Raw genomic sequence first — 54,540 nt, 5'->3', positions numbered from 1 at the left:
TTAAAATAAGCTACAAATATATCTATTGTAAAAATGAGAGGAATCTTTCTTCCAGAGTATGTTGGAAAGATGGGATGTTTAAGTATTCAATTGGTTATATATACGTTTTAGACATTACAATATCTAATGATTGACATCTGGCGAAGCCTTATTTCAGTTTTCTAACACCAATACAAAAGCTGTTATAAAAACGTATAAGGGTAAGGTGATTTTTAAAAATAACTGTTAAATTTAGCCCTAGCCGGTTTGGCTCAGTGGATAGAGCAACGGCCTGCAGACTGAAGGGTCCCAGGTTTGATTCTGGTCAAGGGCACAGTTGCAGGCTCAATCTCCAGTAGAAGCGTGCAGAATAGCAGCCAATCAATGATTCTCTCTCATCATTGATATTTCTCCCTCTCTATCCCTCGAAATCAATAAAATATTTTAAAAAATAACTGTTAAATTTAATATTTTCACTTAGTGATAAAGCCATTTTTTTTTCAATCCTAATTTTAATTTGTATCTGTCCACTTTCTTTAATGGGGGTTTGAGCTTCCACACCATCCTCTTTAGTTTTTGTACGGTAAAGTGACTATTTTCTTCTTTTTAGCAGAGCTGGATGAGGAACATCGCTGCATTTGATTGGTTGGCTTGTAAGGGATTACTCCTCTGGAAAGGCACTGTCCCATATCACATTGCTATAAATGTGGACTTAATTGGGGTTAAATATTTAAATTGAAGCATTTAGCATCAGAGAACATAAGCTTCAGGACTCCTAAGTTACTTAGATTTTACACAACATAATGACTTAATGTGCTTCTGATGAAGAGCTCTGCTTTGAAGCAACCTTAAATACCATACCCAGGAAGAACTGACTCTGGCACACAGGTAATTTGGGGTCCCAGTACATTTTATAACGAAGCTAGTACAATTTGAAAAAGAATAAATTCAAAATATACAAATTGACTTCAATAAGATTAACAACACTGAGGAAGACACGTCAGCTAAGTCAAGTCAAATAAACCATACTATTTATTCCCATATAAAACAATGACTTTCAATTTTGTATTCCTCATTTCCAAGCTACTCAAAGAACATGATCACTTTTCAAATTTCGTTATTTTATCTGAAAGAATTTACTGAGCAAATGCTTAGTTGCAGGATTTTACTTTTGTAACCCATCAGGTTACAATATTAGTGACTACGAGTTTCTTCCCCAGGGCAGGCATTCTGTATGTGTTTTATTTACATTCTGTCACTTTTTATTTCCTCCTAAACTTTATATGCCCAAGAATGAAACTGTATTGGTGTTACGTAACAACATTTCAAATTTACAACATACATACTGACTTATCTGTCCCTTGAACCCACTTCCCTGAAAAAGAAACACATGAATCCAAACAGAAAAAAAAACTACCTTACAGTGTATAGTGAGAGTCTAGGCGTGTAGAAATAAAAGCATTTAAAAACAGTTGTATGGAAGGGTCAAGAATAGATGTATCTTTCCTTGTTGGTAACATCCACAGGCAGCCAAGACCTTAGGCCTGCACACAGAAGTTGGTAACCCAGCGGGAATTAAGGCTTTCAGGTCTCTTACAACTGTTGTGATTCGAAAAACCCAAAGCAAACAAGCACAAAGGCCTGATAAAGTGCTCCAAACAGAGCCTCTTTGGCAACCCAGGTTGAACCATATGACTCAGGTGGACGATTAGACCAAACTGTGCGCCGTTTTCTTTCATTGGGTCTATAAAGCCCATAAATTATGTTTGGTCCAGAAAAGCAGAAGTTATCAGCACCTTCCTTCCCCACTTTTTAATATCCCATACATGCACAATTCTTAAGCCACGGTCTTCATTCATTGACTAAACAAGATCCTGGGTGCCTTTTTGGTGACCACTCCTCCCAAGCTGACCTGACATGACAGCGATTTGAAAGGCCCCTCCGTGGAAAGGGTAAAGACCACGAGGTTCGTCATCCAAAGGTGGACGCGACTTGCTTTTATTTACTTATTTATTCGAGGGGCGGCGATGGCCGCGGCTGGACTAGGACGAGGGTGGAGGAGAAGGGGCGCGCGGGTTGTGAGCCGGGGATGGGAGCCCTCGGAGAAGGGGGGCAGCAGCCAAGTTCCACCAGCTCCGCCCGCCGGACCCAAAAATGACCAGCCCCCCCCCCGCCCCCCCACACACACCCTCACTGCACCCATGATCCCTCCCCCTCTTCCCAGGCCTTTTATCCTCCCGCCAGCCCAGCAGCCCGCGACTCCAAAACCTCGCGCCAACCGCCTCCTTCCGCAACCCCCCTGGAGTGGCGCGCGCAGGCCTAGGGCGGCCCTGCGAGGCCCGGGCCCCGCGAGGACCCCTACTCGACCCCTCCGGCCGCGCCCCTCCCCCTGGAATAACGCACCTGCGGCCCCGCCCCCGGCCAAACGCTGAGGCTGCGGCGGGCTGGCGAGGCCGGGCGGCTCGGCTCTCGAGGTAGTCACCTTCCCTTCCCCCGCCATTCCTCCCACCCCCCTAGTTCAGCCACGGAGCAGCGGCCGCGCTCCTCAGCCGCCCAGAAATCTAAAGGGGTCCGTCTCCGGCACCACAACCAAATGGCTGAGCCTCCCTGGCCGGCTGCGCAGCCCGCCCATTGGTCCCTTCCCCCGCCGCTGCTGCCGCCACTGGCTGTTGCCCAGAGATCCTCGGCGGCGATTGGCTGCAGCTCCTGCCGCTCATTCGCGCGACCGCAGATCCCGCCTCCACAGCGATCAGGTTTGTGTGCGCCGCGGGTGCTGGGGGCTCGAGAACCGAGCGGAGCTGGTTGAGCCTTCAAAGTCCTAAAACGCGCGGCCGTGGGTTCGGGGTTTATTGATTGAATTCCGCCGGCGCGGGAGCCTCTGCAGAGAGAGAGCGCGAGAGATGGAGATGGACAAGCGGATTCATTTAGAGCTGCGGAACAGGACGCCCTCTGATGTGAGCATTTGCCAAAAATATCTCTGTCGGTCCATTCTCCTACTTTGTGTATGTGTGTGTGCGTTGGGGGCGGGGGGGTGAGGCACTTTTATTGAGGGGGGGAGCCCGGGAGGTGTGGGTTTGGGGGTCGGACTGCAAATGAATTGCAAGGTTGGGGGGTTGCAATACCATCAGAGCATGTTCCGGCTGCCGCCGCCGCCGCTGCCCTTGGTGTGTGACTACCTGTGCGTGTGCTCCCGCGTGTGCGAGTGTGGGTGCGAGAGTGTGCGTGCGAGTGTGCACCCATCGGGGGCCAGCGGGCGCACGCGTTTGGGTCGGAGAGAATGAGGCAAAATGACCCTCTAGCTCGTTGCTCCCATGACTCCGTCTGGGGAAAAAGATTAACGAGGGAGGAGGAGGAGAGGGGCTGCCTCCTGGATTTAACAACAAAAAGGGGGTTTATATTTTATAAATGAAACCCCCCCCCCCTTCCACCACCCCCTCCCGCACCTCACCCCTCCCTTTCACTCTCGCTCGCGCACACACAATAAGTTTTGGGCTTCGCGAGTCCGGTTTAGTTTCTGATAAATGTGGACCGGGGCCCCCGGGGAGAGCGCGTGGGGAGGGGGCTGCGGTGGAGTTGGGAATGGCTCGAGTTTAAAGTGCGTCTTCATTTCTTTGCAGTGATGAGGCGAGAGACGGGGGAGCCATATTTGTAACTTTGTAGTGTTCGTGAACGCGCCCTTTCTCTCCCTCCCTCCCTTTCTCTGCCTCTTCCTCTTCTCCTCTTTCTCCCTCACTCTTTCCACCCCACCTTCGGGCCAGATGCTGATATTTCTTTCCTTCGGAGCGGAGGATAAATGGGAAGAAGAGGGGGAGGGATTTCCGAACGTGCAAAGGCACAGATAATCCCCGCGCCTCCCCACCCCGAGCGATCGCTATTGCAAGTTACCCCAAGGCTACGTCCGGGTCCCCCCTCGACCCCGCTCCCTCCGGACGCCAGCCTCGAACCCTGGCGACCCCTGGCCGGTCTTTCTCCAGAGGGGGCTCCTCGGCAGCCATTCGGTGCCCGGCTAGTAAATGGGCATGGGAAACTTTGTCAGGACTCGGGCTGCCCGGAGCTGGTGCCCGTGGTGGGCATTGGCTGGGTCCAGATTGATGCGGGCACCGCGAACACGCAGCTCCGGGATGGGAGTTTGCCTGCCCGTCGCCGTTATTGATTGGGCAGCGGCGGGAGCAGGGCCGGAGGAAACTTACACGGCAGGGAACTGGGAGCCTGGGCGAGAGCTCGCCGCTGAGGAAGTGGGAGGCCAGGGTGGGTTACGCGAAAGCTCGTTTTTTGTTTTTGTTTTCTTTTCCTGGCTCCCTCTCGCTTTCAAGCGCTGTTTTATGCGAGTTGGCGGCTCCGCGTTAGAGAACCCGGGGCTGAGACAGAGACGCTGGCTGACTCCTTCTAGTGGCCTTTGGGGACCAGGAGAGCGCGGGCGCAGGGCCGGCGCTCCAGCCGCGGTGGCCAGGGTTCCCGAGTTGGCGGAGCACTGTGTGCTGACCTGTCGCCCCTCCAGCTGATTAAACCCCGAATCCCCGGCGAAGACAGGCCTCGCTTCCTCTTTGCTCTAGTTCCTCCCCCAAACCTGAGTGAGACTTTTGAAAACAAGATCCTTTTTGTGCCTCCCCCCCGCCCCCCATCATAACGCAGCTGTGGAGTGTAGACGTGCGGAGCCTGATGGCGCGCAGGGCGGGGAGGGGTGCCCGGCGGAGAAGGCAGGAGTTGCCTGGAACAATTTGCCGGCGGCTTGCCTTTCTCTGGTCGGTTCCCTCGCGGCTGGAACCCCAAGCCGGAGGGTTTGGGGGCTGGGTGTGGTGATGGGGGAGGGGGCCCGAGCCGCGGTCTTCCCGCGTACTTTCCGGAAGCCCCCCGTGCGGAGGGGGAAGGGCGCCGAGCAGGGGCCCTGGGTCTCCGCGGGTGGCTGCGAGTGGGGGCGCGGATCGCCCGGCCCACCCCGTCCACCCTGCCGGCCACCTGGGAGCGAGCTCGAAAGCGGGTCGAACCGGCTCTTTAAACTTCCGAGTGTGTGCTGGGGGAGGGGAGCGCGCCGAGCAGGGAGCGATTTCTCACGCTTCGCCCCCTCGCCGCCCAGGCGCTCTGCCCACGCGCCTGCCCCGCGCCTCGAGGCCGGGTGGGGCTCGGGGAGTGGAGGGGGCACTTTCTGCGCGTTTGGGGAGGAGGGGAGAGAGCTCGCTAATGAGGGACAAAAGAGGTGGGGGAGGAGGAACTATTTTTTTTTAACGTTCTTAAGACAAATAGCTTCCGGAGAGCGCCCCCTGCGCCCCTGCCCGCCGCGCCGCCCCCCGGGGCCCCCACACACCCACCTGGCGAGCCTCTCCCAACTCCGATCCGGGGGCTGGTGGCCGCGCCGCGCCGCTGGAATAGGATGAGCAGCCATGTTTCCCGGTCTCGCGCGGCCCGCCCCGCCCCTCCCCCACCGCGCGGCGGCGGAGCGCGGGCCCCGAATGCGGGCGCCGGGCTCCCCGCGGCTCCTGCGGGAGGGCGCTGGGCCTGGTGCTGGCGGGCCGGGGCGCGGGCGCCTGGGGTTGGTCCCCGGGGCGGGCCTTGGGGCGTCCGGAGCTGGTTTGGAGCTCGAGGTGTTCTATTATTTTTTTAACGGCCAGACCCGCCCGAGGCCGAGCCCCAAGGGCGACGAAGCATTATTAGGGGGCAGGGGCGGCCGCCAGGGCCCTGTTCGCTTGTGGCACGACTGCCGGGCGCCAGGCTGCCATTTTGTCACCGCGGCTGTTGTCGCTGCGGGAGGGGGGGTGGGGGGCAGAGCCTTGCGCCATCACCCCGACGGGCCTGGACGTGGAGGCAGCTTGGGGAGGTGGCCCCAGCACCCTCAGATTCGCTATGGGACCCGATGGGTGTTCCCTCCCCGTGCCACCGGCCTGAGGCTCTGCTGGAGCGTCGCGATCGCTAGCTCCTTCCTTCTAGTGCCCCCCTGTCCCCCACGGCGCTCCTCAGCCCCCCTCCTGCAGTCGTTTTAGACGTAGTTAAATGTGGTCCTGAGGACGAACCTATCAACCTGGTGTTTGTTCTTTCCTCGGAATTGATAGGAGGGGGCGGGGGGGAGAAATTGAACCGGGGGTTTCTTTTTGGGGAGGGGATGCGCACGCAACTCTAGCGCCCCGACTGAAGCCAGGACCGCCGCCGCTTCCTCGGGAGGGACGCGGCGCGGGGGAAACGCCCTGGAGGCTGGGCTCTCCGGGGAAGGTAGGTCTTGCTCCGCGTTTCAGGTGGGTGTTGCAGCGCCCTGCAGGTTGATAGGGGAGCCCCCCCCCCCCTTCTCTCCCCGCCTCCTTTTATTTTTTACCCAGGGGAAGGCAGCTACAGGACTAAATGTAACCGCGAACGGATAAAGGATAAAAGAAGGGAATAGGTTTGCTTTTTTTAAAAGTAAGTGATGTCTTTCTTGCAGACTCCCCTTCTCTGCTATTGACTGCAGAGCCAGACAAGGTGTCCTGTAGGTGGCATCTCTCGGGGACTTTTTAAAGCCGATAGGATGCCGATTAAACACCTCACTGGTTAAACTGGTGTCTGCATAGAGACTAGCTTTCATGGCAGTGCCCAGCAAAGGCTGCCCAGTAAGCCAGGTTTAACTTTGACCTTTGGAATACATCGCCTGATGTTTTCCAGTCTGACTTACTGCTTAATTGGGTTCAAGTAGGCTGGTGTTAATTCCAGTTTATGCAAGCCAACGCGGAATCCACAGGCTGAAAATTGAGCATTGAGCTCGGAATAGTCATGGTTAGTTATGTTTTGTTACTGAATTGCTGCTGCTGCTGGTAATTTTAAGTTTGGGGGCTGGGTCCACAGTAAATCTTGGTTCTGGAATCACACAGATCTGGGTTTGAACACCCACCCCCCCCTCACAAAAGAGGTAAGGTAAGTTAACCTGCCCCTGTGAGCTGGGCAGGTCAACCTAACCTACCTTTCTGAACTTTGGTTTCCTTACCTGGAAAATGGAAGTAATAATCCTAGTTAGTGAGTAAGGGACAAAACTGGCTTGATCTGGACCTCAGGTGTTCAGTCTACGATAGTTGTTCTCTGAGAGATACGGGATGCAATGGGACACAACTCTGAACCCCTCTTCGGATTAGAATAACAATAATAGCTAATGCTTTACATTGTACCCACGTGCCTGGCGCAGTTCTTAGTGGATTGTGCCTATCAGTTAATGTCGTCCCCACAACAGCACTATGAGGTAGAAGATACTCTTATTATTCTTGTGTTACACATGAGGAAATTGAACACAGGGCTATCACAACCAGTCTGTCCTCAGTCTCTACCCTCCCGAAGCACCCTTTTTTGTAAAATACCTTAAGGAAGAGCTTTTTTTGTTTCAAACGTGCTCACCTTAATGGCAAGTGAGTTTCCTGTGTTGACGGTACGGAGACTGGAGGGGCCTCCGTGATTGAAGATGTTGGAGAGGTGGTCAGGACCAGAAACTCTGCGGATTATCTTTTTTTTTTTTTTTAATATATTTTATTGATTTTTTTACAGAGAGGGAGAGAGATAGTTAGAAAAATCGATGAGAGAGAAATATCGATCAGCTGCCTCCTGCACATCTCCCACTGGGGATGTGCCCGCAACCCAGGTACATGCCCTTGACCAGAATCGAACCCGGGACCCCCAAGTCCGCAAGCCGACACTCCATCCACTGAGCCAAACCGGTTTCGGCATTATCTTTTTTTTTAAATTAAATTTATTGGGGACATTGATTAATAGGGTCATATAGGTTTCAGGTGTGGATTTCTGTGTTAACAAGATCTGTACATTGCACTGTGCCCACTACCCAAAGTCAAATCATCTTCCGTCACCATATATTAGGCCTCCTTCACCACCCCACCCACACCCTGGGTTATCATTTTAAGGGGAAGCCATACACTTTCTGAGTTTGGTTTAGCATGTCACCTCTCATTAGATTTGAAGCAAATCTGGCCTTTTAGGTATTGGGGGGGGGTGCATTTCATTACTCTCCATCTATAGGCAAAAACTGAACAGAATTGGCATGCCCTTGGTGTTTAGGACTAATATGCTAATAATACCGCATGGATCATTTCAATCCTCTCAACAACTCCTTCAGGGTAGGCCAAGAATGGTGACATCCTATTCTCCCTGTTGTGAAAGTGAATCATTGAGGGTGGGAGAGAGGGTGGAACAGTCAGACAGCAGGTGAGTAGCAGAGTTGGGTTCTCCTCTCATTGTAAAACCAGAGGTGGACAGTGAGGACTTTGCAAATTATAGTCTGTTGATGATGGCCCATCATCAGAATCATGTGGGGAACCTGTTTTGGTACAGCCCATGAGCTAAGAATAATTGTACATATAAACATTATACACTATTTGATGATATGGAACATTTACCTTTGAATCCCAATTAAGTAAAATGTTATTTCCCCCGCACAAAAGAATTCTGTGTTAGACCTTTATTACAAAAATTATACTCACATATTTTTAATTTTATCAATAAAGGAATTGTGGCCATGGCCAGTTGCTCAGTGGTTAGAGCATCAGGCCAAAGGGTTACAGGTTCAATTCTGAATCTAGGGCAGTCCAGGTGTGCAGGGAGGCAACCAGTCGATGTGTCTCACATCGATGTTTCTCTTTCTCCCCATCCTCCTTCCCTTCCACTCTCTCTCTCTAAAAATCAATGGCAAAAATATCCTCACATGAGGATTTATTTATTTATATTTTAATATATTTTTATTGATTTCAGAGAGGAAGGGAAAAGGGGAGAGAGAGATAGAAACATCAATGATGAGAAAGAATCATTGATTGGCAGCCTCCTTTAGGTCCCCTACTGGGGATCGAGCCCACAACCTTGGCATGTGCCTTTGACAGGAATTGAACCCTGGACCCTTCAGTCCACAGGCGGGCGCTCTATCCACTGAGCCAGACCAGCCTGAGCATCACGTGAGGATTAAAAAAAAGAAAAAACTAATAAAAAAGAGAATTGTGGAAACTTGTTTTCTCTCATTATAAAAGTGCCTGTGTAGTACTGTCAGTTTTGCCTTTAGGTAAAGTTTACTATTTGGTCCTTTACAGAAAAAGTTTGGTAAGCTCTGGTTTAGTAGAGTTGGGGGAGGGACCCTGAGATCTGGGTTTTTAAAAATTAAAACATTTTTTTATTAAGCCATCCATTTGGTTGGTGCTTTGGGGGCTCTCCAAATCCTTGTATGTATGCCCTTTAACTAGTTGACACCTAGTGGAAATCAGTCTCAATCCAAGAACCTGCATTAGAAGAGAAATTCTCCTTGTTGCCCGCTTAAAATTGAACACCCTTCTATCCAGAGGTCCTGTGTAACCAGCTAAAATTCTTTATCTTGCATATTCAGAATATTTCAAAAGGCTTTTGCATATCTTGTAGTTACATGGTTACTTTTTAGATGTCTTCTTAGAGCTAGAGGGTAGGAGCTTTGAACTGCAACGGTTTGAGCTTTGAGGCCTGGTAAGGTGCCACAGCTGTGCACCCAGTGGCTGACATCAGACCCTCAGAGCACAGATCATTGAAAACCACAGATAACCTTGGAATCTCTGGTTTGGGCATGCTGCTCTTACTCCATGGATGTTTCCTGGAGAACGAACCAGCTGAAAAGTGGCTTTGAGCTTCCAAGCCCTTCTTTCTACCTCTAGACCAGGGGTGGGCAAACTTTTTGACTCGAGGGCCACAATGGGTTCTTAAACTGGACCGGAGGGCCGGAACAAAAGCATGGATGGAGTGTTTGTGTGAACTAATATAAATTCAAAATAAACATCATTACATAAAAGGGTACAGTCTTTTTTTTTTTTTTAGTTTTATTCATTTCAAACGGGCCGGATCCGGCCCGCAGGCCGTAGTTTGCCCATGGCTGCCTAGCCTCTTGTGCCTGAGCCACTGAACGAAGGGAATGGATGTGAGGTTGGCCAGGCCTGGGGGAGGAGATGCTAAATCCAAGAGAATGAGGATAACAAACCACAGACTCAGTTCCCTGCCTTAGCTGCTGCTGCATTACCAGCCTCTCAGGTGACTTACTCTATCTAGACGTACACAATCCTTCGTATAGGAAACACAGGCACCGGGTTGAGCTTGGAGAGCTGGTCATCCCAGAGGTTAGGTCCAAATCTATTGACATAGAAAACTCGGGGCTTTTGGTGATCGGTTATGGAGAGAGTGTAGGATTCTCATCAGATAGATGTCTCCTTTTGCCTGCCCTCTCTACCTTGGTGCAGTCACTTAGGAAAGGAGAACTTGCTGCTGAGTGCTGGTGAGCCCTGGTAGAATGAACTTGGCCCAGTTGTTTGGCCTGAATTCTGCCTTGGTAAAGAGGAGACTCATTACACTGGTGTCCAGAGGGGGCACTCCCTTACAGATGTTTGCTGCCATGTCCCCCCATTGTGACCTGCCCATCCCCTGCTGTGGCTAGTTCTCTGGTCTCCTATAAAGTACCCCTCACGGGTCCCTGTCACCACTGCCTTCCTGCCACGAGTAGAGAAACATGGACCTGACTCTGAATCTTAACATTGCATTGAAATGTAATTTTATGACAAATGAAAAATGCCCAACAATGATGTTTTCATTAAAGAGATGGAGTCTGGCAGGGATGGAGAATTTCGAAGGCATCTGTTGTTCAGAACTTCTCATTTAATAAAATTTGTTGAAAAGGATCCACAAAGCACCCAGGGCCACCTGTCCAGACATGGAAGCACCTTCCTTGTATAGAACTAGTTGTCCGATGAGATTGGTTAATGCAAAGTCTGTAAACAAGATAAAACCTCTTTGCTCTACCACACCAGCCCCTGTCCTGTGCCTACTGGGCCACACCCTGCAACCCCCACGTTTTCACTCAAATTTATTTTGTTTTGGCTCTCCCGCTGCCCTGATATACTTGTCTGTCTTCTCCTTTACCCAAACTTGCTCCAGGCAGCAGATCTAAAAGATCAGCTTACTTACTATCTTTTACTCTAATTTGGATTAAAGTCAGGGCTCTCTTCTCCAGAGTTGTTTGAATTTGGAGATTCCAGTTTGGTGAGGAAATTACCAGAGAACTCTTAGAAACTTGAATGCTGTTCTCAGCTTTGCTGTTAACTAAATCAGGCATATTGTTCAGCTGCTTTGGGCCTCTATTTGCTTCACTCTTAATTAGATTAGTGGCTTTCAAACTTTTTGCTCCTAACAGTAAGAAATGTCTTATACCACTGCCCAGTGTGTAGATCAGCAGTTCTCAACCTGTGGGTCGCGCCCCCTTTGGGGGTCGAACGACCCTTTCACAGGGGTCACCTAAGACCATCGGAAAACACATATATAATTACATATTGTTTTTGTGATTAATCACTATGCTTTAATTATGTCCAATTTGTAACAATGAAAATACATCCTGCATATCAGATATTTACATTACGATTCATAACAGTAGCAAAATTACAGTTATGAAGTAGCAACAAAAATAATTTTATGGTTGGGGGTCACCACAACATGAGGAACTGTATTAAAGGGTCGCGGCATTAGGAAGGCTGAGAACCACTGGTGTAGATACATACATGTCATTTGAAAAACTTGACAGTGAGCTCCCTTACTGCGTGTAAAACACTTTTCATTGAAACAAGTGTGCTGACTTTGACCCATATATTGGTTTCATTAATTGTTCGTGTTTGAAAGACATTTAAAATATGAACATTAAGGTTCCTTCACACTCATATTTTGTGGTTTGATTTGGGGGAATGAGGGAATGCCGTTTGTAGCATTGTGAAACCTGTCTCCCGAGGATCAGTGATTTCTGCGTTGTTAAGCCAGTTTATCTCAGAGTCCCATTTTCTCAACCTGCTCTCCTTTCTTCTAGCTCTTTCCTAACCAAAACTTTTTCATGGCATTAAAGAATCATTATCCTAAATTCCTACTCTGGATGGATGCCTTCCTGTGTTCCTGGTTGTATCAGTGACCCTAAGCCAAGCATGTTCCTCCACTCCCTTCTCTCTACCCTCATCACCCACTGCCCTCCATCCTTTGGTGTAGGCACACTGTGCGGGCTGCCTGGGGGCTCCCACATTTATTTACCAGTGTGGAGGAGAAAGGTTGTCAACAGAAGATTCACTCGGCTGCTACTCCCACCCAGACTGCCTGGGTGTTCCTCCTGTCCCCCCACCCCTTCCAGCTGTGGTACTTGGGCAAGCTCCCTCACCCCACCTTCCCTTCTTGTCTGTGTAAAATGTCGATGTGACAGTACCTACCACAGCCTGGCACACAGTAAGCGCTCAATAAGCGTTATATGTTGTTATTATGGTTTTTCCGCTAGAACACCACAGTTGTCGCCCACTTAAAAATAAACCTTACATTATCCACAGACACATTATATATATAAAAAAGTAACGTTTGTTTCAATGGGAAAAGAGGTTAGAAGCTATAGACTCAAACTTGCCGGAAGTTATTTTTCCCCACAAGCAATTCCACAGTAAATGTGTTGCTTCTGAATGTGAGGATAACCATCCCATCTACACATCGTGGCTCAGCCCGGCATTGGATTGTCAGGTTGTTTCTGCTGAGGAGAATGTCACGACTTGCTGCTCTCCTGGCAACTCCTTTTGTTACTGCCCTCAAGCGGCTGTTTTAGGCTCTTCTCAAACTGCCCACTTACCTACCCTCTCAGACCCTCTCCCTCCTAGCTCAGTGGTCGGCAAACTCATTAGTCAACAGAGCCAAATATCAACAGTACAACGATTGAAATTTCTTTTGAGAGCCAAATTTTTTAAACTTAAACTATATAGGTAGGTACATTGCTATTAACTTAATTAGGGTACTCCTAAGCTGCCCTTTGCTAAAAACATCCTCAATCTGAGGGGTCGACCTCAGTGAACGTACCCCCACTTCTTCTAACGCCACTTCTTCAAAATAGACTCGCCCAGGCCGAAAACCGACTTCTGCGCATGGGCCACGAAGATTCAATCGCACACTACGTGCGCGCCCGCACGTGGTATTTTGTGGAAGAGCCACACTCAAGGGGCCAAAGAGCCGCATGTGGCTCAAGAGCCACAGTTTGCCAACCACTGTCTTAGCTGCATCCTCCTTCCTTACAGAGAAAATTAAAACCTCCTGGTTTCCAAAGAAATACCTAGAGACCAAGTCCATGCCCAGCTCAGCTGTCCTTTGGGTCTCATCCCTGCCTGCCCTCTGGTCCCCTTCTTCGTTCTGGGCACCTAGCCACTCTCTTGTAGGGATGCTTCTCCAGCGTGGGATGTTTCTCCCACCTTAAAACAAGTGGAAGACCGCCCTTGGTTCTTCTTTCTCATTGTGGCTGTTACCTATCTCTTCTCTTTTACATGCAGCTTATTGCATTGTCTTTAACCACCTTCTCCGTTCCCTCCTCACACCTCAACCCTCTTCAATCTGGTTTGCTTCCTAAACAGCTTTCCCTGTCTTCTCTTATGTGGCTCCTCAGCATCAGTACTTACACCCTGACCTTCATGAGATACGCTCCCTCTTGCCCCTCCCTTTCTCTGTTTTTTCCCCTATAGCTAGGGCTGCTCCTCAGTTTCTGGTGGCCTTTGCCCTCCTCTCTGCAGCCATGAAGCATTGGACTCAGTTAAGCCTGGGCCCTGGGTCCTGTTCTGTATTCCCTCCCCATAAAGTCCTGTCCTCCCTCACCAACAGCTGCAGTTTACATCTCTGGCCCTGACCTCTTGGCTAAGTTCAGGACCCACTGAGTATCTGCAAAGCACCCCACATTCAGTATGTTCAAAAGGAGCCCATGACCTCTGTAACCTCTCCCTTCCGCCTCCCGACATGCACACACGGGATCTTCTTTCTAGCTATCACAAGTTCTCCACTGCTTGCAGCCAATCTCCCTGCATCACAGCCCCCTGGAAGCTATGCTTCAAGCTTCAGCCAGATTGCTCTTAACAAAACAGATGAAATCATTACCCTATACTTAAAACACATCATTGTTCATAGGATAAAATCCAGAGTCCTTAGTAAGACCAACAAGGTCCTGCATGGACTGGCCACTGCTGGCCTCTTCCTCTCATTTTTTCCCCTTGCTCTGCCCTCTTTCCTGCTGTGCTGGCCTCACTCACTGCCTTTTATTTCTTCAAATCTATTCCACGCTGTAACTGCCACCATCACCTACTTAGCATCTAATCATCTTTACCATCTCCTTCATCATCCACCCCTCCTCAGCTCTAGGTCTGGTTCTTTTGTTAGAAAACTCTTATAGACATTTCCTTCAAAGTGCTTGAGTTTGTAATTATATATTCCTGAGTGTGAGTGTTTTAATTAGCATCTCTCCCCCTGCTTAGCTGGTAAGCTGCATGATTTAAAGGACCTGGTCTGCTTTGCACTGTGTATTCTCAGAGCTCAGCACTGTACTTGGCTCATGGTGGGCATTCTAGAAGTGTTGGTTGGATGAAGGAACCATGGGACGTGCATGTTCTTGTCATTTCCATTGCCCTCTGTTTGGTGAGCCAAGCTCAAAGCCACTGAAACGAAGCATCTGAAACGGCTAGAGGTTTGGTGCCCTCAGCTCTCCCCTGGATGGGTGTGAGCTTCTGCCACTGGGTGGGTGATTCATACTTTCTCAGCCCAGTGCTCTTCAACTTCTTCCAGTTTTTATATCCCACTTGAGGCCTGGTGCACAAATTCGTGCACAGGTGAGGTCTGGCTGACCTGCCTCAATTGGGATGATTGGGCTGGCTGCTGGGGGGGCGGTGGGGGGGAGCGGGAGGGCAGGGCAGGGGCAGTTGGCTGGCCGGCCCCGCCCCCTGGTTGAACTCCTGGTCAAACTCCCAGTCGAGGGGATAATTCGCCCGTTAGCCTTTTATTATATAGGATAACAGTAAAGAATTTGACCGTGAGCCCCAATATATTTACCAATTAATTACGGATTATTCACACACACTACATATGCACATTATAAAATGGAACAGTAAAAATTAAGAACAAGTTAAAAGATATTAAAAGTCCTAATATTTTTTTTCCTACATCCCAGTAAAAGGGGACCACTGCTTTAATCAGTTGCTTATTTTATTTTTAATTTGGTCATGAAAGTTCACGTCATACAGGAAATGCCTATACCTTACCAAACACTCTTTCCTTAATTAGATCTTCCCAGCCCTGGCGTGTGATGGGTAGGAGTGGAGAGCATTTTTAATCCTTCTTTGATAAATGGGAAATCCAGTGGTCTGCCTGAGATTCCCCAGCAAATCAAGTGTCCATTTCTGCATGTCAGCTAGGTGCTGCCTGGTTAGACTGTGTGCACAGACCTACCCAAAGCTCCCTCAGGTCATCCCTTAGGGTTCAGCAAGGCCAATCCCTGAGCTGTTCCTGCAGATCTGGAGAGGCCCAGGGTGTCTGAGGTGAGAGGATTCCATCAGTAGACCTAGGCTGGTCAGTGGAGGGGAGAAGTCTCTCTCCTACTTACCCTCAGGCTGGGAATTAATCGAAGGCAGGACCAGCTTCAGGCTGGAAGAGGGGGGATGGAGGGCCAGTGTGAAACTGGAGGAGACAGGCCTGAGTGTTTGTGTGAAGCACCTTAGCAAAGTGGTGCGGAGACCCAGCAATCACAGGTGTCTAGGACTGTTTTTTTTGTCGTATTGTGCTGCCTCCTGCAGAAGTCATGGGAGAGAGAGAGAAAGAGTAGGTAAGGGTGGTGGGTTTGAGGCAAGATCCTGTAACAGTAAAATTAAAAGTATTATTTTCAGAGGCTTGCATCCCAGGGAGGGACTCATCCTATGTTACATAACTGCCTTGACCTTAGTTATTGGCCTCACCAGCAGTCCCAAATGATGTGACTGGAGGGGGTGGTGAAGGGAGCCCTCTTTCACTGACAGGGTCTGTGTGCCCAGCATCCAGAGTGACGTAGGGAGTTAAAGGAATGCTATTTGAATATCTGTGTAGCAGATTGAATTTGTTTAATCCAGTTCCTGTGACCCACTCCCACCTGGGCCAGGAGGAGTGGGTCACAGGAAGGTGGTGGTATGGGTTTCTGTGGTTGAGGGGGATGTGGAGAACTCAACATACAGATGCGGGCGGGGGGCGGGTGTAGTTAGGGAGGCAGATTGCAACCCCAGTTGTCAGAACCACCAGGGAAGCATTTATAAGAAATTCCCAGGCTCTGCCCAGCTAAGGAATCCTCCAGGGGGTGCCCAGGCTGTATTTTTAGAAGGCTCTGAACGGGGCTCTGGGGCACAGTTGGGAGCCACCACACTGAGGCAGGTGCAGCACTTCACAGCAGGTAGGAAGAAGTAAACTAAGGAGGTAAAAGGAGAGAAAAATGGAGCAAGGAAAACGGGAAATAGAAAGAAGGATGCAGGACTTAACCTGTTGGGGGGCATGGATCCAGTCCTTGGCCCGGCCCCCCACATCCCCCATGGCCACGCAGTTGACACACATGCACATTCCTGCTCATGACACTTGTAATGTTTCGTTTCCCTGTATCGTGCTGCTGCCGCCAGAGTGTGGAGTGGGGTTTATTGGGCAAGCCTGGACTTGGCCAACGGGATTTCTAGGGACTTGAGAGGCAGGCCTGTGGGCCTTTTGTAAGGAGGGGCCCTCAGGGCCAACAGTCAGGTGTGGTGGGCAGTGCCCGGGAATATGGAGCTCCATGCCGAGAAGATATCTGGCAAGTACCCTCTTTGAGCCTCAGTTGCCTCATCTGTAAAATGGTGACAAACAAAAATATCTGCTTCCTAGGAGTGGTGGTGAGGGGCGTCATTAGAACGGAAAGAAAAGAGGTGTATGTGTTGTGGACAGCCTCTGAAGGGTAGTAGATTCTAACCAGCCCAGGCCTGAACAAGCTGTTTGGACAGGGGAGCCAGCCTGTCTGAAGGAGGCCCCTTACTGGGTGTCTGAGCTTGTACATGGTGGGAGCAGTTCTTGGGAGAGCTGCCTTTACCTGCCCCTGAAGGAGGCCTCACTTGAGCTGCTATAGCAGGTAGGAGGGGGCAGGGGGGCCCCGGATAGGGGGCAGAGCCTCCATGTTTGAGGTGGGGCTGGAGCAACATCAGCCTAGCTGCGGACTTCCCCTGCCCCAGGGCCTCCCTTTCCCATCGTGGGGTCGGGTTAGGGGTTCTCTGCCTGGCTAGCCATTCATTTCTGGAGCAGTTGCTCTGTGCCGGTAGCCCCTCCTGCCTCTTAGCTTACCTCCTGGCTGCAGAACTCAGCCTGCCCCTCCCAGGCCTTTATGTTTCATTCAAACAGCTCCTGAGAGGAGGTCTCCAGGAAGTCAAGAAAGGGAGCAAATTGTGTCCTTCCCAGGTGATTTGAAGATGTGGAAGCCTCGGGACTTCCAGGTCATGCCGCAGCATTCTGTCAGCTAGTTCTAGTAGCACTCACTGGGTGTGCACTGTGGCTTTGCTCCCATTGGGTTGGTCAGTGTCTCTTCGTCCCCCCTCTCAGGAGGGCAGTAGGAAGGGCTAGCAGAGCCCGGCATAGCTCCCCTGCAGCTGGGTGCACCAGGAAGGCTTTGTGATGACGTCATCTGTTCGCCAGCCTCCAGCTTGGCTGCCTGTGCAAAAGATCTGTCTGTTCTGGCACAAGGGCCTGTTCCATATGGAGGGCCAGGAACTGGCCATCACACTCACCGGGGCGTTCCTTTCACTTCTGTACATCTCCCTTTTAATGGAATTTTGGGTGCACCCTGGGTGTGGCCTGGGAAGAGTGGGAAGGCATGCACTTGAGCAGAGCTCCCCAGCTGTCTCTGGTAGGCCTGGAGAGGCCTCTCTGCAGGGGTTGGCCTGCTGCCATATGATTGGTTCTGCTTCTTTTAGCTCCCATCCAGTTTGCTGCTCTGTGGCAGACATGCCCTTATGTGTCTTGATTAAGAGAGCTGGTGTGTCAGCACGTCTCGGTGTGGTCTGTGAGTCTGGGAAGGCTTCTCCTCAAGTAGGGTCATCCAGGGCTGCTGTTTGGGGCGGAGGTAGAGGAGCAGGCCTGGGAGCTGAAATGGAATGCTGTTCTTGTAGAAGCAAAAGGGTACTTGGTTCAGGGTAGGCAGCTGGCCTCTGTAGATAGATGCTCAGGAGTCTTTCCTCAGTTCAAGTGCCCAGTGTGACCATTCTCAGGGGCCACCACAGGAGACGGTCAGATGTGGGAGTGAAAATGCACCTTCGAGTTTGACCAGTGGCTGTCTGGTCTGAAAGGTGACCACTCAGCCGGAAACCAGGCCTGTATGGGCAAATGGCTTGCCAGCCCCAGGAGGCTTATTAAGGCCACGGATGTCCCTGATGGTGAGCAGCATGGCCTGCTAGTGTTTGATGTGAACCTGAGTTATGAGGGTGATTTCTGCAGATAGAAAATACTGTGTGTGGAAGGGCCGGCCATCCGTTGCCGCATAAGGCACACCTCGCTTGATTGCACTTCACAGATACGATATTCTTCAAAATTGAAGGTTTGTGGCAACCCTGCGCCAGGCAAGTCTATCCATGCCATTTTCCCAACAGGCTCTTAGCACTTTTTAGCACTAGAGTATATTTTAGTTAAAAGTATACACATTTTTAAAGATATAATGGTATTGCACACTTAGTAGACTACAGCATAGTGTAAATATAACTTTTATATGACTGGGAAACCAAAAAATTTGTGTGATTCACTTTGTTGAGGTGCTTTGTTGAGGTGGTCTAAAACCAAACCTGCAGTATCTCCAAGGTCTGCCTGTACTGACTGAATGCCTGCCCTGTGCCTGTTCTGTTCTCTGCATTCTGCATACAGCTAGCATTGAACTAGATGAGCACATCATTTGCACTGCCCACGTGGGGCTAACATCCCATTGAGGGAGACAGTCAGTAATCCAAGCAAAGGCATAACCGCTGGTGTGGTGGGTCCGTGACGACAAATCAAACTGTGTTAAAGGGAGTGGGTGACCCAGGAAGGCCTCTCTGAGGAGGAGCAGAGACTCACAGAACCTACACTGGACTTCTGGGCCCCCATGAGCCAGAATCCTACGTATCTATCTGATCAGTAAGTACCTATGAATCACCTGCTGATGAGCAAGCTGAGGCCAAGCGAGGTTAAGATGCAAATTCATGAGGTGATTAGTAGGAAAGATGAAATGATACGAAAGAGGGACAAAATATAACTGGCCAGTGTTCTGCTCACAACCTTGGGTATTTGCTCTGGCCAGCTTACCCTCTGCCTTTTCATCTCAGAATGTGTTTTATTATCCTCTTGAGACTCACACTTTGAAAAATTTATACTTCCAGATTGCATTTATTAACAATAATATTTTTTCATTTATGGCTGGGGGTGTTGGGGTTGGGAGGCAGAAATGCTAAACACATCTGTAACTGCCAGTCAGCCTCCAGGCAAGGGCTTAACCACCTGGAGTTGGTGTTCTGCCTGCCTAGGCAGAGGTATGGCCCAATTTTCTTAACCACAGGCTCTTGCTACTGTCCCAGTGGGGTTTCCATTGTTTGTTTTTTTTTTGAAATGGCAGTTTGAAATGGCAGTTTTGTGGAGGCCCCCATTGTACTTTGGATTCCCTCCTGTTGAGGGTCCAGATGCCTTTGGGTGGGCTAGGGAGAACCAACCAATGCCTCTGACCGAAGATGATGAGGCACCAAAGATGGTGCCCAGGGTTTATTTGAGCAGGAGAAGCCCACAGTTAGTTCAGGTCACAAATCCAGCCCTGACCCACCTCTTCCAAGGACAAGGCTGAGCATTAATTGGCTGATAGTTTTCATTTAGAAGAAGCACATTCCTGCATGAATTTGAAAGGAGCTTCTGGTGAAGTAAGGCTTCCTTAATTAGCCTGTTAGGGAACCAGCTTCCCAGTATTATGGGGGCTGAAGAATGTGATGCCTACTCTTCTGCTTCAAGCTTCTGAAGGGAAGGACCCAGATTGTCATCTTTTTACTAAACATTGAGAAACAAAACATCTCTTCTTTGTTTTGTTTATTTTTACCTATTGAATGTCTATGTGCCAGACACCCTATTTATTCATATTTAATCAATACAGAAATACTACAAAATGAGTGGGATTATTCCCACTTTAACAGACAGGGAACTGAGGCTCAGAAAACTAGTTCAGTAATTAACTCAAGGTCAAGTAGTCCTGAGCACAGCCGTGCTTGGGGGCAAAGCCAGGTCACTGACTTCAGAGCTGTGCACAGAGCCTCAAATCTTCACTTTGACCTCCTGCCTTCTTCCAGCCACTTAGGGGCTGCTGAGTATTTCCAAAATATGGAGATACTCTCGTCTCCTGAGTTCCGTTTCCTTTCTCTGTCATAACAGATGATGCCAACGTTTCTGATTTTTAAAAATGGTTTTTTGTGTGAAATAGAATATATATTGAAATGAACAATAAATGTGAGGTCCAATGATTTTTCTTCTTTAGATCCTCTCCCCCCACCCCCCATTAAATGATTATTTTACATTGTTGGGGAAATCCCTGTGAAATGCACTTTCCTGTGTCTGCCCTTACCTTTCTGTGCCAGGGTCTTAATGAGTATGTCTGGATTTCTCTTACACTCTGACTTGCTTCACGCACGAGGGCTTGTATGCGCAGCTGAGAAGCATGCCCAGGGTGCCTCAGATACTACAGGGTCTGGAAAGTGGGAGAAGGCCACATGGTTTTCCAGTAAAAGTCGGCTAAGGCATAATTAGGGGCTGAGGTGCTGCCTCAAAACCAGCAGCAGTGTATTCTGACCTGTGAGGAAAGTCGTGGTTGCTGTGGAGCAGGCGTGGTGATGCATGTGCTTTGCCGGGAGCACCTCCCTGTCCTGGCCATCAGCAAGACCCCTTCTGGGTCAGGAATTAGGTTTTACCCCTTATTGAGCACCTAGTATAGGCCTTGCATCATGCTAGCTAGTTAGCATGCATTCCTTTTTTGATCCCTCAGAACACCCCTAAGGTGTAGGTATGGCCACCCATTTTTAGCCGGGGAATCAAATGGCCTTCAAGGCCCACTGAACTAGCTGCCCCTGTGTCCTGTAGCAGTCCCTTCTCATCCCTTGCAGACTGGACACTGAGGCAGAGGGCAGGGATACCTTTATCATTGGATCCCAGTGCCTGGGGCACTGACAGGCATAGCTGAATGTCTTAATACATTTGAATTTGGAGATTAAAAAAAAAATTTTGGCACTTGGTAGGTTCTGGAGTAGCATTTCTTAAATGAGTGGAGGGGAAGTAACTTGCCTACATAGGTACAGTAGTGAGTCCGTTAAATTGGAGAACTCCGAGGCTGTAGGTCAGAAGTGGGATCAGATTCCGGCTTCTTGGTTAATAAGCTGGGCGAACAGGGAGTGACATAGCACCAGCTTATCTGTATTGTAGAATTATTAGAGCAAAAATTGGAAGCAACCCAAATATTCATCAATAAGGGACTGGTCAAGGAAAACGATGGCACACCTGCACAGTAGAACACAATGCAAATAAGAAACGAGAAAAATAAGGTTCTGAATTTGTTTTTATATGCGTAAACAAATCCTGGTGAGGTGGTTAACTGGATGGGATGGGAGAGAGAATTAACTGTTTATACTTCTTGATTTTGAAACCATGAGAATGAAAGTGTTACTTTTTAAAACAAGTTTTTCTAAATAACAGAAGTGACTTTGGACCAGCTATTCTACTCATCTGGACAGTTGGATTAGATCGAGGCTTCCTGTGGAGTGAAATGTTGCTTATATTGTGAATCTCCAGCTTGTGTAGGCTTTTCCAGGAGACCCTGGCCCTGTCTGACGATGGTGTGATGGCATATAGTCCCTTTCATTGGTGGCTGGGACCTGGATGAGCTCAGACTGTTAGAGAAGGTCTGGGGTGGTGTGGAGAACAAGGAGCCTTCTGCAGAGGTGTCAGGCCTTGTTCCTGGGAGTTTATCCCATGAGAACCCTGCCCTGATGTGACTCAGTTGGTTCTTCCCCAAAAGTGAAGGATTACAGTGAAGAGAGACTGTTCTGGAGCATTCTGGCAAACTGCAGTTTCATAGGAAGAAAAAAGTGGCAGAATGTTTTCCCAGATTATTTTTAATGCTTTTCAGTTCAGCAAACATTTGTTGAGAGCTGCATGCAAGGTAGTGTGGGGGAATCAGAGCTGCATCACACTCATCTCGACTCTCTGGGTGCAAAGTCTTGGGTAAGAAACCTTGTAAAATTCCTCCCCAGCCCGCTCCGGGATAGCAGTTTACCTCCTCCGGTCCCACGGAGACCAGGGGATTAGTAGGAGTTCTTTGCATTTTACAAATGAGGAAACTGAGTCTCAGTGAAATCTTACCCACATCCACACAGTTCCTAAGTCGGAAAGCCCAGATCCAAACCAGATTTTCTGACTACTTCACATGTGCCCAGGCTCTCATAATCAACACATCCTGCCATGGGACATTTCCTAGGGGTGTACCCCATTTCTACCTGGAAACAATGGGCAAGCACAATCCTGACTAAAGCTCCTTCTCTTTTTTCCTTTAAGAAAGGGCAAGGGAAATCCCAGGCTTATGGTTGGGTCTTAGTTCTTACCCCTTCAATGTGGTCCAAACAATGCTAATTCCTCTGCCTATGAAACCCACCACCCTACCAGCAGTTACATGCAGTATGTCCCAAATGTGTGACAGACAGCTGCCCTCTCCCCACCCCATGCTCACACCACCACTTCCTCTTCTTCTACACACTGTTGCCGCCACCTGTCCTCCTGGCTGTTCCCCAGAAGGCCAAGCACACTCCCCACTCTCAGGGTCTTTGCCCTGTCTGTTCCATCCGCCCAGAAGACTCTTCCCAAGGTCTTCCCTTGGTTTCAAGTCCCACTGAAAGCTCAGCTTTGGATAGGCTATCCCTGGCCACCCTTTCTAAAGGAGTGTCCCTTGTTGCTATTGCTATCCTCCCCCTTCTTTTCTTTCTAGCACTTACATATATTATGTACAGGTGTATACACTTACTGGCTTATTATCTTGCTCCCCCACTAGACTGTAAACCTGAGGCCAGGCACCTAGTTTTGTTTACTGCTGTATCTCCTATGCCTAGCATGGGTGCCCAGCATCTAATAGATTCTGTAAATACTGTCAAATGAGTAGATGGAACTTGTGGCCTAAATTAGTAACACTTCTTTAAAGAGGAAAGAATCGCCTGGCTGGCATGGCTCAATGGTTTGAGCATCAACCTATGAACCAGAAGGTCACAGTTCAATTCCCAGTCAGGGCACATGCCTGGGTTGTGGGCTTGATCCCCAGTGTGGGACGTGCAGGAGACAGACGATCAATGATTCTCTCTCATCACTGATGTTTTTATCTCTCCCTCTCCCTTCCTCTCTGAAATCAATCCTATATAATAAAAGCCTAATATGCAAATTGACTGAACGGTGGAAGGCCCCAGGCCAGCCAAGGCGGGTGCCAGCGGCTGGGGGGGGAGGGAGGGTTCATCACCCTGCTGGTCACCCTGCAGATCAGCCCGATCGCCGGCCAGGCGTAGGGACCCCAGCCATGCATGAATTTCATGCATCGGGCCTCTAGTAAAAATATATTTAAAAACAAAAGAGGAAAGAATCAAACCATAGCATTGTAAGAGAAGAAAAGACCCAAGGCTCGTCTCTTTTCAGTGCTTCATCATGCAATATTTTTCATTTAATAACTGTTCAGCACTGTTTATGTGTGAAGTTCTTTACAGACAGTCCCTTAGTAGCCTCCAGGGAGCTCACTTATTTTTTATTTATTTATTTATTTATTTATTTTCAGAGCAGCCCATTTTATGGAACAGTGTAATGATTTAAATACCCTATTGTATTTTATTTGGGGCCTAAAACTGCCTCTTTGTAATTCGTGCACAGTGATCTTAGTTCTTCGCCACCGAGGAACACAGAATAAATGTCCTTCTATTGCATATGACACTCCCTCAAATAGTTGGAGAAAGACAGTGACCAAGAGTCTTTTCCACCCTCCAGCCCAAACATCCCTGGTTCCTGCCATTGCTCGCCCAGGTGTCAGTTCTCAGACGTCTTCCCTCTCCGGTTGCCTTCCTCCGGTTTCTAATGCTGCAGGGTTCGGAATTTGAAGTCTGGCCCTATTGGAGCAGAGTGTTTTGTGACGCTGAGGGAGGAATGTTGGTCCATCCTGCTTGTTTCTGTCAGCACAGCCTGGGATGGCCTGGTCTGTGTTGACCACCTTGGAGGACCTCCTCCAGGAGCTTCTGGTGAAGACTCACACATTAGATTCTTTTTTACATCATCTCTGCTGGTCTAGCCCCTCTCTGATCCTCAAGGATTATAAAGATTGTACGGTTTTTCTATTTTAGCATTTTGAGATTAAAGCACCTGTAGATCTGTGAACGACAATGAACTCAACTCTATTAAAAAAAACACACACAGTAAAGATAGGTCAAGTTCTGTCATCTAACAATAAAGATTAAAAGAAGAAAAAGGAAAGTTCTATCACCAAAATGCAGGTGAAGAGGGTGGAGCTTTGGAAGTAAAGCAAAGCCTGTAAGCCTTGTAACTTCCTTCTCTTCCCTGTTGTTGACTTGCCTGTGCCTTTTTCTCAGGCCTGTCTGTCTCCCTCCCACGTTTCATCCTCTTCTCCCAGCAGGGCCTCGCCTTCCCATTCCTTCCTTGCTTTCTCTCATTCCATTGCTTTCCATTTCCCCCCTTCCAGTTACTAGACATAGGAGCTAACATTTACTTCTTAGCATTTCTTCTACTTCCATCCCCAATACTTTTATCATAAGCATTTAATTTATAGACTTAGGCAGGTTGCACATACAGAATTTCTCTAAGGGAGAAGAAAAATCAGGTTAAATTGCTTCTTGTGTGTGACCTTGGATGGAAGGAACGTTCGGCCCCCAGCCTTAGGTTCTGATGCATGACCGGTTTCCGTTTCTGCCAAAATCAGCGGTTTCCGACTGGTGGTTGGACACTAGGGCTCAGTGCAGCAGTGTTTGCTCTGTTTCTGTCACTGCCAATATTTTTGTCACTCTGGGCAGGGTTGGCAGGGAAGGAGGCCAAGGTCGAGGGTTTCATCTCCGAGGCCACTTAGCTTTTCCTGCCTCTTCTGCACTCTATTCATACGGGGGTGAGTGGAGGCAGGGCGGGAGGGAGGGAGCTGAATTCAGGCAGGCGGCTCTTTTCCTAACAGCTTTTTTCTTTTTCCTACTCTGTTTCCTCTGGCGTCAAGGAGTTCCCTATGGAGAGGCGTGTGCCTTAGGGGTGTGGGCCCTAAGTTAGGAGAACCGAGGCTGGCCCAAGGCTGGATTCTGCAGTGGGCTGACTCTAACCTGGGGTGAATCATTGGGTTGGTTCAGTTGCCCGAGAAGCTGGATTGGATCCACTGGATCCGCAGCAGTGGCAGATGTAGTGCCTTCATTCTCTGAAGCATTTTTTAAAAGCCAGTTGGGAATTCAGCAAAGGCCTAGTACCAGGGCTGTGGAAAGTGCCTCGATCCCCCCTGAGTCTGAGTGGTGTGCTCTCTTCTTAGAATGGTTATGGTGGTGGGCGGGGCTGGACGGAGGCTTTGAACTGCCAGCTCATGGATCTTAGTAGTAAAACTGAGGAAATGAATGAACTTTTGTTTTGCAGGCCGTTCTTCTACTCAGGGTAGCTGTTCTGGTCCACACTATACCCATGGCAGAGACCCTGGGCTGTGCTCCCTTTTCACACCCTGCTGACCCAGGGACTCCGGTGGGATCTCTGCAGCAGACAGCCCCCGCTGTCCACAAGTGGTCCCAGCCCAGCCAGGCTTAAATCCTTGAATCTGATCGCAGTAGCCAAAATCAACCGCATTAGTGAGCTGGGACAGAGGGCCCAGGAAGCCATTTTAAAAAATATATTTTTTTGCCCGGCCAGCGTGGCTCAGTGGTTGAGCGTTGACCTATGAATCAGGAGGTCATGGTTCAATTCCCGGTCTGGGCACATGCCCATTTGTGGGCTCCCTAGTAGGGGGTGTGCAGGAGGCAACTGATCAGTGATTCTCATCATTGATGTTTCTGTCTCTCCCTCTCCCTTACTCTCTGAAATCAATAAAAATATTTAAAAATTAAAAAATATATTTGTGTTGACTTGCCTAAGAGTGGAGTTAGTGGGGCACTTTGCTTTAGAAAGTGAGTAAGGGGTCAGCCTTTGCCCACCCCACTTCTTCCTCTCCTCTAGCTGGAGTGACCTGTGTTTCTGAAAGCTAGCTCCTCTAGGCAGAGCACCAGGGGCCGCTGAGACCTTAGAAAGGCTGTGTCTGGAGGAGAGGAGCAGGGATAAAGACCGCCAGATGTCCTGTGGCCGGGCAGTGGCTCTCAGGGGGCCTGGTGGACAGGGACACGTTCCCTGGGAGGGTAGAACTCCACTTGTCTGTGGACAAGGTAAATGCGATGATGCCTGGGGAAGCACTTTGTTTTCTGTACCATGGGGAAGAAATGCCAGGTGGTGTCATGGTGCTCGCTGCAAGTCAGGGAGCCTGGTAGAGGGGTGAGGCAGGGACAGACTACCTTCAGAGGAGGCACAGGGGGTTTGGTCAGAGAGCCATGATGGTGGGGGGGCTGGAAATCCTCCTCTGGATTTGCACTTGATCCCCATGGCCATTAAAAGCTTTGGGACAGGGACTGATGGGAGGTGATCCAAGCGGCGTTTTAGGAAGATTGGCCAGGATTTATCCACCCCTGCTCTCTAGGCCTTCCTCTTCAGTCTCCTCGTGGCCAGTGCTGTGGCTCTGTAATGAGGTCATTGTGGGTGGTGTGGGTTTTTTAAGAATCACAGGGTTGTTGATCAGAGAAGGGACCCCGTCAGCTGAGGTGCCTGCCCCCTGCTGCCTTGTGAGATGGCTGGCGGACATCACATGGAGGAAGCCAGACTCCCACATTTGGAACACAACACCCCAGACTTCTGGGGGCTGTTTTTGTGGTCCAGATGTGTTTTAATCAACTACACGACTGACTTTTGCATTTCAGTAATTATCAGGGTAATTGCCCAGTGTCCTGTATTTCCTTTCTGGCGTCCCTTAGTGATGAATTCTGGGCTTCTTTAGCCCATGAAATTTCCCACCTACTTGTGGAGAACAGTGACTGAGATTGGGTATGGGTGGGACTAAAAGTGTGTGGACTACAGGATTTTGGAGCCAGAAGGAATCGCACCTCTGTACTCAGGCTCCATTGTTCAGTATGTGGACTAGGGGCTGGCAGAAGCCCAGGGAGTGGACATGACCTCCCTCAGCGCGAAAGCAAGGTAGTGGCCAAGTGAGCACCAGAGTCCAGGTCAAACAGCGTGTCGAGCATCCTTTGCACTGCACCTGCCCACATCTTCTCCCCTTCCCTTCTTCTGGTCCCATTCACATGCCACCTGCTGGGACCAGGGTCTTCACTGGACTGTGCTTCCAACTTCTGCTTCTTCAGACCTTCCGGATCTACTGAAGGTAGGAAGGGACCACTTGAAGATGCAGCCTGCTGGATTTTTTTCAATTGATCATGCCACCCACAGATTCCAAGAGCCTCATCTCCCTTCTGAACTGCTCCCCACTTCCTGGCTCCCAAACAGCTTTCTAAGCCTGTATTCTCTTGCTCTTGGACTACTTTCATTCCTGTGCTCTTACATCAGGCAGTGCTGGTGCAGGGCTGGGCAATCAGGGAAAGCTTCCTGCAGGAGGTGGAACTGACAAGTCCTTGAAGTGGAGGAGATGGCTGGAAGGGAGAAATGAGATTTTAGGGGAGGAAAGCGAAGGCAGAACATCAGGGAGGGGCTCCAGCCTTGTTGAAGTTCACAAGAAGTTAAACAGGCCCATTGGAAGGCCCAAAGCCCAGGTCCTACACCCACCTGGGCGGGTCCTGGGGTGGTTCCGGCTCTGAGTCTGTCCTTCTGGCTGGAGGAAGCATCTGCAGTGGAACCAGCTCCTCTGTCTTGGCGAGACAGCCACCAAGTCCTCCCCACACCCGAGGAGGAGGTAGGAATCCAGTTCCAGGCGGCAAGGGAGCCAGTCACAGGGTTTATGTTAATGCAAGCCCTCCCCCAGCCGGCGCGCAGCCTATTACCCTTGCCGGCCGACAGCTTAATTACCGCTGCTGCAGCGCCCCTGCTTGCGTTGCTCGGTTCCCTAAAATAATAAGGATGGCGTCACCGACTTCCCGCGGCCATGTGCTCCCACCCGCCCGTGCCTCCAGAGCTCTATTGTAGGAAACAAAATCCAGACACTCAGATGCTTTTTTTTTTTTAATCTTGGAGAGATTTTCTTTCTTTTTTCTTTTTTTCTTTTCTTTTTTTTTTTTTTAGTAATGTGGGCCCTGCCTCTTTTTAAAAGATCTTTAAGAGGGGTGGACACCTGTCTCAGCTACCATCAAGGCTGAGAAATACCCTCCTCTTAACAGAAACTGAAGGCTACATGGACGATTCCTGGGTCTTCCACAGGGGACTGTGGCTTCTGACAAGAGCAGCGGTACAGTGTACATGGTTCAGCAGCAGAATCACCCAGCCTGGGTTCCTAAGCTCTACGCAAACTCTGGTCCTGGCTTCTTCCTCTGAGAAAAGGGCTAAACTAGACCAGTATTTTGCAAACCGTGGGTTTAAAATTTTTTTTTAAATGTACTAGAAAGGAGTAATTTTAACAGGGTAAGTTTTGTTTCAGTGTGTATGTCTATATGCACACAAAAAGGTATGCACCGAGTCAAGGTGTAAATGGATTTTTTACTGTGCGTTGTGGTCAGCAAGCCACTGGCCTCGGTGATCCCTAAGGCCTGTCTAGCTTTCGAAATGTCTGACTTTTCTCCCAGAGCCTGACTTTTACCCCATGGAACCTCACTGATTTTTGCAGGTTTTGTCACACCAACTGTGAAGCAAAACTAGATTTTATGGTTACAATGACAAAATCACAAGCATTTATCACTCTAATCGAACACGTTTGGGAGAAGCCCGTTTCCCCTCCGCGTTGGTGCCTCAAACAGTCTGGCCTTCTAGCTAGAAATCTGCAACAGGGGATGGCCCATTTAAAAGCTGACCTATTTAAAACCCATGAGCACACACACACACACACACACACACACACAAAACCACCGCAGGGTCAATTTGATTTGAGTCTTCTCTTCTGTGCAAGGCTGGAACTGGAAAACTAAATTGGTCAGGGACTGACGAGGTTGAAACCAAAGCTACAAATATGTACTGAAGTCTTGCTCAGTGAAAAAAGACAATCAAGGGTTGAGGTTAGTGGAAAAAAATAATCAAAACAAGGCGTGGATGTAAAATAAAGGGGTGGGTTTGGGGTATACTATCTTAGTTCTCCAAACTGTTCAAAGGCCTTGTATATTCCATGAGGAAGCCTTACAAACAGCTGAGGTAACTCAGATCTGCTGGGGCCTGCCTTTGTTCTCATTATCTATCTATCTATATATCTATATATATATTTGATTTCAGAGAGGAAGGGAGAGGGAGAGAAAGGTAGAAATATCAATGATGAGAGAGAATTATTATCAGCTGCCTCCTGCATGACCCTACTTGTGACTGAACCCACAACCTGGGCATGTGCCCTGACTGGGAATTGAACAATGACCTCCTAGTTCATAGGTCGATGCCCAGCCGCGGAGCCACACCAGTCGGGCTGTTCTCATTCTTGTGTTTTGACAGGGGACACAGCAATAAATGTGTCTGGATCCAGGGGAAGGAAAATGGCTTTTTCCACAGCTGGGATGTTCAAAGTATTATTTCATTTAATCCACCCCTCAGTGATCAGCACTCTGGTCATTGCAGGAGCTCAGGAGGGGTGAGATGAGCAAGCAAGTGGAGAATGGATTCGAGCCAGGTCTGTCATGACGCCAGAGCCTGCCTTCTGTCCACCTCTCCACCTTGCCTCAGGAAACACTGGGAAAATAAAGAGCAGTTCTCACTCGGCTTCCTTTACTCTGGTTCTGGCCCCCAGAGGACTATGTTTGAGGCCCAAGTTGTCCATGTAAATCAGCGCCAGCTTCACGGGCATATGACTTGCGCAGTCACACAGGGACCCATGCTTAGAAGGGCCTGCTCTTGGGTTTAATGTGCTGCTGTCACTGTCTTAGAATTCTTAATTTGTGAGCAAGGGTTCTCACATTTTCCTTTTGCTCTGGGCCCTACAAACTACATGGCCAGTCCTGGCTTTGATATGTGTGTCCCCTTTCTTGTTCTTTCTAGGTCCCATAGTATGCCTCCTAGCTGGCACACGGAACTATAGTTGTTTGCCAGCTGTCTGTCTCCTCCTAGCCAGCCACCACACCTCCTGCTCACTGTCCCCTCAGCATTGGCCCAGGTGAACAATGACACAGGCACCCTGTCTGGAGAGAGGGGCAGAGCACTGGGTCAGGAGGAAGGAGTGTGCGCAGTTCGCTTGTCTCCGGGATACAAGACATACTGAAAACCATCGCTGCTGTTGTTTACAGAGGGAGGGTGTTCATTCAACTTGTCTTGGACCAGTTACATTGTACATTTCATGGCTTGACTTACTCTGTGTGCCCCGCACCTACTGTTGTGCCTGGCACGATAGACAGGACATTTGTTAAGCAGTTGCTCTGGTGTCCACTCCCCGCTAGGCTGATTATGGAGAAGGACAGTCCCTGACCTCTAGGAGGCTCGAATGCTTAATACACGATTAAATGATTCATGCAGCAGCTGCCTTTGGTGCCCCGGGATGCTCAGAGCTGGACGCAGGGGAAGGCCTCCTGGGGAGGGGGGCCTTGTGCAAGGATGAGAGCGGGGAGCAATGAGATCGGAGGACGTAGGGGGAGATCCAGAGTGGAGGGCCTCCAGGTTAGTTTAGGGACTTGAATTCCCCCTCCCCCCAGGCGGTGGCCACAAACTGGGAACGTTTTCTAGGCGAGAGTTTGCATTTTATAGGTTAACAAATATCATCCCCTTTCTGCAGAGGCTGAGCCCAACATCTCAGGGATACAGTCAGGGTTCATTCAGCCCGTCAGCAGGGTCCTTGGCCTCCAGTCAGGGCCTATTCCCAGGAGTCCAATGTCCCTGCTGTCACAGAGGCCCCTTGGGAAGCAGAGCGGGCTCAGCGTGACTTACATGACTGGCCAGGACCAGGCTGCAGTGTTGGGAACACAGAGGAATGGCCAAATTGGAGCCACTGTAAAGACACGATTGCACAGTTTTGGAACAACCAGTGGGTTCCTCAGTAATAATGTGTTCATGTTGATCATGGACCTCACAGCTCTCGGTGGTGAGAAATGGCCACTGCGCTCTTGCTTTGTGGACATTTTTCAGGAAATACCGGGGCCGGGCAGTCTGACTTCTAGGGAACTTCTTAGTGCCCCACTCACATCTCTTTGGGGCCGAGTGTGGCTATTCAGGCTTCTCTGGGGTGTCAGCACTTGAGGCATGAGGCAGAGGGTCCTGTGTAGGTTTGTCACTGGTGTGTCTGAAGAGCTCCTGATACACGCAGTGTCGTCCCAGCTGTTGAACTAGAAAGAGAGTAACCACATTCGGATATTTTTAAACAGCCAGTGGAGTTGGGAGAGAGTCTAAACCCAAAGTACAAATTTCCGGTTTAATTTTAACTTTGCACTTAGCTCACACCCAGGATTTGGCAGGAGGAAATGTTTTTTTGTTTTTTAAGGAGAACACTCCCTGGAATGTCAGGGATGCTCTCTTCACCTGGAAGGGTTTAGAGCAGTGGTTCTCAACCTTCCTAATGCCGCGACCCTTTCATACAGTTCCTCATGTTGTGGTGACCCCCAACCATAAAATTATTTTCGTTGCTACTTCATAACTGTAATTTTGCTACTGTTATGAATTGTAATGTAAATATCTGATATGCAGGATGTATTTTCATTGTTACAAATTGAACATAATTAAAGCATAGTGATTAATCACAAAAACAACATGTAATTATGTATGTGTTTTCCGATGGTCTTAGGCAACCCCTGTGAAAGGGTCGTTCCACCCCCAAAGGGGTCGCGACCCACAGGTTGAGAACTGCTGGTTTAGAGCATGGTCACCAAGCAGAGACGGGAGGAAGCGGGTGGCAATTGCAGCAGTTCAAAGTGGTTTAAGGAACGCTGGGGCGCGTTGGAGGTGTGGATAGATAGCCTGTTCCTATTCGGGAGCTCTAAGAAGTGTGGCCCTCGTCCGAGGTCGGGGTGGGCCCACTGACTTCCGCTGTTGGGCTGGCATTTTTGTTTTTTCCTGTTTGATCCATTTCAGACTTTTCACAGGCAGCTTACCTGCCATCCCCATCGACCCACAAAGAAGGGGTTTCCCCCAGTGTGGTTTGTACATTTTGGTGAAATTAGCACCCTGGGGTCTAAGCCTAGACTTGCCCCTCCTCTTTAATCTCACCCCAAAGAGTGCTGAAACCCCCAACAGGAAGGAAATGCAGAAACCCCAGGGATCCTGCACGCCCCACAGACCTAACCTACAAACCCCACAGACCTGGCCCCCAGACACCACAGGCCTCCCTTGCCAGTGACGAAGCAGCCTCTTGCTCCCTGGGGAGAGTGGGGTCCCCCAGCCCCTCTCCAGATCGGTGCTCCCTGACTTCAGCCTCATCTGAGCGAGGGCTGGGTTGTTTTGTGCTTTGGTTACTGAGGAAGTGTAACCAGGGTGGGGACTGCTGGGAGTGGCCCCCACCCGGCCGGTGGAACAGTTAAAAGAGGGGTAGAAGGGGAGCAGGTGGCTGCCAGGGCAGCTTGTTCGATTGAGTTGGGGCTCTGGGAGCGCCTGTGCCCTATATATGAGAACGTCAGAAATCATCGGGAGCCAACACTGACCACCAGGCCCAGCAGACACCCTCCTGTGACCACTCCTGCCCTTGAGAAACGGGAGAATGCCCTGTGGAGCCATTGTGGGCCTAGCACTTAGAGGGTGCCTGCTGAGGGCTCAGGAAAGAGCCCAGGATTGTTATTAATAACACAGTAGTAATAGTAGCACTTACTTGCATATTGGTCCGGAGAGGAATGGCCACCAGTTTGGTGTGGTGCTGGAGCTGGAGCCTCTGTCGGTAGAATTCCCCAGGCAGCACTGTGCTGCTCCGGGAAAGAGGTCGACTTCCAGAAGGAATTCCCTTGACTCTCCAGCACCACCTCCCCCCAGCTCTGGGGCCTTCTCCTTGGGCTAATGGCCTTAAGAGGAGACGGCGTTGACCCGGGTTAGAGAAATCGCATGTCTGAAATCGTTTGAGGGCGGATTTGGAATCCGTTCTCATATTTTGTCTTTTCTTTTGGGTGGAGGGTTACAGAAACTCCCCAAGACCTTTCCAAAGGAAAACAGTAAACTAAAAGAATATGGTGGGCCCCTGTGACTCCGGCGATTTACTACAGACTGAAGGAGGGTCCTCCCCTCCCCCAGTACAGTTGCTCTCCCTCCATCTGCTCTGCTCCCCTGAGGCCTGGCTTCCTGGCTCTACACTGATTTCCTGCCCTAGGGCAGGACTTATTCCCAGGCATTCTTGCCACTGACCTTGAGAAGGTGACTTGACCTGGACATCTGGCCTCTCCTGGGGACTGAGAGAGTGGGAAAGGACAGGAAAGGCCCCAGGAAAGGTGGGCCTTGGCGCCAGTGCCTAGGCCCAGAGCTTCCTAGCCGTGAGGGGTTAATGCTGTGCTGTGCTCGGCCCCTCCTTGCAAATTGCCACTGTTCTGGGCTGAGCCGCGTGCATCGCTCCAGCAGGGAGGAAGAGAGCACTGATGTGCCCTGAGCTCCCCTAGTCTGCCCACTGGCCAGGGTAGCCTGAGGAGGGGCACGGCAGGCCTGCTGTGGGTCTGTTCCCCCAAGTTGGCATTTGACCCAGAGATGCCCCAATCGGAGGGGCACCTGGAGGACCTTGGCAAGATGGTCATCCTGGGCCCTGCAGGGAAGAGCTATGCAAACTGCTGCAGGGAAGCGTGGGGCAGCCTGGCAGGCAGGTTAGAGGGTCCGACTGCTTATCCCCGAGAAGAGGCTCTGAGGGGCAGCAGTGACCCTTTGGACATTGTAAGGCTGCTGCTGAGAAGGACGGCCTATCCGTGTGACCCCGGGGTGAGAAGTCAGGCCTGGGGGTGGAAGTCCTAGGGCCGGCATGGCCAGGCGGCAGCAGTGCGTGTTTCCTGGGGGCTGCAGGGAGCAAGCAGGGTGCTGTGTCAGGCCCAGGTGTGGCCAGGAGGAATCATCTGTAAGGTGCCTGTCAGCCCTGGGGGGCCAGGGCCTGTCAGCCTGTCAGGGACCCGAGTGGGTAACGGGCGTCTGCCTGGAGGGCCAGCACCCCAGCTGCCCTGGTTGACTCCCTGGATCAGTTCAGGCCTGAGACATGATCGCTCTTCTCAGCTAGTGTCTGAAAGCCTGCCCTCCGGCGTCAGCCAAGTCTGCCTTCTAACAACCTAATGAGAGGGTGGCTTTTTTATCAGTTCTTTCTGCCTCATTAGAAACAAAGGATTTGGGGCCCAAGAGAGGAGAATCTAAGACCCCTAATAGGGCAAACTGCCTCCAGAGAGTTGGGCAGGGGGCAGAGCCATAGAAGTGCCTCCAAAGACCAGCTTTTGGACTTGGTTGCCCTCAGCATTTCGTTATGGGTCCATCCTGGCTTGTGGATTTCCATTCTCTCCTTCCACATCTACTCAGGTCCCCAAAGGGCAAAGCCGAGAGCTGAGATATCCGATATGGTAGCTTACATGTCTCTTAATATTAATTAAAATTAAATTAAATTTAAAACTCCTCCTTCAGTCTCACCAGCCACATTGCAGGTGCGCAGGGGCCACCTGTGGCTAGTGGCTCCCCTCTCGGACAGCGCAGGGCTTCCCTGGCCGCAGGAAGTTCTGTGGGACAGCAGTGGTCTAGCGAATGGAGAGTTGGAGGAGCCCGGTAATTGTCTCTCCCTACCCTGGGGTAGGCCAGGCAGTGACCATGGTGACAAATTCCTTCCATAACCTGTGGGCAGGTTATGACTGGTGGCAAGAGTGGTGTGAGAGCAAGAGAGGGAGGGTAGCCAGCAGGCAGAAGGTCACAGACACATGGAGGGGAAGGGGGCACAGGGGCTGAGGAGGGGAAGTAGGGAGCTGGCCTCAGGCCGGTCAGGCTGGGGCCATGATGGGCGTGGGGTGAGGCTCAGAGGTCCCCTGACGTTAGAGCGAGGATCTGGAGGCTGTGGCGGTGCATGGTAGGGTTGGAATGAGACCACCAGTGTTGCCGATGCAGCAGGGCTTACTGAATTTATCTTCTGCCGTTCAGCCGTGCGTCCTGTCTGGAGTGGTCCCTGGTTCTGCAGCTCCGCTCACCTCAACCTGAGCCCCCCGGGTAGAAAGACCAGGGTGGGCATGTGCAGTGCTGTTTTTAACGAGGGACCGCTTCCTGGCTTTGTCTCCCTGTCCTCCAAGGAGGCCTGACACCTTTCTGCCTCGGCCCTATTCCTTCCTCCATTCACACAGTCCTTCCCTTTCCAGGTGAAAGAGCTTGTCCTGGACAACTGTCGGTCTTGTGAAGGCAAAATCGAAGGCCTCACAGATGAATTTGAAGAACTGGAGTTCTTAAGTACAATCAACGTAGGCCTCACCTCAGTCGCAAACTTACCAAAGTTAAACAAACTTAAGAAGGTAAATAGAGTGTAGAGGAGTGTGTGTGTGTGTGTGTGTGTGTGTGTGTACATACGTGCACGTGCGCCCTCAAGCAGGCGGTGGGGGTGGGGAGGAGGAATGGCCATCACTTCATGTTTAGGGAGCATAATTGAGGGTGTATCCAGCTGCCTGCCCCGCTGTCTGCAAGGCTCTGAGCGTAGAGCCTTCATTTTAAGAGCTGTTTCTGCTTTTTATTTCCCTGCCTTGTTTAGCTTGAACTAAGCGATAACAGAATCTCAGGGGGCCTGGAAGTATTGGCAGAAAAGTGTCCGAACCTCAAGCATCTAAACTTAAGTGGCAACAAAATTAAAGACCTCAGCACAATAGAGCCACTGGTGAGTCATTGGGTCCTTCCCTCTCCACAGGGCGGGCGGAGGGCGGGAGTGATAGCAGGGAATGCTGCTTTTGTATAACGTCTCCCCCCCCCCCCCCCCCACTTACTTTACTTTTTTTACTTCATTTGATTCTCACTGTGTACTGTGAGATAGAGTTTGAGCAACTATTTTGCTTCATCCGTCAAGAAACTGAGACCTAGAGAAGTTAAGTGACTGGGCCCAGGTCACACAGCCAGGCTGGCAGTCTGGGTGAAGATCAGGACCCTAGTTCAGTGATGGCGAACCTTTTGAGCTCGGCGTGTCAGCATTTTGAAAAACCTTAACTCTGGTGCCGTGTCACATATAGAAATTTTTTGATATTTGCAACCATAGTAAAGCAAAGACTTATATTTTTGATATTTATTTTATATATTTAAATGCCATTTAACAAAGAAAAAGCAACCAAAAAAATGAGTTCGCGTGTCACCTCTGACACGCGTGTCATAGGTTCGCCATCACTGCCCTAGTCTCGGCTTCTGGCCTCGTGCTTTTCCTCATGCAGTGTCTGCTTCATTTTGGAAACTGGAGCTGACATTTCTTCAAGCTCCTGGCCCCTCTTTGGGGAGGGAGGAGCCATCCAAGAATTAGGCTGATCCCAGAGGAGGCAAATCTGTTTTCTCCTTGGTCACTGACTGGCCCCAGGCTGGTGCCTCTGAAGGGTGAGAGATGGGTTGGCCCCGACACAAGCCGTCTGGGATGGCAGAGAACTGTGGTCTGGGAGCCTCGTGCCGGCCTTCCTCTGCTGTCTTCCTGGAGCTGAACACACCCCAAACATTCTTACTAGCCAGAACAGGCAAGTCCTGGTCAGGATATCAATTTTTACATAAGCAGGATCTGAATGACTGAATTATCTTGATTTTTTTTTAAAGGAGGTCAACTGTAAGATGTGTCATTGGTTCATTAGTAGATTTTTTGAAAGATAGAAATATTACCACACAAAATAAACACACTTATTGTAAATATACACCTAAGAGTCACTTCATACGCCATGCAACTTAGAATCAGGGAAAAGCCCTGAGGGTCTTTTGTCACGTTTCCCTTTCCTGAGGGTGGAGGTTGGGTTTGTAGGTTCTTGTCCAAAAAGCACTCTTTGCCCTCTGTGGGTGCTCGGGGGCTGGTGGATGGCCCCGGTGGCAGAACGGGAAGCTACACATTTTCTGCCCATCTGTGGCATGGGGTCACCCACTAGAATGGCCTTCCCATGGAACTTCTTGTCAAGTCCTCCTGATCGGAAAGCAAAACAATTTTGTATATCTGAAAGTCTTAATTTCATTACAAAAGGAAAAATGTGTGGAGGTCTATCTGTGTGTTTGGGAGGTGAGGGACCAAGTGTATAAAACACTGTGAATCAATCATTGTTAGAGATCAGATATAAACACACACACACACACACACACACACACACACACACACCATGCTCCTCCCACCCAGACCACACGTTTTTGTAGCTTCCTTTTCCTAGTGATCAGTGTGACCGATGGGTTACACTCACCGCTAAAGGGTGGGCAACTGCTTTGGTTGGGGGTGCTGGGCTCACCTACCCAAACCACAGCCCAGATGCCTTCCTGCCCTTGACCTCTGCTGAGAATGGTCAGGTCTCTATCGTGAGCTCTTGAGAGAGCAACCTGGTTCCTGACATTGACCTTGAGGGACAGTGGCTTTAGTCACCTGTTAGGCCTGGCCCCACGGGAGCAGGGGCTTGGCCTGGGGCAGGGTATTCTTGCTATCTGTGTGACCCTTCCACTTCCTGGGCCTCCGTTTCCTCAGACACCAAGCAGGAATATATGAGCTTAAACCCTCTTAGATAAAGCTTTTCCAAAGCAAATGTATTCATGTTAAGTGCCATGAACAAAATCTGGATCCTATGCTGGTTTTTCTCTTGTCCTTCTTGACAGGCAGCATGGTGGAGAGTATGCACAGGGGGGAAGCGGGGCTGCCAAACCCCAGTTCTCTATTTCCTCATCTGGAAAACGAGTGAATGATTATTTCTACCTTATCAGGATTCTCGGGACAAACTGAGTTAATACACAAGTGCTGTGTTGACTCCTATTATTCTAGCAGCAGGGGTTAGTATGTTGGCTCATGCTGCCATGTTCGTTCCCGTCTGGCCCCTCGTCACAGGGGCAGGCAGCACAGCTCTTGTCTCATGCACCAAGAGAGCCCCACCTTAATTTCAAGCAGAATGAAAGTGTGGGCATTGGATGAGATTTTAACGATAAAATCCAACCCTTCATTTTCCAGGTGAAGAAACTGAGGCCCATCCCCCAGGGGTGATGTGTTTGGGTGGACATGGTGGCCAAGCAGGACCAAATCAGAATTCTTTACCCCCTGTGGCCTTTGCTCTTGACACTGTCTCACTTCATCCCCACCTGATCCCCTGGGTGGTTTCCCCTCTCCCCACCTGTCCCCTCCTCTCCTGCCTCCCACAGGTCACTCACTGCTGACTTTATTTTTCTGCTTGCAGAAAAAGTTAGAAAACCTCAAGAGCTTAGACCTTTTCAATTGTGAGGTAACCAACCTGAACGACTACCGAGAAAACGTGTTCAAGCTCCTCCCACAACTTACATATCTCGATGGCTATGACCGGGACGACAAGGAGGCCCCTGATTCCGACGCCGAGGGCTACGTAGAGGGCCTGGAGGAGGAGGACGAGGAGGATGAGGATGGTGGGTGGCCGAGGGAAGGCCAGGGCAGGCCCGGTTCCTCCCTGCTTTACAGAGGGGTGGCCTGGGTGTTGGGAGGCCCCGCTGGCTGCTGAGGGGTGGGACTGTCAACCTCCTTCCAAAGCATGGAAAGAGTGGGGCTCTCTGCTGTGCTTACTGGTGTCCCTAATCTGGGCCATTGGTTGACTCCCCTAAAAGACCTGTGTGTGAGCCTGAGAAACATCCTCAGACTCTGACTGTATAGTAACTTTTTAAAGACCATCTAGCAGAAGCCTTGGTTGGTTTTTTTGTTGTTTTTTTTCCCCCTTTCCAAAGTCCCACTGGAAATGACTCTAGACTCAGACACTGTCCCAGGGAGGGGTGAGCAGATAGAGGAAGGTGGGGTATGGTCTGAGGTGGCCAGTCATGGAGCTGGAGAGGTTGTGGGGCCCCCTGGTGGCTGCAGCCCAGAGAACCACAGTCCAGGACTCGGGGGGTGTGAACTTGGGAGCCCCAGGGACCAGGGCAAGTAGAGGCTGTAGGTAGCATGGTGGGCTCCCTGGCAGTGTGGCGAGCAGCCAGGGTTGCAGGGAGGGAAAGGAAAGAGTGCCTTCTCTTACCTTCCCTCATCACCAGCACAGTGTGGCTTTTCCATGGGTCTTCATGGCCAGAGTACAGTTGAGAATGGAGATACTTGCCTGGTTAATTCAGACCCAAGATTTTGGTTTTCCTTGTTAGATGGGAGTATTTTGCACGATATTCATGCACTTTGTGACACAACATAAACGGCCCAGAACTGGAGTCCTGAGACCAGGTTTCTAGGCACAAACTAATGTGATGTGTGACCTTGAACAAGTCACTTCTCCCCTCTGCCTCAGATTTCTTGTGGGGGTGGGGAACCTTTTTTCTGCCAAGGGCCATTTGGATATTTATGACATCATTTGAGGGCCATACAGAATTATCAACTTAAAAATTAGTCTGCTATATTTGGTCAAACAATTAACTCACCCCTAATGCCTTGGCAGGGCCAGACCAAATATTTCGGGGCCTTATACAGCCCGTAGGCTGATGTACCCCACCCTTGCTTTAAAGTGAGCAGTTTGGCTGGATGCTCTTTCTAAAAGAATTAATTTCTCAGCTTTCCCGGCTGTGAAATTAATTCATAACTGTTCCTCTGATCCCTCCATTTCTCCGTGGTCTCAACCTCCACAAAAGATCTCTCATTTTTGTACAGCTAGGGGAGGAGGACTTGTTGCTCACACCACTTCAAGGGCTTTTAGATCATTTTAGGATGTGTTCTGTCACCTTCAGGCATCTAGGCTTTGGGCCTTGGTGGGGTGTGAGGTCATAGGCCCCGATGAGAGAGAAACATCGATCAGCCGCCTCCTGCACATCTCCTATTGGGGATGTGCCCGCAACCCAGGTACATTTTTGTACAGCTAGGGGAGGAGGACTTGTTGCTCACACCACTTCAAGGGCTTTTAGATCATTTTAGGATGTGTTCTGTCACCTTCAGGCATCTAGGCTTTGGGCCTTGGTGGGGTGTGAGGTCATAGGCCCCACACTGAGGACCTTACCACCCCTGCCGGGCCCGCCAGCCTGGGGCCTGTGCTGTGCAAGGGAGGAGCCAGCTCACCACCAATTCGTTCTTGTCCCCATTCCACTGCACAGAGGAAGAGTATGATGAGGATGCTCATCTAGTGGAAGATGAAGAGGATGAAGAAGAGGAGGAAGAAGGTGAAGAGGAGGATGTGAGTGGAGAGGAAGAGGTAAGTGCCTGGCTGGGTGGGGTACCATCTCCCTGAGCCCCTCTTACTTGCTGCCTTTGGGTCAGTCCCAGGAAATGCCTCAGTAACCTTGGGAAGCCCAGGAGCCCTGGTTGGGGAAATGAGTCCATTCCAGGGCCCTTTATTGGGCTGGTTTGAACGAGGCCAGACTTGCAGCAAGCCCTGGGAAGGTGGATGAGGAGCGGGCGAGAGGGGATTCTGGAGGCAGGTAAAGAGGGCACCTCACCTGCTGGGGTAAGCCTGGCCCTCGTTTCTGTGTGAAATTAGTTCTTACTGCAACCGTGTCCCCATGTCCTGCCCTCCTGCATTCATATGTTAATTCACTGAGCACTCACAGTGTATTAGGGAAAATCAAAGACTGCCCTGAGCTGATGGATAATGAAAGACACTGCTGGATCCCAAATCACAGTGACAAGGGTCTAGTGCACACAGTGGAAGTAGTGCCATTTTCTTCACACATTGACTGGTTCCTAGTTTTTTGGTAAGTCTGTGATGTGTCCGTGAGTGGTAACATAGCACAGAGATTTGGCTGTGTGTCCCTGGACAAATTCCTTGACCTTTCTGGGCCTATTTCTTCATCTGTGAAATAGCCATCTGGATTGTAAATAGGGATCAACTCACTACATTGTCAAGAGGATAAACTAATTTATGAGTAAAATGCTTAAGGACAGTGTCTGACGAGGGTGTTTGACCACTTGCTATTTTAGGCTTTCACACCCTTCCTTCTCCAAGATGCCGACTCAGCGTGCTGGGTTTTGTATCGGGTGTTCTGAATCTCTCTAGAGCAGAGTCATTTTCCATGATTTGTTCAAAATTCTGCATCAGCTCTTGCTGATTATAAAAGTTAGACGTGAGGAGGTTTAAAATGATAACAGCATGGACAAGGCTCCTGGTTTCTCCCAGTTTTCTGTCTCCTGATTGAGCACACAGACACCCACCTGCCGAGCACACCCACCTGGGCAGGGCCTCCCAGCCGGCACAGCCCAGGCTTGGGAGAGGCAGGCAGGTCCAGGCGGGGAGGAGAGCTGGTCGATGGGCTTGGTTCCTGCCTGGTCTCGGTGCAGTTGCTCTTCTCCCTGAGTGTAGGCTGCTAGGCTCACCTCTGAACCCTTAGGAAAACAGGCCTCCCCCCCTCCCAGGACAGGGCAGTAAGTCGTGTTGACTAATGCGCTTCTTTGTCTTGTTCTTCCTGCCACAGAAGCTGCAGCGTGCAGGGTTGGGGTGTGTATGTGTATGTGTGTGTGTGTGATCTCATTGACCATCTGCAGATTTCCAGCTTTCAGTAAAGGAGAGCTTACACACACACACACACACACACACACACTCCAGTCTCAGCAAACAGACTGATTAAGGAATTCTTTTGTGACATAAAAGGATATTTCCCTTGACAAAAAGAAGTCTATCACCAAGTTCTTTTTAAACAATGGCTTGCCTAATGCTTTAGGAACAGTGTTCAACAGGCAGAGATTTAACTAGCATGTAACACGGGAGCAACATAAAGCAAGGGTCCTGTGTTGAGAATGAAGTCACACATCTGGCTGGATCTTACCAAGCTGGGATGATGCCCTCGGTTGAATTTATTCTCCCCTCCACGTGGTCCAAGTTTGCAAGATGGTGCTGGGCTGTGTGGGGTGAGGTTGGACTTGCCCACAGAATCTGTGTTTGCTGGAACTGGGGTCTTCCTTGAAGCCAGCACTAGATTGAGGACAGATGGAAGGATGGCCTACTTTCCATGGCAGGGAGTCTGCTTGGGAACCTGTTCTCCTAAGAGAGCAGCGCGCTGGATTAGAATGCTGCCTGAGTGGTAGGGACTTCAGCTCAGGAGCTCTTGACCTGGGGTAGGAACCACACCCCCCTGACATTGTTTGCAAGTATTGTATGTGATAGGGGTATTTTCCGGGGAGGAGTTTAAAGCTTTCCATAGAATCTTAAGAGGGGTCTCTGATGGGAAAGAATGTCCTTGCATGGGGCTCTGAGAGGCTGGGGATGACCTGCCTTTTTTGAGATCAGTGCCGGGGAAAGTGGCTTCCTCGGCAGGTCCGTGGCCCGGGGCACTATGATGACGGCACACATCTTCTCTCCTAGGAGGATGAAGAAGATTATAACGACTGGGAAGTAGACGACGAGGAAGATGAAGAAGAGGCTGCTGGTGGTATGGCAGCCTTTGTACTCTCGGCTGGTAGCAGCTGCCCCTTCAGTTGACAGTAGATTGTGTAGACCCCAGGGACCTGGCAATGGGCAGAACATGCCCATCTGAGGCTGCAGGTGCCTGCCTGGCTTTGCAGATGTCCTGGCTCAGTTGCCAGGAGGGCAAAGCTTCCTAGATGTCTGGTCCCTGGCTTCAGGGGGGGTGGGGGGGCGGATCAGAGGTAGGGCCACTCTTTAATCTGAATGCCTTTTCCTTACTCTTCCAGAAGAAGAAAAGGGTCAGAAGCGAAAACGAGAACCTGAAGATGAAGGAGAAGAAGATGACTAAGTGGATACCTATTTTGAAAAATTCCTATTGTGATTTGACTGTTTTTACCCGTACCCCCCAAATCCTGACCCCCGAAACTTATTTTTTTCTGATTGTAACGTTGCTGTGGGAACGAGAGGGGAAAAGTGTACTGGGGGTTGTGGGGAGAGGGTGGGCGGGAGGGGGTGGAATAAAATACTATTTTTACTGCCACTCTTTATTTTTCCCCCTACTTTTTTTGTGTCTGTTTTTGTCCCTGGAATTGCAATAGCTGAGTACACACCAAGTGAGCATTTGTTCCATGCCCTCAGAGAGGATGGTTTGGAGGTCTCTCACATTTCCTGGTATCTCCTGAGTCTCTTGAGTTGGTTGGAAGGCCGAGGCTGCCTCAGTTTGGTTTCTCAAAGCCCAGGAGCGACTGAGCACCAGCCACATCTTACCTCTTGTTCTGGTTCACGTGGTTTCTGCATTTCTTGGGCCTGTTAGAGACATCCAACGCCCGCCCTGGTTTTAAATAGCAACCTAAAGGCGTATTTTGGCACTGGCTGGGGACAGTCCCCATCTCATTCCCTTTCCCTCTTCACAGATGGTGGTGGGCTTCGTTCTACGAAGAAGACTCTGATGTCACTCTTAGGAGTAGGAGCTATGAGCCAGAGAGCTGAAAACAGCAGGCTCATGAGTAAAATGGATTTGGTGGTTAGAATGAAAAGAGAAGCAAACCCTTAACCGTTAACCTCTTAAAAGATTTTTAAAAAACTCCCCTCTCTTGTTCTGTAAAATATTAGAACGCTTTGTTTTACAAAATGACAAGAGAATTCTTCCACATGTACTCCTGTGCTTAGACCATTTTTACAAAGCTAAGTGCAGGAGGTGTTGCTGCATGTCGGCTGGGTTTGTTTGTTTGTTTTCATACGCCCGAGCACGGACAAACTAGCGCAAAATTGTATTTTCTTACCTAGTGGGAATCTGAAATGACTGCAAATTCCTAGTGAATGTACAGGTTTGCTTTCATTGTCCTCTTCTGGATTGCTTTAGAAGTGACGTGTTTCCTGGCCCGTGTTTCATCTGTACAAAAGAGCATCTGCACCAGTTCCTTTCCTCCCCCTCAGAAGAGCCAAACTTTGAGTTTTATGTCTGTTTGTCATTGATAAATTTCAATAAATCTTTTTATACAATTTTTTTGGGATGGCTTCTTTGAGTCCAACAGGCCATTGATCTAAGATGCATTCCACACCACCTGCTCGCTGACAGGGCTCCCTGACAACATAGCTCTTCTCATGGGATGTGTAACCCGATACGACGTTTGGACACTTTGGTCTCAAAGCAAGACTCAGCGGTGTGCTTTCTTCATGAAAAGCTTCATGTTGGAGGGGGGAGAAGTGTAAAGAGAAAAAGATAAAAAAAAACCAAACAGTCACCAAAATGTTAGGCCAACCTTGGGACCATACCTTATTCTGAGTACCTTCCATTGTTTTGTTGTTCAGACTGTAAAATAGAACATAGGCTTGAGAGCCTCAGGAATGTGTGAACACATTTGTTCCTTATTGACTTAGCATTATTATGATCATTTCTGTCTACCTCTAACGGGTCTTCAAAAGCATCTAACAAGGACAGGTAGCAGTCCACTAACTATTCTGATGTGTTCCATTCTAACCAATGGTTAGATGTCATTTCCAGCTTAGCACCACAGTGGACATTCTGTTACCCGTTTTGAGGATTTCTTAGAACAAATGCTTAGAAGTAGTGTCATAGCACCAAAAGCTGACATATCTAACACTCGTGTGCAAGGTGCCGTGTTTTCCAGAAGGGTTATACAAATGTGCTGTGGTAGTTTATACATAGGCACATGTCTTCATCCTCAGCCTGTAGCCTGGAACCCCATGTGAGCCCTGGCTCCTGTGCAGTTCCCGTAGATGAGGTGCACCTCACTATTGGGAAACCTCACCCCACCCTCTGGGTGGTGTCCTGGGACTCCTGCACTTCACTTTGGAGATATCTCCTGACTGTGGGTCGGATGGGCGGTGGCCTCCCAGAGGCCCAGTGCTGTGGGAAACGGGGGCCGTGAGGCTGAACGAGGTAGGCATGTTCTGTGCCTCCGGAGCTGGTGAAAGAACAGGGGAGTGGGGTGAAATCCAGAGCGGCTCAGGCCTGGCCTTGGGTTTTCTGGCCCTGGCTCCCTTTCTGGGGGTTTTAAGGATCAGTTGACTCACATAGATATGGAAATAGATGCTATAAAAATGGAAGCTAAAATAGACTATGACTGGGTACATGCTGATGGGACTGAGGGAGGCAAACTGTCAATCATACTGAGCATTCACATCAGCCCTCGAGTAAAAGTCTCATTGTACCTGTTTCATAGATGAGGAAAACCGAGGCCCAGTGACTTGAAGGTAAGAAGAGGTGGAGCCAGGGTGAAACCCAGGTCTGAACTATTATCAAACCTTGTCATGAATGGCAAGGAGGAGGAGGAAGCTTAGCCAGAGGGGAGAGGCTGACATTGAGCTCTTGCTGTGTGCCAGGTACTGTGCTTTCCACGCAGCATCTCATTCTTACTGAATTCTCACAGCCCCCTTAGGTAGGTGCCATTACCCAGGCCATACAGCCAGAGAAGAGCATTGGGAGTAATCCAGGGAGGGTGGTTCCAGAGCCAGCCCCCTCGTCTTAACACTGGAGTGCCTCCTGCTTCTGAGACACCTGGATGAGCCAGCTGTGTAAAGCAGGTGTTCACCTTGCCCAGTGCACCTGGTGAGAGGTTTCCCCACTGAGTGCTAGCAAGTGCCCTATGGACCCTTGAGAGCTGAAATCCCCCAGTCACCAGTCACCCCTCTCGTGTCATGAAAGAGGAAACTACAACCCAGAGAGGGTGAGTGACGTGCTCAAGGTCACCCTGCAAGGCCCCGCTCCTGGGCTTCTGCACCAAGTCTCTCGAGGCTCGCCGGTTGTGGGGAGGCCAGCTGTTGAGTCAGTAGATACACAGCAGTGTCTTCCAGGAGGAGCAGCCCAGCCTCGGGTGGACAGGATGCCGCGCGCGTCACGGCGCATTCGTGTGTTGTCTGGCTTTGGAGTGCATCCTATGTTTTTTAAATATTCATAGTGGGTTTGGTTCCCCAACAGTGTCAGGCTAGTCACCCCTGAGAAGGGCATTTCTTGACGCAGACTAGTGCCTGGAGAGGAGGATGCTGTCCTAGATTATGAGCTCCTGCTCTTGTCGTAATTTATATCCATTGCCTCCCTCTTCCTCACACGGATTTCACAGAGGAAACCAAGGCTCAGACAAGCTAGACAACTAGCCCAGCAAGTAAGTGGCAGCTAAGCTTCAAACCTGTGTCTGACACTGGAGATCTTGTTCTTATCCGCTGTGTTCAAAGCCAGGCAGACAAGCAATTTGGTTTGTCTCATTTGCTGACTTGCAAAGACTGTTTTTATCCTGGTTCAGAGACTCATAGTTCCTGGTTGGAAGAATTCCCACAGTGGGTCCCTATAAGCAATGGTGTCCCTGAGTCCCTGGACCAGCCCTTGGACAGGCCTCTGTGGCAGGCTGGGCTCAGGGCTGAGTGGGGCAAGGAGAGGTCTGGAGATGGTTGGACAGATGAGGGCAGGTCTGAGGCTGATCAGCCCGACTGAGGCCCTCTAGGCTGCCACCTGTGACTTGGGAGCTGATGCCGGGGGTGCCTGTGGAGTTGCCTGCCAGGCATCCTCTCCTCTTGGTCTGGCAAAACCACTGCAGAGACTCCCATGGACATGGCCCATCCCCCTTCCTGAAGTTCAGGTGGGGCTGACGGTCCCCGATCTGGTTCCTGGGCTGAGCAAGTGACCTAGTGCTGGCCAATCAGCATATTCCATACTCTGACCAGAGTGACTGGTACAAGGAAGGGCCTGGGATACAGATGGGTAAAATGAGGTTTGGTCCCTGGAATTTAAATGAGGAACTTCCTGCTGTGGGTATGGGGCTGGGATGAGGGAGGCCTAGGGGAGTGGGGCCAGTACGAGTGAGGACACCAACGCGGATTTAGAACTTACCGTTGGGCCTTGCACATCATTTTGCTTCTTTCTCATAAAAACCCTATCAGGCAGTAATTATCCCCATTTCAAAGATTGAACACATAAGTACTCACTAAATATTCGCTTAATGCCAGACACAACACTATGCGCTTTATAGGAGTCAACCTAATGTTTCCCAAATTTCCCTGGTAAGAATCCCTAGGGCTTGTCAGACTGCCAGGCCTCCCTCACCCCTGGGAATTCTGGTTCTGTAGCTCTGGACTGGGGCCCGGGAATCTGTGTTTTAACAAGTACCCAGAGGATTCTCATCATTGGGGACATTTGGGAAATGCTGCATTAAACGTAATACCCACAACAGCCCAGGGAGGAGGGTGTTATGGCCATGCTCACTCAATGTTGAGGAAAGGAGGCTCAGAGAGGTTAAGTAACCTGCCCAAGATAACACAGGTGGTGAGTGACAGCTGGGATTTGAACCTGGGTCTACATGACGTTCACACTTCTTGGAGAAAGGGGTGATAATAACTACCTGTGTGTCTCACAGGTCATGAGATGGAGGGAAAGATGGGAAGGAACATTACAAAGTGGAAAGCAAAACTGCTTTTGGAAAAGAGAGAGATGCCAGTGTTATGAAAAAGAAGTCTCAGCAACCCAAATATGTTCTGCAAGAAAGGGAAAACAGTCCTACAAACCAGTAGGTCATTAAGATAATCTATATGAAAGTGGTTCCCTCCCCCCACCACACACACACTTTTAAAATTTACATACAATAAAATTCACTCTGTATCAACTGTCACGATACAGTATATTGAAGATCTTAGTTGTAAAAAGAAGTGGATTTGCACTAAATTTTGCTGATGGCTTTCGGAGGGCCCTCAAGCCTTGACCAGAGCTCAAGAGTTGGGAGACCTGGATCCTCTCCCAGCCCTGAGACTAACTCGCTGGGTGATTGCATACAAGTCACCTTTACGTCCTGTAAGAAGATCCATGCAGACTAAATGGCTTCTGACAGCCTTAGTTGGTAGTTTGTTGTATATTCTTTCCCTCGCCCTGAGGCCTTCAGGTAGGTCTCTCTCGACATTAGTAAAGGTGTTTCCTGCCAAAACAACACGATGGCAGCAGGAAAGATCAACGTGGGAGAAACAGCCTCTGCGGGCAGGAGCACTCAGATGCAGAGTTCACAAAAGGACCTTCTGAGGTCTGACGATTGCCTGGGCCAGTGAAGAAGCCGAGATAAAACAGCGCGGCACGTGTGATCTCATTTCCTACTCACAGCAGAGTTCTCTTTGAGGTAGTTATTCTCCCCAATTTCCAGATGAAGAAACGGGTTTAGAGACATTATGAAACTTGCTCAAGATCGCATCGCCAGGAAGGCACTACTGCTATCAGCACGCACAGCTTCCTGGCCTGAAGGATGGGGGTATTCCCTCAATTCTCAGGGCCTGTGCAGCCTACAGCTCACTGCAGCAAGATTCATCTCCGAATCTTGGTTTGACTAATTTCACACCTTTTCTCAAGAATCCAGCTCTCAGGCCCCAGCGCGGTCCTCCCACTCATCTCTGCAGTTCTCCAGACTGTGACAACACCAGTCTCCCCACAGTCCCTGGGAACAGATGTCGTGCAACAAACATGACTTGAACCTCGGGAATAAGGAGAACTGATTTCTACCTCTGGAGACAGGGACCCTAGATGTTTTGAAAAAAACAACAACAGCAACTCCTTCCAAAACTTGAAAAGTAGAAAGGGGCAGCATGCTGGGCTAGAGCGAGGAGGCCTGTGTGACCCGGGAGGAGCCTCCTCTCTATAGGGTCTGCCTCCCAGAAGTGACAGGAGATAGAGAGCATGTTTGTATGCTGGTGGGAATGAGCCAGTGCAGGGGGAGGCATCGATGATGAGAGAGAGAGACAGAGAGTCTCAGAGAAAATCAGAGGCCTGGGATCCTGTGACTAAATAGAAGTTCAGCCTTTGGTAGAGGAAAGGACACTTCATCTTTTGAACAGGAGAGAAAGGCTATCTAGGCCCATGTAGGTGGGTGAATTTGATGGAGGGAAGACGGCAAAGTTCCTGTCTGCTTTTGCAGAAAATAAGAAGCAAGACCATCAGTGGGGGATGGGGGCTGAGAGGGCCAGAAGGCAGGCAGTTGTTCTGGAGGGTGGGAAACAACCACTCTCAGATGCCTGGGAGGGGCGAATGGTGACCATGACTTTATTTTTTGAATTTTTTTTTCATTATTTATTTATTTTTTTAAAATTAAATCTTTATTGTTCAGATTATTACAGTTGTTCCATTCCCCCCGCCCCATAGCTCCCCTCCACCCGGTTCCCACTTCACCCTCTGTCCTTACCCGCCCCCCATCCTCATCCATAGGTGTACGATTTTTGTCCAGTCTCTTCCCGCATCCCCCACATTCCTTTCCCCCCACGAGAATAGTCAGTCCACTCCCTTTCTATGCCCCTGATTATATTATATTCACCAGTTTATTCTGTTCATCAGATTATTTATTCACTTGATTTTTAGATTCACTTGTTCATAGATGTGTATTTGTTGTTCATAATTTGTATCTTTACCTTTTTCTTCTTCTTCCCCTTCTTAAAGAATACCTTTCAGCATTTCATATAATACTGGTTTGGTGGTGATGAACTCCTTTAGCTTTTTCTTATCTGTGAAGCTCTTTATCTGACCTTCAATTCTGAATGATAGCTTTGCTGGGTAAAGTAATCTTGGTTGTAGGTACTTGCTATTCATCACTTTGAATATTTCTTGCCACTCCCTTCTGGCCTACATAGTTTCTGTAGAGAAATCAGCTGACAATCGTATGTGTACTCCCTTGTAGGTAACTGACTGTTTTTCTCTTGCTGCTTTTAAGATTCTCTCTTTGTCTTTTGCTCTTGGCATTTTAATTATGATGTGTCTTGGTGTGGTCCTCTTTGGATTCCTTTTGTTTGGGATTCTCTGCACTTCCTGGACTTGTAAGTCTATTTCTTTCACCAGGTAGGGGAAGTTTTCTGTCATTATTTCTTCAAATAGGTTTTCAATATCTTGCTCTCTCTCTTCTTCTGGCACCCCTATAATTCTGATATTGGTTCACTTGAAGCTGTCCCAGAGGCTCCTTACACTATCTTCATATTTTTGGATTCTTTTTTCTTTTTGTTTTTCCGGTGGGTGTTTTTTGCTTCTTTGTATTTCAAATCTTTGACTTGATTCTTGCGATCCTCTAGTCTGCTGTTGGAACTCTGTATAATATTCTTTATTTCAGTCAGTGTATGCTTAATTTCTATTTGGTCCTTGTTCATATCCTTGAGGGTCTTACTAGATTTCTTGAGGGTCTCACTAAATTTATTTGCGGTTTCTAGAAAATTCTTGAAAAACCTTATAACCGTGGTTTTGAACTCTATATCCAGTAGTTTGCTTTCCTCCATTTCCGTCATTTGTGACCTGTTTCTTTGTCTCCACATTTTGGCTGCTTCCCTGTGTTGATAGAGTGGCTTTCTGTGCTAGGTGTCCTATAGGGCCCAGTGGCTCAGCCTCCCCAATTACCTGAGGTGGACACTCTTGGTGCACTCCTTTGTGGACTGTGTGCACAGTCTAGTTGTAGTTAAGCCTTGATTGTTGTAGGTATCACTGGGAGGAATTGACCTCCAGGCCAATTGGCTGTGAGAATCAGCTGTGTCTATGGTGGGAGAACTTCTGTGCTGGAGACACCCTTATGGGGCAAGACTTGCTTCAGTGGGGCTTTGGTGCTCACTGAGTCTGCCCCCTGAGTGTGTCCCTTAGGGATCTGAGGAGTTGTAATCTGGATAGTCCCACTCTGACCACTGGGTACACTGGCACTTGGATCTCTAAGGAGATGCTAATTTAGCCTCTGCCTGAGACTACCCAGCAGGAGCTAAGGAGAGATCTGCAGATTCCTCTTCTTTGTTTGGGATTTGGAGATGCCCAGATGAGGCCCAGCTGTGAAGCATTGCAAGCTGCTGTGGGGTCTTGGGCCTTCTTTTGGGTGTTCTGGGTCTCTCTGACCCAGCTACAGTTTGTTAGGTAATTTTCAGATTGCAAAGGGCCAGGTTATTCATATCCAAAAGCCTCTGCGCACAGCTTGAGTGGCGGGGGACGGGGGGGGTCTCAGGGAATCAACAGGGCGGAGCAAACAGCTATGGCAGATCTTCAGTCCTACCCTAAGAGGTCCCACGTGTCCTGGTAATCACTGTAAGCACCTCTGAGAGAAAGCCACCCAAGAGTTCCGACAGATGTCCGACAGTCCAGTTTCTCCCTGTATGTGTCTGGGTCCCCAGAGACTTGTCTGGAACTGGAGTTCAGAACAGTCGGGAGCTTGTGTCTCCCTCCGATTGAAAAAGACAACCGTGTCCTCAGTTGCCAGCCCTTTCCATGTGCGCCTCTGTACCTCTGTACTTTACTTCCGCAGCTCCTCTGAGTCTCAGTGTGCTTTTCTCTTTCCTTCTAGTTGTAGAATTTCCACTCAGCCAGCCTTCCTGTGGTTCTGGATGATGTCCGTTTTGTCTTTTAGTTGCATTTTTGAAGTGGTTGTGCGAGGCAGCAATTTCTGGTGTTTACTTATGCCGCCATCTTGGTTTCCTCCAGTCATGTCTCTTTAAAGGAGGAGGGAGGAGAGATGGAACAGTGATGGGGAACCAGAACAATTCTCAGTTCCAGGATTGGGGCGTATGAGGGAGGGGGACACTGTGGCCCAGAAGACTGCTGGGGAGAGGGCTCATCAGGGTAGAACCAGGTTTGAGTTAACACAAGAGAGGAGGTCCATCAGCTGCTTACTGATGGACCATACAAGGCTCCAGAAGGTCCGAGGAGGGAAAAGGGTGGAAAATAGCCCTTCTTCCTAACACAACTTCCTGTGTGTTCAAGTTGGTGGTGGGGCGGGGTTGGGGCAGGTGAGGGGGCCAGGTTTCCCCCTCCCTTTTAAAATTTACGTACTATAAAATCCACTCTGGATCAACCATCACCATACAGTTCAAGTTGGGTTTCCATGGAGGAGCTGGTTCTTGTATGTCTGTTAGTCATGTCAGACTCTTTGGAGCTTGCTGGCTTCTTCTCTCAGGGGCTGCCAGCTCCCAGTGGCCCCACGCCCCTGACTTCTCTAGGTAGAGGCGACACCCTGTGCCATTGGCTCAGGCCCACCACTCTGAGAACTGTTCTGGTTAGAAGTTCCCTGGTGGAGCATTTATTTAGCATCCACTAGCCAACTCTCTAGGCCAGATGTCCCTTCTTACTCGCACTCCTTTGGCCAATGCTCTAAACTTCATTGCTGGAATTCAGGTGGCAGGGAGGAAAGCTGCAACACCACCACCAGCCTAGCCTCCCTGGAACCCAGCCCCTCACAGACTGTGTAGCAGGCATTTTGGAGAGTTGCAGCAAAGACTCCTTTGCCCTCAAACATAAAGGTAGCTCCAGGGCCTCAGTCACTCAGTGGACACTGTTGCTCTCTGCGCTCCCACCTTCCCCACACCAGGCAACCAGAAGGTGCCTGAGCTGGTTAATCACCAACAATAGGGAGCCCCCTGTTGGTCAGGTTCAGGCTTGGACACCAACCTCTGCTCCAAGCATCTGCTCAGAGATCTTCAACTTGAATTTATAAGCACTATCAACTTGCAGAAAGAGCTATCTGGGCTCCCTTTCCCAAAGGGGCCATGGGCATGCCTTCCCTTGAAGCTTCATGGATTATCTGCAGAATCTGAGTTTGAGTTTGGATGCCCACACCTCACCTACTCTAGATCTCTTGTGTATTCTTGCCTGCCTGGATGGGCCTCTGGAAGTCTCTTTGACCTCCATACTTAAGGCTCCTGACCAATTCCAAGCTGTTGCCATTCATTTATTTGTCTTTTTATCTTTTCAAAATGTACGTGTATATCAAAACACCAAGATGTACACATTAAATATACGCAATTTCCATTTGTCAATTATACCCCAAAAAGCTGGGGGGAAAGAAACAAAGTTCCTAGTAAACTGCTTTTTTTTTTTTTGAAATCTAAGCATACATGTTTTTAAAAGAATATTATTGTGTTTATTTTTATTTATGTATTAAAAATATTTGTATTGAGTTTTAGAGAGAGAGGAAGGGAAAGAAAGAGAGAAAAACATCGACATGAGAGTGAAACATCAATTGGCTGCCTCCTTCTGCACCCTGCCTCCCACTCCACCATTGAGCCCAAAACCCCAGGCCCATGCCCCAACCCAGAATCAACCTGAAGCTTCTCCATGAACAGCATGACGCCCAACCAACTGAATCACACTGGCCGGGGCAGCATGCAGTTTTTTTCTAATTTTTATTTTGAATTGGTTTTGGGTATATGTCTTAGTGGTTAGACAATCATATACCTAGTGTTCCCTTTAATGTTTCCAATACCCTAACTGGCACCATGTATAGTTTTGAAAATATTATTGACTATATTTCCTAAGCTATACTTACTTCCCCGTGACTATTTTGTTACTACAAATTTGTGCTTCTTAATCCCTTCACCTTTTTCACTCAGTGCGCCAAACCTATTTCCCCTCTGGCAACCACCCATTCACTCTCTGTATCTATGAGTCTGTTTTAATTTTGTCTGTTTGTTCATTTTGTTCTTTGGATTCCACATACAGGTATAAATCATATGATATTTGTCTTTCTCTGATTGGCTTATTTCATTGAGCATAATATCCTCTAAGTCCATCCATGCTATTGCAAATGGTAAGATTTCATGACCTAGTAGCCATTCAATTCTTTAGAAGGCAAAAATACAGAGTTCTCACAGAGAGAGGACTTAAATAGGAGGAGAGACTGATAGTTCTGTTAACACTATGGAGTCAAATTCTGCCCCCAAGATCAATATTTAGTGAAATGGACCACACCACAGAAAACATTAAACAAGTAGTTATTGATCATCTGCCAGCCATAGTTGAAGGTATTGGGTGGAACTACCAAGTTAGGGACACTTATTTTCTACCTTATTTCAAGATGGCAGACAAGCACAATTTGGACTTGAAGTGTCCCTTGAGATTTTATAGTGACAAATTAAATTATGCCAAATTTTATCAGTGGTCACCCCAACTGGTAATTCTTAAAATTGTATCATAATGGGAAAGGCTCATGACACTTTAAAATGTACTAAGTTTCCAGGAGGAAATATAGAGTGGGAAATGTAATAATACAACTAGTGACCTGGTGCATGAATTCGTGCACATTGAAAGGAAATTAATTAGAAGAAATATTTTAATATCGCTACTCACCCTTTCTCTAGAAGTGTCAGCAAAATTCACCGTCAACAATGACAGATGGAAACACACGTGTGTGATTGGTGCCAGCGAGAGCTTTATATGTATCGTGCATGCACGAGTCAACTTAGCCTTTTATATCTATCTATATAAAACCCTAATATGCAAATCAACCAAATGGTGAAACAACCTGCAGAACGACAGGTTGGCGGCGAGTGGGGCCAGCGAGAGGGTGGCACCAGGCCAGCCAAGGTGGGTGTCAGCAGGCAGAGGGAGGTGACTGGCAGCGGCAGTGCGGGGAGGGTCTGGCTTGCAAGTGGCATGAGGCCACCAGCCAAGGCAGTTGCCAGCGGGGGCCCCCTGATTGCCCTGCCGGTTGCCCAACAGATCAGTCCTGATCACTGGCCAGGCCTAGGGACCCTACCCTATATATTGGGAACAGTTTCTTAGATTTAAAAATTAAAACCTGGCAAGGCTATTCTAACACTGAAAAAACAGGATGATGCAGCAATGACATGCATGGACTCTGGCTTGCACATATTGTGGTGTGGTCAGCCCTGACTCTGACACTTATAACTGTGTGACAAAGCCAATTACTTAACTTCTCTCTGCTTCAGTTTTTCCACCAATAAGATGAGGAAAATGGTACTACTGTCTCAGAAGGATCATGTTATGTACTACTTTTTATAATCA

At 49.3% G+C, this 54,540-nt stretch overlaps 1 protein-coding gene across 2 annotated transcripts; it reads left to right on the top strand.

The window, feature by feature from the left end:
- Nucleotides 1-2,708: 2,708 nt before the first annotated feature.
- ANP32A (acidic nuclear phosphoprotein 32 family member A) lies at nucleotides 2,709-42,797 on the top strand. 2 transcript variants are annotated; one of them, XM_006107359.3, is made up of 7 exons: nucleotides 2,709-2,933; nucleotides 35,199-35,348; nucleotides 35,582-35,704; nucleotides 38,208-38,409; nucleotides 40,057-40,154; nucleotides 42,258-42,324; nucleotides 42,587-42,797. In XM_006107359.3, exons 1-7 carry the CDS (start codon nucleotides 2,880-2,882, stop codon nucleotides 42,646-42,648), a joined length of 756 nt encoding a protein of 251 aa, XP_006107421.1. In that variant the 5' UTR covers nucleotides 2,709-2,879; the 3' UTR covers nucleotides 42,649-42,797. The 2 variants fall into 2 exon arrangements, with proteins under 2 accessions (XP_006107421.1, XP_023603855.1); XM_023748087.1 differs by lacking the exon at nucleotides 35,582-35,704 and having other exon boundaries at nucleotides 2,793-2,933; nucleotides 42,258-42,326; nucleotides 42,586-42,797.
- Nucleotides 42,798-54,540: the final 11,743 nt, after the last annotated feature.

The sequence above is a fragment of the Myotis lucifugus genome, unplaced genomic scaffold (genome assembly GCF_000147115.1).
Source record: "Myotis lucifugus unplaced genomic scaffold, Myoluc2.0 scaffold_1131, whole genome shotgun sequence".
Taxonomy (NCBI): domain Eukaryota; kingdom Metazoa; phylum Chordata; class Mammalia; order Chiroptera; family Vespertilionidae; genus Myotis; species Myotis lucifugus.
Note: the sequence above shows the minus strand (reverse complement) of the source record. Positions and strands in the feature narration are given on the sequence as shown.

Excerpts from the sequence above, each read along its gene's own strand:
- ANP32A (XM_006107359.3), top strand. The coding sequence starts at position 2,880 with ATGGAGATGGACAAGCGGATTCATTTAGAGCTGCGGAACAGGACGCCC. Across the intron at positions 35,705-38,207 it reads TCAGCACAATAGAGCCACTG|AAAAAGTTAGAAAACCTCAA; the intron begins GTGAGTCATTGG and ends TTCTGCTTGCAG. Across the intron at positions 40,155-42,257 it reads ATGTGAGTGGAGAGGAAGAG|GAGGATGAAGAAGATTATAA; the intron begins GTAAGTGCCTGG and ends CTTCTCTCCTAG.